Source organism: Gossypium raimondii, chromosome 3, assembly GCF_025698545.1.
Source record: "Gossypium raimondii isolate GPD5lz chromosome 3, ASM2569854v1, whole genome shotgun sequence".
In the NCBI taxonomy this organism is placed as follows: Eukaryota; Viridiplantae; Streptophyta; class Magnoliopsida; order Malvales; family Malvaceae; genus Gossypium; species Gossypium raimondii.
In genome coordinates this window covers 1,579,650-1,650,980 of record NC_068567.1, presented here as the reverse complement: position 1 = coordinate 1,650,980, position 71,331 = coordinate 1,579,650, and the positions used below count along the sequence as shown (strand labels likewise).

Genomic DNA, 71,331 nt, shown 5'->3' with positions numbered 1-71,331 from the left:
TTGTACGTTAGCATGAGGTACATGTAACTGTCTAGTAATTTCATCAACAACACTAGTTTTTAACAATAGAAATGGATGAATTTTTTAATAGAAATGACCAGTTTGCTCTTTCATCTATCGTATAAAGACTAATTTGCCCATTTTTTGAGTAAAGGAGATAAAATGCAATCTGACTTCTAGTATAAAAGCCTCCATGATACTTTTACTAACAAGGACATGATAAATACAAAGGTTTTCTTCTTTCCTTATGCGAAATTAAGAAACTCACCTTCTTAATCAGTGCGTATAATTTCTTCAATGATGACATCGGGTATGGAATTTCAGTCATCAAAATAACATCATAACCGCCTTCTCCTTGATCTGTTTCACTAGCTCTTTCCCATGCACGACTTCTCGAAAGTCTTCTCGATCTCCTCAACGAAAGTTCTTGTGCTAAAATGCTACCATCTTGGCTGCTGCATCCATCCAAGAAATCCTCCTCGGAGAAGCTAAAGCTCAGTCCTGGAGTCATTTCAGATACATCATTTCGAACAACGGATAATACAGAGGGGAGTTCTTCCCAATCCCCAGCATAGAAGCGCACTGTTGGGGCAAGAGTTTGTCTAGATGGAGTCAAAGGACTCTCCGGCTGTCGACTTTGCCTGTCCCTGGCTTGCTCAAGGTTTGCAAGAACATTGGGTATGGTAGCACAACGAATAGTCTCTGCACTGAGGTCTTGAAAGTGCATTGTACAAGCACCCTGTACCAGGAATGAATAAATGGAGTTCAACTAGATCCTTCATAAAAATAAAATTGCTCGACTATTTTCCAGAGTATGGTACAAGCCGGTTGCTCTCATATACCGGACTCCCTCCCCAACCCACCCACCAGCCCTTTACGACTTTTCATTATTCTTGAAGTATTCTTGCCCGAGATATATCTAGATATGGCTATGAGGATATAATCCTCCAAAGGCCCTCCGAATGGATGGAAATCTTGGATATACCCGAACCCGAGTAACATAGATTATATACATACGTATACAATTCCCAATCTATTAATAGTTGATAGAATTGAGATCTTATAGAATTAGTAAAAAGAAAGAGACACGGTACATAGGTGGAATAATCTAAGATCCATGAAGAAGTATACCTTCAAACAAGCAAAAATCCCGGGAAGTCCATAGCCACAACCCAACTGTAAAAGTTATTGAATAAGATGATTAGCTCACATTCTACATCAAAAGCTACAAAACCAACAGATTAATTCCTTAAGATTTTATTCTATAAACGAAACAATAACTTTCGGAGAAGCACAAGAGCACGGCAACTTAAAACATATTTTTCTATAAAGAAAATGAAAGCGGCGATATATTGTGTTTAATAGTTAAAAGGAATTCAAAAGAAATAAAAACAAACACTACTTGCAGTGATTGCTTACGTATTCGGATTTTTCTATGATTAAATTACCTCAAGCACCCTTTTCCCTCTAAAGCTCAATTGTCCATCACGAATCTCATGCTTAAGGATGTTAACAAGATCGATAGAGCTGTCCCAAGATTTCAGAAACCCTGAAAAACAAAATTATTTTATACAACTGATCAATTTGGCAAGTAAACACTTGAACTGTCATCATACTTTGTAACAATAAAATATTAAATAAAATGTATGGTTCGATAAAATGTAGTGCACAACTAGCTTACCCTCAGGTTTTGACGATATCAATTCAGAACCGGTGAAACCAATAATATCAGCAACACTAATTCTTCCCTGTAGAAGGTCGGAAACACATCAGTAAGCATATCCTAAGCTTGTTTTTTAGATGACCACCACCACCATACATATGAACACAATATCTGAGCGAGAAAAGAGAAGGAAGATACACGGATAAAACAATGAGTCAACTCACCTTGAACACATTGAGTCCTTGCAGGTCTACATTATCCCCAGCATACTTATAAGGATGAGCTGTCTGCACAATATTCGAATGTCTTTAATTTTGAAAGCAAATTTAATCACCACCAAGTCACTCGCATAAAAGAAAACATCTATGCGGATGGTAGTCGACCATCTATGCATTAGTAACACATTTAAATTCCACAAATTTATCTTGCTAGGGAGATGAAAAGCACCTTTGAGGGGAGAATCTCCACAGCCGGAGACGAGAGATGGACATCTCTCTCTGATGTAGTAGACATGCTTTGGCTTCCTCGGTCTTGAGGCACTAAACCCGGCAAGCATTGTGCAAGAAGTGACGGTGCACGCATCTCGGTTGATGGTAGGGAATAGTTATTAAGAAAGAAGAATCTGAAAATATCAACATTTCCATTAATAACAACCATTTCGAAGGTGGATCACAAACACGATATCAAAACTAATAAGGAGGAAAAGACATATATATATATACATACATAATTCATCATGAGGAGATTGTAGTTACACTTGATCAAACCAGTAAATAACAAAATTAAACGAGATTGAAACTGGGCTAGATTCAGCTAATACATTACAAACCACAATACATGGCATCAAAGAAAATCCAAGTATATGAACATGAAAGCTAATACATTACAGAATTAAACACAGATAACATCAAAATTGTTCTTCAATTAAAACAAAACCTTCAAGTTTGGTTTTTTATTTATAAATGACCTAATAGATTAATGTTAGAAGCAATTCTTCAGCTACAAAACAAACCCAAATATTTAATATATAAAGAAATTTCATATATATAATTAAGAAAATGCTAAATTATGAAAAATTAAGTAAAGTCAAGATGAATCCAAGTCTTAATTCTAATCAACAGAGTCAAAATCAACTCAAACAAAAACAAGATCAACTTAACTAAAGCAAACTAGAAAAGGGAAAGTTCATAGCATTGAACCTGAAAAGACCCAAAAGTCAGATTAACCAAAAACTTTCTAGAAAAAGTAAATTTGGGGAAATTAAAACCAACCCATATCAAAATTAAATAAGAAAACAAAAACCCAGAAGCCAAAAATTGAAAAGAAACTTACCCAGAAAAGAGAAATGATCAGCAAATAATTTTGTCAATAAAAAAAATCTAATTGTTTTGAGGATTTAGAAGTAAAGATCAAAGCTTTATAATTTGTGAGAACAGAGATTTATCACATTGGAAAGTCAAAAATTAAATTTTAATTTAGAAAAAAAAAAACAGATGACTCATTTAGACAGAGAGGAGATGCAGAAGGAAAAGAAGCTTCCATTTCTGACTTTGTTTCACTGAAATAGTGAAATTCCTGTTTTACCCCTAATGTTATTATTATTATTTTCATTATTGAATATGCCATTAGCATTATTCCAAAAAGAACTGCCATTAACATAAGTCTCAACTCACCATTTAATAGCTTCCAATAAATAAATATATATATTATGTCATGTTATTGATTTTCTGAAATAAAAATAATTTCTAGATTTAAAATTATGTTTTAGATGAGAATAAGAAATAAAAAGATTTTTATACATTTAAAGTTCAATTTTTTATAGATATTTTATTTATTTTTTTAAATTGGTACAAAATAACTTGAAGCATTATTTATAATCTGAGGTATGAAAATATTTGATTGGAAAGACTGTTTTTCTTTTCTTAAGCACAATTATTGTTTTTGAAATAGATTCAACTGCAAATTTTGTCACTAATGAAAATGCCAAAATTAGTAGCGACATTTTAGTAAATAATGACTAAATACAAGGGCGGTTTTGTTGGTACTCTACTTTAAATTTCATCAATTTTCTCCTTTTCTTGCTTAATTTTAAAATTATATTTTATAGAAAAATTAAAAGTCCCAATAAACTCATCAATTCGACTTTAATTTAATATTTTTGAAATTGAATTGTGGTTGAACCGATTAGACTATAATTCTTTGCTCATTTGATTTAATCAATTTTAATCTAATTCAATCCGTTCATACTAATTTAAAATTAATCAATTTTTGTCTTATTCCAAAATAGTGTATCTTTCAATTTTCAATCCAATTGTCCAGTCCAATCCAATTCTGAAAACATTAACTTTAATTTTTAAATTAGACCTAATTTTTTTATTAAATTGTCTAAAAATAGAATCCAAAACCATTAACCAAAGATTTCAAGGTAAATTCTTTATCAAAATATCAATAATTCAATCAACAAAAATAATTTTAATTTGTACGAAGATTTTTAAAACTAGATTAGTGATCAAATCGATCAAATCACTTATTTATTGTTCCAATTAATATGTCTGGTTTTATTAAATAAATTATTAAAAATTCAAAAAAATTTGATTCAACTACCTGGTTCAACCAGAGTTTTGCTCGGTTAAATAGGCTCTCGAATCAACTAATTTAATGACTTTTTCTGGACCAATGCCCCAGCTAATCCGGTTCAAACAACCTTGATTTATACATTAAAATACCTGAATTTGACAAACTCAAGATCAAACTTAACAAATAATGAACCTAAATCAATATTTAGACAAGTAATCATAGAGCTTCATCAAGCAAAAAAACACCTTCATTGAAATCTGAGTCAATCCCTTCATGCCCATCAAACTCACCAAGCCCTACAACTTTTTCAATTGGAACATCCCCATTTGATGTAAAATCATCTTCCCACAAGTTTCTACAAGTTGAAATTGATCCCATGGTGTCATCTTCTTCAACTTTTAATGCCAGAATTTGGTTTTCAATGTTTAATGGCACTATTTTCGCCGAAACTTTTGTCGATTCTCTCAATCTTGAAGGCATCGTGTTCCCCTTTCTGATTTTGCGGCCACCGTTGTGACAATCTTTGCTTCCTTGTTTTGGTTTCTGGAGATTTTTATTCGAGTTGACGGTTTCCTCAAGAGCTGTAACCTTTATAATGCCTTTTCGAGGAGACATGGTGAAGTGTTTCCAAGTTTCCTCGGATTTCCAATCGATTTTCCTCTCGAATGGCCAGAAAATCGGCTCATCACCATTGAGATCTTCGATGTTTTTTGCTTCAGAAGCCTGTTTCAAGAACAGATTAGATTCTGGTATTGTAGGATCCAGAAAAACAAAAAAAGTTAAGCAAGGCGATTTCAAGAAGCTTCTATTTCCATGATACAATGCTTTTAATCGAACAGAATAATCAGTATAATGCACTTTGAATTGTTATTGAATCAGTGTGAAAGCTAGATAACCAAGTATAGTGAAAGAAAAGTAAGAAATTATTGTTTGAATTGATGAGCTTATATATATACATGGTTGTCAGAATTGGACTAATGTTGGTTGAACTAGGAATCGATGGTCCAATTGATTCAATCGGTACCATAAAACAGGTGAAGGATTGAACCAGAAAAAACCAGAACCAATAAAAAACTGATCAAACAAGGTTTAAAAAACTCACTCCTAGATAAGAGAAATGAACCTAAAAATTCCTAAAACTTAAATGTAGGATTGTTGGAAAAATCTTTGTCCATCAATTTTGTACAACCGCCTGGTTCAACTTGTCCGTACTAATTCCCGGGTCAACTAGCCTAATGGTTTTCTCTAGACCGATATCCCGGCCAGTCCAGTTTAAACAACATTGATCTATACATTAAAATAACCGAACTTGACAAAGTCAAGATCAAACTAGAGTGAAAGAAAGCAAGAAATTATTGTTCGAATTGATGAGCTTATATATAGATATGGTTGTCAGAACTGGATTGTATTGGTTGAACCAGGAATCGATAGTCTAACTGGTTCAATCGGTACCATAAAACTAGTGAAGGATTGAACCAGAAAAAACCGGCAGAACCAATAAAAAACCGATCAAACCAGGTAAAGAAAACAGGTTAGAAAACCGTTTGAATAAGATTTTAAGCTGGTTTAAATATTTCATTTTTATGAATTTTTTAGAATTTTCTAAAATTTTTATTTCGTAATGGTTGAACTAGTTGAACTTAAAACCGATGGTCTGACTAGTTCGACCACCGTTCTGGTTCTTACAACATTGTGTATAGAGCATCAATCAGTGCTCAGATGCCCTCCGAGAGGTAACAATCTTTCGGTAAAGAAAGGTTATCGAATAGTTAGAACCAGTCAGATGGAAAATAAAGGGCCGGAAACCAACATCTACTTTCGACTTCCAAACCGCATCTTCCTTCCCTTTCCTTTCTCTTTTTGAACGAAAGAAACTCCTCAAAAGCTTGAAAAAATTAGTGAGAAGCTTATTCCTAGATGAAAAAAAATGAACCTAAAAATGCTTAAAACTTAATGCAGGACTGGTGGAAAAATCTAATTTTTCCACCAATTTCAAAAAAATAGAGGGAACATGAAAATTTTCAAGCTTAATTTCTATGTAAATACTTTATAATATATATTATACGCAACAGGTTATTCATACCTGAGATGAAGAATCGAGATCAGTGCTTGCAGATGCCATTGTTGACAGCCATGAAACTAACTATTCATCACTTCCGTTACGTTTTTAAAAAAAGATGAAGGTGAAAAACAACCTGAAGACAGCCACATAGTTTCATCATCAGCAGATGAGATAAAGCTTCCATTACTAAGTATTTGTTCATCAAAATTATCATCTTCCGCCATTGACGACCATGGAGAAACATGAACGAATTTCTTCCTGGATTTACAGATAGGACCCATCTTTTCAATATGTGATCTAATGGAATCAGTTTCATCAGAAGAAGGTGATACTGATCCCGGAAGCTCGTCTTCTGGTCGAACATCGAGATGCTTCAGCTTCTTCATTGAAAGTGAATGAATCTCTTTGAAATATCAGAAACAGTTCTTGTTTCTTTCCATTAATGGACAATTCAACACCTTACATAGGGCTAACCAGTTGATACACAAACATATGTGTGTATATATATATATATACAAACAAAAGGAAAGTACAGATTTATAAGCCTGCAATGACAGGCACTCATCAAGAATTCCAAGCAGATAAAACAAAGATCTAATGCATGACAAACAAAGAACAAACACAGCAATACGATATAAAGCATTAGCATACTAAGAAGCAACATGAATTCGTCAACATTTACATTAATAAAATATTAAATATGAAAAAAAAATTATATAAGCACGATCATGACATAAAAAACATCAATGTCAAAGTCTCCATAAGTTTATAAGTAGTAGTCAATTTATATATATTATCTATATAAATACAGAAAAGTAGTAGTCAATTCATAACACATATGAAATGTATTATCTGAGGTTGAAATGTTGTTAAAATTAAAAGAGATTTAGAGATTTAAAAGAATTTTATGTATCATTGATATTGATGTTTAAAATATAATAGAATAGAATAGTCACCATAGTTGTATGGTAGGTAGAATTAGTTAATAATTAATGCAAAATAAGGAAAATAAAATAATTGAATTAAATGAGAAAAGACAAGTACCACACAAAAATAAAGGAAAAGCTAGAATATTTCAACAATGAAATTTCTTAATAACTTCCTACGGATTATATGATGAAAATGTAAAATGTATACAAAGATAATGATACCAATCCAATACTAAAATATCAAGAGAGTCAGGTGTATTGGCAAAAGAAAATTTTGTGTTGATTTTCATTTAGAGGCGAGCAATAATCAATTTGAACCGAACAATCAATCCAACATATCAAATTTGATTAATTTGGTTCAATGTATTCGGTTTTGAAATTGACACATATATATCCATATCTGATATTCATGCCTGAGTCTAAGTAACATACATTCCTGATTCCACCCTTTGACTCTAAAAATTCGAAGTCAGGTTCTAGAAATCACAGACCGAGTTCTAACAAAATTCAATGTCCAACTAGGGGATGTTTCATTGCATCCTGTTCTACTGTTTCCCCCTTAACAAGAACGCTTTGCTTTGTGTATAACTGAAATGAGCTCTTCTACAGTTCTCAAGACAAACCTTGGATTGGGAAGATGAAGACCCACATTGTGCTCTTCTTCATTGAACTTTGTTCGTTTTAATGATCTCTTATAACTCTCAATGGCCAATCTTGGGTGCCCTCTTGCAATTGATACCTGAAATGCTCGATAAGCTAGCTTAATGAAAACTTAAAACTTGTATTGAAGAAGTTATTAACATATCCCTACATTGGTATGGAGATATTATCCTTGAGGATCCTCCAAATATACGAAAATCTTGAAAGAATAAAAAAGAAAAAGAAAAAACACACACCTGTGTCCAACACATATTTGTATCCGACATTTACACCCTAGTTAGAGTAACACAAGCACAATTCCAATGGGAGGTTGCTACCAAATACAAACTTTTCTTATGCAACAGGTTGGTTATTAAGATCTCAGCTTTAAGACTAAAGAAACATCGCTCCCTTGAGGGATTTTATGTATTACAGCATATCATGTTAATGCCATGCATATCTCAAACAAAACTCTGCAGTGCTTGTTTTTAAAATCTACATGATGCAGTTCCATGAAACATTAAAAAAGAAAAAAAGAGAGTAAAAATAACAGAGGAAATTCAATGTAGAACTCACCGAGTGTCCTTTATCCAAATTGAAAAGCCAAAATCTCCATTGCTGATTTGTAACTCCATCAACTTTAACAGATATGCTCGTCCAGTTAGTATGATGAAACTCCACTTTATGCAATCCATATGCTAATCCACTCCCTATAGCTTTGACATATGCTTCTTTCAAACACCAGTATCTACAAAATACGTCTAAACAATTTACCAGCGACTCTAAACTAGAAGAGTTATGCAAGTTAAACAGCTTTTAACTATGGTTGTATGACTACACAAGGTAAAAGACAGTTTGAAGCATAATGGTGCAAAATGATTCCCTTGATAATGATCAACTTAAATTACACTGATCAATATCCATTAGAAGCACCAAATTGAAGTACGAGAAATACCCTATATTTAATCGTGCAGAGAAATCAAATCAATGTCCTATTAATTACTGCAGAGACAACTCGACTAGTATTAATCCTGAGTTTAGGTAGTTTCATCATGATAGATAATCCAATGGGTCAAAGTTGAATAGTTCATAAAATACATCTTTTTCTCTATCTGTTTTCACCTTAAACAAATGAACCCGAATGTAAACCAAGCTCCTAACGACTGTGGGCTACTCTTCAAACTTTTTCTAGTAATTTTAATAGATTTTGTACAAACATACCTGTAAAACTCGGCCAAAACCTCCTCATTGTTTCCAACACTTATTATTCGATCCCATTCTGAACTTGAAAAGTACGATGAAAAGTTTTGAATGTATTCTGGAACAGTCTCTTTCTCGGGAATCATAAAATTAACAATGTCCAACCCGACAAGGCATAGAGGTTCAGATGCTATTGCCACATAGTCACCATGATGAGAAACATTGAAATTAAAATTGGGAAACTCAAAGCAAAATCTAGCACATTCCTGGAGAGACAAAATGTTCATGGAATGTTATGCATTGCTATAGATATGGAATTACATTACAGCCAAGAAATGATCAAGAGATATTATCAACATAATATTTACATCATGCAATGTGAATCAGAAATCTACCATTTCAACAATCTATGACAATCCTTTATCGATGTGTCCATTGCAAGTAACAATGTGAATGAGCAGTCAGATTTTACAACAGAACAAGTTAATAGAAACCAAAATATTATCATCATCAAGAAATTCGAAGACTGAGAGACATAATTTATATGAAAATGTTGACGGACTTGGTCCACCTATGTAAATACACCCGAAAAAACTCAAATGGATTCGATCAAATTTTCTCTTATATTCTAAACAAAAAAAAATACAAAAAACTTCTCATCCAGGTTCTGGTAAAATCTTCTTTTAACAATGTAATCAACGAAAGAAAACTGGCAATCATTAGCAAATAAATTGACTGGCTGCTATCATACCAAAAAGGGTTTGCCTTCCAACGTGCGGTTTATAACAATATCTGGATATGGGATTCCCAGCACCTCATGTACAAGAGTATATTGGAGCAACAAGCTAACTAGAGCCCTTTTTCTATCCTCCATTTTCACAAATCTACAAAGGTGAAAATTCATTAGTTTTTACAGATTTTGCTTGTAGATATCCATTGTCCAAGCACTGTACAACATTTGGAAATATATTATAACTTAATCATATAGACTAAGCCAAAGCAACATAATTAAGTTATTATCAGCTAACACTCGGTCACCGCTGACACATTTGAATTGAAACAAAACTTGAATTTAATCATAAATTTAGTACTAAAAATCTTAATTTTCCAAGAACCAGAGCACTTCTAATCGTATTCCATTCGAAGCAAGCATTGTCAAGGCATTCACCTAAGCAAGTCTAGGTGCCAACGCGCATATATAACTCTCACAAAAATTTGTGCCTCACTTCACTAAGGCAAGACACATTACTCAAACTCTTCATTTTACTCGAAGTACTCATGTCCGATACATAATATGAGTATGGGATATGATACTCCAAGATTCTCACAAATATATAGAAAAACATAGAAACAATTGAATATACCGATGACAGCACATACTCTAATTTACAAACACTCGAATCCGAGCAACATAGAAGGCAAGTGTTTCTTTTTTATGTATTTACTTCGATAATATTGCCTTACAAGTATTTCACAACCCAACACAATGTCATCTCTTAAAAGGCTACTTCATATGAACCAAATGAACTAAACCCAGATTCAAGTTCATGTTTTTGTTGTGTATCTGAATAAAACACAATGAACAATTGGGTGAATATACATCAACACGACATGAAAATAACTTCAAAGTGGCCTAGCTGATCAAACAAACGAATTCCGCATTATTTTTTTTCCAAAAAACTGAACATAATTAAAAAAAAGTTGAAGCAGAGGCAAAAACCTGGTAATGGAGGAGTGATGGGTTTGAGGAAGAAGAGAAAGAGCAAAAGAGAAATCATTGGAAGATGGGTTCCACTTTGATATGTCTACTATCCATCTTTGAACTCCCTTCTCCATCAATCATCAAACAAGAACTCCTTTTTCTTACCCAAATTTTCCCTCTTTGCTTTCTGTTTTCATATGATCAACTGTCCTTTTTGCGATTTTAATATCATATTATTGCTGAATATTACTTGATTACAAGGTGCCAAAAGTGACGGCCGCCTTAAAAAAAAAATTTTGACGGCCATTAGATCTTTTTAGGGTAAACTATAGTCAAGGTCACTAAACTATTAGTAAGTTTATATTTTGGTCACTTAACTTCAAAATGTTACAAAATGGTCACTAAACTATTCTAAAGTTTTCATTAAGTCACTGAACTATTCGGAAGTTTTTATTTAAGTCGGGTTGTTAAGTGTTTTTTTTTTTAAATCAGATTAGTGAGCTCCAAGTGACAATTTGAGTATGGGTACAGTGGATCAGTACCCATTAAAAAATAGAATAATATACCATAGATCCTAATTGATCTGACGATCAATGCCGGAGATTGGAGAAGAAAGTTGTTTAGATTTTGGTTTGTATATTCGAGACGTTCAAAGTTGTTTCATTAAAAAAACTAAACTATGGAAGAGAAATTAGAGCTTTCGATTGTTGCACGCGATGCTGACAAAGAATGTTATATAACAGTGATTTTAATAACCCAGTGACTTAAATGAAAACTTTCGAATAGTTCAGTAATTATTTTGTAACTTCTTGAAATTGAGTTCACAAAATGTAAGCTTACCAATATTTTAGTAACATTGAATATAGTTTAAGAAATTTGATATTATATATAATATTGATACTATATATGCCCAACCTGACTTAGGCTTAGTTTGGATGGGTGATGCATGTACCTATGATAAGGCTCAAAACAGCACTGAGGGTGAAATTGATTACTATAGCTGTGAGGTAAAAGATTTCACCGCACTACAACCACCGCCCATCCAAAGGAGGCCTTAGCCTGTAAACACATTTTGTCAAGTTAGAATGGTCTCTAAAGTTCAAAACATTATAATTTAATCCTCAAAGTGTGAAGGGTAAGGCATTGGCCTCGTGGTAAAATGGAGGAATTGCACTTTTTGCCATTCAAAAATTAATAATTCAATATAAGTTTATTTTAGCACTTTCGTTGTCCAAAAATTAATAATTCAATATAAGTTAATTTTTGCCCTTAGTTAACATTTATAATTTTTACCCCTTTTAATAATTAACAATTCAATTTAAATAATTTTGATATAAAAATTTTACAATAACCCTTCAACATTTTATAATTTTAACTCGGCTCTCAAGACGAAATTCTAACTTCACTCAACAAAATATCATATCAATAGTCATCTTATAAATTTAGGCATTAGGTTGTGTGTTAGTTTCCTTTAGTTTTCTATTGTTTTAGGCTTAGGTTTTCTTTTCTTTTATTTTCATTTTAGATTAGATTTTCTCTTTTCCTTAAAGATTAAATTTTATTTTTGTTAATTTCTTTCTTCTTTCTTGTTAAAAGCTCTTGTAAATGAAGATGAATCAAGCTTTTGGGTGCCATTGGTTCCACATCTAAATGAGTATTTCTTGCCTTTCTCTTTATATTGTGCATATTAATTGTTCGATGAAATGTTTATTTGGATGTTAAGCTTTATCATGTGCTAAATTGTTTGATGGTTGGTTGATTGATTATTTGTTAATTAAGTTAATGTTTATGCTTGATTAGTTGGTTGTTTGATTATATCGAAATACTTAATACACTAGAATTGACGTCTCTAGTGAAAAATCTAGATAAACGAGACCAAAATGAGAGTTTATTATTAGATAGTTCGATATAATTGTACCGAATAATGAGATCGAAAGGAGATCTATATGCCTAGGTAAGACCGAGAGGAGAGCTTAGGTAGTATCTTTTAGTTTAGAATGAGACCTAAAGGAGATTTCTAGCTAACAGTAACAGTGACAATCGATATAATTGGTATAGGATTTATTAGTTTAGATAGCAATTAATAAATCAACCAACCATTGTTTTATCATTTACATTGTCCAAAGCAATAAGGAAGAAAGTTAGATTAGTTAGTTTAAATTTATTTTATAAATAATTCATTTTGGAATTCGCAATAATAATTTCCGACTCGATTAGATTAGTAATTGTTTAATTTGTAATTAACTTGATAAATACATAGACCGACAATCATTTGGGTTCGATCCTAAGAATGCTCTAGTGTTCAATTGACACTACAAATATTACAATTGACACTGTCTGCTTGCAATTAAAATTGTATCTTTAAATTGTTTTATAAAATTGGTTGTTTTTCCGTGCTTGCGCACATTCGATCGCTACTCTTTGGCTTTGGTGATCCTTTCTTTGAGGCAGGTTTCTTAGCTTTTCATCTTCTTCAACCGATCTAACTCGGGCGTCTTCCAGTACTCCTCAAGTTTTCGTTGCCTCAGCGTGACGGCCAAACCATCAGCTCGCTTTCATCAGGGCTATAAATTATAAGACAAGCCTTACTACCACAAAGAGTGGTCAACTCACTCATCTTTTTCATTAGCCTAACCTCCTTTTCTTAAGACTAGCTCTTCTAGCACTATCATTTGATATCCATGCAAGTGTGACCTTTTTTCTTCTCATTGTTTTAGGATTCGGCAAAAATCCTAGTTTCAATGAAGGATATACAGAAGAAGATAATTTTAGGGTTTACTTTTGAATGGAGTGACTAATGAGTTGTTTAAATAGAGAAGGGAATGAAGGTTTTGGAGGGATTTTTTGGGTTAATTTTTGAGAAAGATGCATGCATTTTACATATTAAGAAAACCCACTTGTCAAGATTTTTTTAAAATAAATACGGGGATTACGGTTGGTGAGATTTTACAAAAGGGCGACACATAAGAGAATCCATGCTTTTCAAAATTTTATTTAGGCCTCCCAAAAAAATTTAAAAATTCTAATTAATTCTAAAAAAATTGAAAAGTTTAATTAAACCCTCTAAAATTATACTCATTAATTTTCTTAAAATTTTAATTAGATCCTCAATTTTTTTTAAAATTTTAATTAGATCCCTCAAAATTTAATGTCAAATTCCGCCACTGCAATTGTAAAAAAGATTGCCATGCTTGAAAGGCTTAGATAAACATGTCAATCATGTTTAAAAGATTAATCTTTTAGATTGTAAGCACATTTTATCAAGTTAGAATAGTCTTTAAACTTCAAAACATTATAATTGAATCCTCAAAGTATGAAGGGTAAGACCTTGACCTTGTGGTAAAATGGAGAAATTGCACTGTTTGCCATCCAAAAATTAAAAATTCAATATAAGCTTATTTTAGCCCTTCTGCCCTCCAAAAATTAATAATTCAATATAGGTTTTTTTAAGAACCTGGCCCTTTTAAGTTTAAAAAATTATGAAAATGACCTAACTTCAAGATTAATTATGGGAATGACCTAATTTCTACAGTAGAGTTGGGTGTCGCCACTTTCCCAGACGGCACCACCCTAAAAATTCCCCCAATCATGCTTTAATTATTACAAAAAAAATAACTTTTTTGGTGCCACATAATAAATTGGCGACATCGGACTGAAGGTTGCAAAGGCAAAAAGTTCAGGGACCTGATGAATTAATTACCCTTTTTAGATTAGCTGAAAAAAAAAGGGTGTCACATGAGAGAACAACACCACCAAATTAAACTTTTGGTCTATTTGTATATTAAATCTGTCCACTTTTGAAATTAAATTTAAATAACCTTAAAAAGATATAAGAATAAAAAAAACTCTTCTTATTTTTTTATTTTTTTAAAAACAATAAACTTAAAAAATTATATAAAATTCTTATTTAAATTACCAATATGTCCTCAAAAATTTCCTCAAGTTTATCTAAATTCAAATATGCTAGGAATAAATTGGAAATGTTTAAATTTAGATAAACTTGAGAAAAAATTTGAGAGATATATTTGGGTAATTTAAATAAGAATTTTATATAGTTTTTTAAGTTTATTGTTTAGAGAAAATATGAGAAGGGTTTATTTTTGTTATTCTTATATCTTTTAAGGGCTATTTAAATTTAATTTTAAAAAGGGACAGACTTAAAATGCAAATAGACTAAAAGTTTAATTTGGTGTCGTCATACTCTCATGCGATACCCTTTTTTCAGCCAATCTAAAAAGAGTAATGACTTCAAGTCCTTGAATGTTTTGCCCCTACACGCTTCAATCTAACGTCACCAATTTGTTAGGCGGCATAAAAAATTGTTTTTTTAATGATTAAAATATGATTGGGATTATTAGGGTGGTGTCACCTGGAAAAGTGGTAGCACCCAATTCTACTGTAGAAATCAGGTCATTCCCATAATTAATCTTGAAGTTGGGTCATTTTCATAATTTTTTAAATTTATAGGTCAGATTCCTAAAAAAGCCTTCAATATAAGTTCATTTTAGCACTTAGTTAAATGAAACATTTACAATTTTGTACCCCTCTTAATAATTAATAATTCAATTTAAATAATTTTAACATAAAATTTTCCACAATAGCTCCTTAATTTTTATAATTTTAACTCAACCCTCAAGACTAAATTCTGACTTCACCCCTGCAAAAATATCATATCAATAGTCATTTTATAAATTTAGGCATTAGCTTGGATGTTAAACACCAATTCAAATATGACATGGAACATATTTAAAATATATGGATCTAATAGTAAACACGTGTGTACCTATTGTATTAACATATTGAATTTGACCTACTAAAATGTACACATAGAACTTTGGTTTTGGTTCAATTTAACTATTTTAAAAATAAATATATACATTCATTTTATATTAAATAAATATAATTATTTAGATATGCAACATGTAAATGTACAATAATATTATGTTGAGAATGATATTAGTGATTTATAAAATTTGAATCAAATCATCATAATTTATTAACTCAAAAACAATAAAATTTGATTTTTTTTTTTTTGTGACAGAAAATAAAAGGACAAATTACATCATATAACTCATTTCTCCAAATAAGGATACTTCAAAATTTTGTAATCTTTCACTATCCAAATAAGCCAATTTAACCAATCTATCATCTTCCTGGTTCTCTTCTCTAGGGATATGGCAGATTCTCCAATGTTGAAACTGAGAAAACCGCTGAAGAATTCTCCTAATCAAAGTAGAGTTAGATCCACCTATGAGTCCCTCTTGTACGGCAGTAGCTACTTCAAGACTATCTGTCTGAACCAGCACATTATCATAGCATCGGTTGGTCAAGATGTCTAAACCATCTAAGATGCCCCACAATTAAACCTCGAACACTGAACAAGTCCCTAAGAATCTGTTAAAGCCAAAGATCTAATTCCCAACTTGGTCTCGCACAATTCCTCCTACTTATGTGTTATTTATTATTTTTAACCTTCAAAAAATTGTGCTTATGTGTTATTTATTCACTTTTAATTAGAGTTAATTTTCCTACCCTTTGATTAAAATACATCTTATTATGGAAGGATAAAAAATTGTATGTGAATTTTTTATTATCTTTTAATAAAATCTTAATTATAATTTATAGCTCAATTGACATGGGTATTATCGCCAATGCAGGAGGATGTGGGTTCGAATGTACTGAAGCATATTATCCTCTTATTTATGGGTTATGGATAGTTCTAGGCATGCTCCCAAAAAGAGCAGATATGATACAAATCTATAATGAGATTATTCAAAAAAATACTTAAATTTTAATTTAGATTGGCCCTATTAATAAAAATATATATTAAAAAAGAGAAAATCCTAGATTTTAGAGGTTCTAGTAATAAAGCATTAAAATCTCAAAATTAAGTTTAATTAATGATAAATATAATCTATATTTAAACTGTCTTAAGAAAATGAGGAGACAAATCTAACAAAAACCAATTAACTCAATTTTCTTCTCAAAAATCATTCAAAATAAACCAAATTTGGTCTCTCTCTTTTTCTCTCTCTCAGTTTCTTTGCTAGGGTTTACATTTTCTTTCTATCCAAACAAAAAAAAAATCTTTCTCCTTGTTTCCTATGGGATATTTTATAACCTAAAACATCATTAAAAAATCAACCCTAATCCACTCCATTTTCATTATAATCATCATCATAATAATAATAATAATCTTTGCCATCCCATGGGAAGTTGCGTCGCTAGACCGTCGAAACTAATAGGAGTAAGAAAAGGCGATTACCCAAAATCAAAATCTGGTCGGTCGTATTTCAACTCGAAATGTTCACGGAAATCGAAGAGCTCGCGGACGAGTAACAACAAGGTTCTGAAAGATCCATTAGAAGAGAACATCTTGCACAAATATGAGATCGGGAATGAATTGGGGAGGGGTGAGTTCGGGATAACTTATCAATGCTTTGAGCTGGAAACTGGGGAAGCCTATGCGTGCAAGAAGATATCGAAGGCGAAGCTAAAGACGGATATTGACATCGAAGACGTACAGAGAGAAGTCGAGATCTTAAGGCATTTGCCTAAGCATCCGAATTTGGTGAGTTATAAGGATGCTTTTGAAGATGATGAAGCTGTTTATCTTGTAATGGAGCTTTGCCGTGGAGGTGAACTTTTCGATAGAATCGTCGCTAAAGGTCATTATACGGAACGAGCCGCTGCTAAAGTTATTAAAACTATTTTGGAGATTGTTAAGGTAATATCTTTCGTCACTAAATCATTTTTATTCGTCACTAAATCATTTTCTCCGTCGCTAACTCTTTTTTCTTTTATTGTTGATATTTAAAATTAAATTAATCAGATATTATACATATAATTAAAAATACCAACATTTTTCATTACATACAGAGGAAGTAACAATTTGTATAATTTTACATATTTTTATAATTATTTTTCTAATCTTTTAATAATTTCTCATCGTACTCGTTGCTCGATTAATTAATAGAATGGTAAATTTATATGAAAATCAATAGAAATATGCAAAATTTTGGCCTGAATTTTAAAATTATAAACTAATCTTTTTTAATTATGTTGCAATGTGGAAATTAATTAATTTGAAGGACATGTAATAATAAAATAGATTAATTAATATAAATTAAAAAAATTAGTAATAATAAATTGTGGCAGGTGTGCCATGAACATGGAGTTATACATAGGGATTTAAAACCAGAGAATTTCTTGCTGGCTGATGAAAGCGAGACTGCACCAATTAAAGTAATTGATTTTGGTCTCTCCATTTTCTATGAACCTGGTAAATTTTTTTTGTTTCTCTTCGATATTTATGTTATATATATATTTACGATCTGTGCTTTATTATTTAAATTTAAAAATATATGTTTATCCATAAATGGTAATTCAAGTTAACCTTGTTGAAAATTCTTATTCAAACCCAATTCAATATAGGTCAAGATTGTTCTTTCCGACCTTTAAACATGTCTATTATAATGGTACGAACTTGTATGATTTTTTTTAATGTATCGAGCTCCTACATATGTTAGCGCTAAAGGGGTAGACAAAGACTTTAGCTCTCCAAAATGGAAAAACAAATTCTATTAAGGTTCAAAATTTTAAGTGAATTTAATAGGTAAATTTTCATTTTATCCCTTAAATTTTAAATTTCAATTCTAACCCTTCAAAAAAAGAAAAGTTTATTCTTTTAAGAAATCGGTTATATACGTTGAGATTCAAGAAAAAAAAAAAGAAAAAAAGAATATTAATATTAAGATAATTGATATGGCAATGGATGGCAGGTGAACGTTTCAGTGACATAGTGGGAAGTCCATATTACATGGCTCCAGAGGTTCTAAGGAGAAATTATGGGAAAGAAATTGATATTTGGAGCACTGGTGTCATCCTTTATATCCTCCTCTGTGGCGTTCCTCCCTTTTGGGATGGTATTTCTATTTCTTTTTCTTTTTTTTTAATATTAGTGACGGAAAGTCGATTCCGTTCTATTGAAAAATTCATCAACTTCCGACAGATGACACTTATTCTCCTAACAGAATCGGCCTTCGCTCAATATATATATATATATATATATATGTGTATTGAAAAAACAATAAATTGGGTTGGTGCAGATACTGAAGAAGGAATTGCCCGTGCAATAATAAGAGGGGTGATAGATTTTGAAAGGGACCCATGGCCTAAAGTTTCAGCTGAAGTAAAGGACCTTGTTAGAAGCATGCTTGATCCTAATCCCTACACTCGCATATCCCTTCAAGAGGTGCTTGGTACGTTTATTCTTTATTGCATTCGAGGATAGTCTAATATCATGGTCATTATTTTTACTACGATTCAAAGGTAAACCGTTGTTTATTCTTTAGTGCAATGCGATAAACTTCATTGTGAGAGTTGAAATGAACAAGTTTCAGCACATCTAAACCCCATTTCGTTTCTTTATTTTTCTTGAAGTACTTTGTAACCGACACTTGTGACTAATATCTATTTGGCCAAGAGTAAGTTAGGTTTTGGGGGTTCAAGACATTTGGATTTAAGGATCATGATTTTTGTTTCGGACCATTATGAGTTTGGATAATTTCAAGTTCATGTTATTTTAAGTCACTAGTTCAAGTCATTTTGGGTTAGGGTTGTTTCATGTTAGGATTATTTTAGGTCCAGATCAATTTTGAATTCAAGTTAAGTGGGATCTAAATCAATTTGAGTTCAATTGTTTATTATCATGATCAAATCAAATTCAAATCAAAATTGACAAGTTTATCCTTATTCGATACTCGTACTAAAATTCGAGTAGCTAACATGATTCCTTTATTTGTTATATGAAGAACATCCATGGATACAAAACTTGCAAAATGCTCCAAACTTCAATCTAGGAGAAAATGTGGGAGCAAGGATTAAGCAGTTCTCACTAATGAGCAAGTTCAAGAAGAAAGTTCTAAGGGTAAGCCTCTCAAAATAACACCTTACCCTAAGTGTTCGAATTAATATCGGTAATATCCAAAATCGCTAATAAAACGTTCATTTTGTACTACTCTTTCAGGTGGTTGCCGACAACTTGCCGAACGAACAAATCGATGTGATTATCGAAATGTTCAACATGATGGACACCGACAATAATGGATACTTGTCGTTCGAGGAACTAAGAGACGGACTTCAGAAAATCGGTCACTCCGTCGGCGATCCCGATGTCCGGATGTTAATGGAAGCGGTAAGTTTCTTTTATTATTATTATTATTATTATTATTATTATTATTATTATTATTATTACGGTTGCGGACATAATCAATAGTTAAAGAATATCAACTGAAACTCTGTGGAAAAAGGCGGACATCGATGGGAATGGGACACTGAGCTGTGAGGAATTCGTGATAATGGTGGTTCATTTGAAAAGGATAGGGAACGACGAGCATCTAGCACAAGCTTTCAATCACTTTGACAAGAACCAAAGTGGTTATATCGAATTTGAAGAATTGAAAGAAACTTTATTGCAAGATGACCCTGGTCCCAACAATGAACAGCTCATTAAGGATATCATGCAAGATGTTGACAAGGATAAGGTTCTCCTTTTCAACTCAACTTTTTCTATACAAAGATGGTTCCATATTGTCATCAAAATTGATATGTTGACTTAACTTAATTACACCCCAGTAGTAGATGTTGAACCAACTAAAAACCTGATTGAACGAAGCAACTGAACTGCACCCGAGTTTTAAAAACCACTACCTTTGAATGCCTAAAGGTTCCAACTTAAGCTCAATTTTCCAAACCTACTAAGCTAAACATGAGTCCTAAGATTCATACAATGTTTGATGGTTTTATAACTTTACATTTTGGTTGAATTGGTTCTTTCTATTTTTTTGTAGGACGGTCGAATCAGTTACCAAGAGTTCAAGGCAATGATGCTAACAGGCATGGACTGGAAAATGGCTTCTCGCCAATATTCTAGAGCATTGATAAATGCAGTGAGTATCAAAATATTAAGACAGTCTGGCCAACTAAAATGACAGATCTAGCCCCCAAATTTCCAAAATTCTCAATTGATTTCTTTATCTGTAAATTATTGCTTGAACCCGATTCTTTTAACCGATCATATGTTTCAGCTTTATTTCGATTCTAAAATTTGTCCTACCATGAGCTCTAAAGTGAATCTTAATGCTACAAATTGTACAAGAAACAAGGTAACTGTATTATTTTTCATATATATATACTAACATATATGTTTGCATTCAAAGCCGATAAACCATGAATATAATACCATAATTCAAGAAGAAGAGCAAGTTGGCAGGTTATATATATGGTAATATGTCATGTATTATATGTATGTGTACATATATTATATAGATATAGATATAGATATAGATATAGATATATACATCAAAAGAGCACACTTGCGTTATACGGTAGGCTCCACCGACAAATAGACTTTTGTAGTTTTCGCCCACCATCAATTTATGGAATGTGGAAACTAGAAGGAAGAGCAGGGTTACAAGACTAATTACTTGTATCATCTACATTTCTGCCGGAACCACCAGATTTAGAACTCCCTTTTCCCCTGCCCCCTCTTGTCTTGCTAGTCCCACCCGTATTTTTCGAGCTCGTTGTCTTACTGCAGGCAGCTGCAGCCTGGGAATCAACATCTGCCAGGCCATTCTCAAGTGCTCTAACCAAATTCTCAAAGTAATTTTTTGTCACACTGTAAAAGATAAATGCAGCAGAATTTGAATCAGAAAACACGTTCACAATCATTCCAGATCCAGTACCTCGTGGAACAGTTTGACTAAACGTGGTTAAATGCATAAGAAAAAAGCTCAAGCTTGTTGAGAGTAGTGCAAAGAAGATGAACAAATGGAGTAAGACAAACAAGTATAAAAATTCAAAAGCAAGAGAGAAAAATAAATAATGAATAATTCATGAGTCCCTCCGAATGTAAACAAGATAGGTTTCATTTTTATTCCCCACTGCTTCAAGATGAGAAAAATAGAGACCCAGATTAACCAAGAACTATGTTACTTGGATAGCTGGATACGGGTGTGAATGCCGAATACTGGTATGCATGCAGCACTCTTTTTTTTTTTTTTTTATTTTCCGTGTATTTGGAATATTCTTGAAGGGTCATATCCTCATACTGATGTCCAAATGTGTCAGACACAGCCACACAGGTGCTCAAAAAAAAATGAATAGTAGCAACATTGCCCAACAATTTTGTTCAATATAAACACCAAGTCAGTGGTTCACAAATAAACATAAACATACCTAGTTAGCCCAGCTAACTTTGCACGAAAGTCATCAAACTCCTTTGATGGGCCATCACCAGTAACAAATTTATTTAATTCCTTCTCAGCACACTGATGAAGCCTTTCCAAACCTGACTCCGCCTCCCCTAAACAAAATGCAATATAGGTCATATTATAACAATCCATTTAGCAAAAAAATTTTCTGAACATATGTATTTCGTCCAAGAATTTTTTTGAAATCTGCATATACCTTGGAGGTACTCAAAAAACTGTCTCTTAGCATGCTCATGCTCTGGAAGGTAATATCCGTATGCATAAGTCCATTTGAGAACTCGTCTACATTCAACTATCTGCAACATTTGACACATCACAAAACGTGAATTGCCTATTTTTCTGAGAAAAGAGATAGCAGATGATGCTTGAATGACTATCATTTACCTGAAGCCATGCTTCTGTTATAAACTTAAGCTGAGACTCGGGTGTGCATTGCAAGTCACTAAGCTTCTCAAGCTGATAAAATTAAAGAAATTTTCTCAGAAATTAATACAAATTAAAAGAAGACAACAAGAAGCTATGTCAGATGGTACTGATGTAGCTATGAGGTCATGTCAATTTTGATGACAATATGGAACCATCTTAAAGCTGATTTCAAACAAATTGAACCCCCGCTGCAGAACTTCCAAGCACAACCAACCATCTGGAAAGATGCTTCAAATAATTCGTAGAAGCATCTTCATTGTTATAGATGATTCTAATAGTTCATTTGGAAGGAAAGAATGGGAAGAAAAAGTTTTAATCTAACAATTTAAGTAAATAAGTGTTATTACAACACTATTCCTTCAAGAAACTGTTTCAAACAACAATAAATTGAGAGCATAAGCTAAACTCCAGAAAAAGTAAAGTTTTTCATTCTATAGTGAAAACTCCAAAATATCATTTTTAAGTGCTGCTTTTGTTGAAAATTAGTTTTTAAACTTCACTCAAAGAAAAAACCATCAGAAGCGAGTATAATTGACAATTGAACCAGCTACCTGAGCCACAATGATGAAGATATAGAACCACAGCAAAAATAATACTGTTAAAGAAAGAATTAAAGAAGGATACCAAGATGCGCACATCTAAAAATTAAAAAGAGAGGTGGTAAGAACTTACATGCACGGTTTGCATTTGATGTAAATCTGCAAGAGCCTTCTGTCTTGACTGCAAATAGGAATTTTCAGGTTATGCAAATTTATTGACAGCAAAATTCAATATTTCACCCACGTAATCAGGAAAAGGAAACAAAAGAGAAAGCTAAGATAAACCAAACATAGAAATATATAACATCCTAAATGACATTTCGAAAAAATGCCAATTCATTGTTTTCTACTAAAGCTATCAACTTTCTCTACATATACTTGCCAAGTTGCCAATAGAATATAGTTACTAGTTACTCCAAATAAAGCAGAAGATAGGATCTTCTATTCATGTGCAATATCAAAGGTGGCACATCAAAGAGCAAAAGTCTCAAGTGTGCAACTTTTAAGTGAAAATATAAGCAGATAATGACTCTTATGTATCTAGGATACCAAAGGCCTAGCATTCACATTGTTTTCTTCCCTACTTTCCCCTCTTCATCACCTGCTGTATCTTTTACATGTAATAAGTTGCTGGCTCGTATAAAACTTAAGAAATCCTTGGCATGTCAAACACCATTGTTAGATACATAGGCATATAAAGGCTCATGTTTCACATGAAACATCTAGGATTTTGAGTCAGTAACATAATTGTAAAGCAGATAAAATCCTATAGGTTTTTATTTAAGAAAATACTAAAGAAGAAGAAATTTATTAAGGGTTTAGGGTAAGACTTCGAAGTACCAATTGATTGCTTGCCCAACGTTCATAATAATGGGTGTATTTCTCCAAGGAGTTCTTTGCCATTTCTCGCCTTCTTTCAGCCTCATCATACTGCAAGCAATAATAGAATCATAAGTCACCAGCTCAACACTTACTCAAGCAGATTGTAAAAGACTAACGACCAATAACACATTATTAGTCTCCATACCACACCCTCTTGCTTAGCGGCTTCATAACGATTACAAGCATAGAAACCACCAGTTCTCTCACCATGTTCTGCCCAAGCACCAAGGCATAACCTGCATTTACATAAATTGAAATCATACGCAGATTACTCATGTTTCATAAAGAGAGATACGGCAGATGAAGACCTTAATTCTTTCCCAATTTTTTCTGTAATATGCTCTCAGAAATTTTGTGTTATCTATCATGAATTTTGAGTAGATTATTTTTCAGGAACAGGATCAAAATTTCAGAAAATAATACACCCGCAGTAATAATTTATGTTACTTCAAGAATTTCATATTATTCTACAAGTTTAAGCCTTTATCCAATACCAGGAATTTTAGTTAGTTAGGTTACGGGTTGGATCTTTTTTTCTTTGAAGAAGGGCTAGATTCCCATTATGAATCCTAGTCCCGGTAAAATTTAAGGGTAGCCTTGGATTCTTTGTTAATCTCCACATTTTGGTAGACTCTTAATCAACAAAGGTACAGAAATAGAAATTAATGTAATCTTCAATCAACTGGTTACAAGTTATTAAGGCATGGATACCAAAATCTTTCTTCTCCTCTCATTTTGTATTCTTCTCTCTTTCTCCCTCCCCCTACTTATTTTTTGTTCAGGTATTCTCGGCTTACCATTTACAGCACACCATCCAGAATTTCCAGCAATCTTTTCCCTCAATTTCAATTTACTTTTGAGACTTATGATTGAATCAAACCTTGCTTGATCACTGTATCCTAGCCCTTAATCCTACCTTAAAACCACTAGCTCCAACCCTACCCACTATAAACTCTAAGTAGACGGAGTGACAAACTACCCCAAATATGTCTCATATGAAGCAGTTCCTTTTTCTTGGATCAACAAAGGATTTGAAGCTTACCAGCAAAACTCAAATTTACAAGGCGGTGTACATGTCATGTGCATACACCCTTGGTTCTTTTCAATTGGCCGCTTGCATTTGGGGCAAGGCTTGGAGTTAGCTAGTATCCTGAACATAACATCCAACAAAATGGTAAACAAGACAGCAAGATTTTCCACCATATTCCATCCAAGCTACAAGAGAAGAGATTATTTAAAAAAAACTGAATGTGGTGATATGTGGAAAAGGGTAAAACTAAGAAGACTGCTTTTGTAATAAAATGAATTTATTAAAAAGTAGTTGTACTCAGTCACATCAAAGTTTATTTAAAGTATCGTTACTAATGAAAATGAACCTAGAAGATAACCTAGTTCATATACCTCCATCTCCCGTGTCACCTTTGCTTAAGAAAATAAAGGACTATGGAAAAATGTGGAAATATAGAAACTCAATACAAAAGAAGAAAAGATGGTTTGTGTAGAACTTTTTTGAATTCTCTAAATAATCAATATGAATAGCATATGTCAAACCTTAGAAAAACAGCTGTAGCACTTCATTCTAAAATTAGATTAATGAATATAGATCTATAATAAAAAATTCATCTTGTAGGTGTGAACCATATCTTTACCAGTTCATGTTTTCTGACTCTGCACTATTCTTCAAAATCCACTTTGCCACAGTCTCACAGTCAACAGGGCGATGAGCTTCTTCAGTACACTGGGACCAGGATTTGGCATAACTTAGATACCCATTAGAGTGTAATGCCCATGGAATCAAAATATAATATAAAAATCAGGACTTACATTCCAACAAAAGCTATATGAGCAGTTGCAGGAGACATCAAAATTTCCACTGCCAACGGTAAAATCAACAGCATATTCACACCCCGGAGCAGGACACCACTTGGTCTACCAGTGAGCATGAACAAAAGAAGCAATAAGGACAAGAATGGTAAGAAGCAAAAAGACAAACCCCATCAAACCTAAGGGAACCAGCAATTCATGCTCATTTATCCATTGCATGCACGGCCCAAGTGGCAAACAAGATTGGACACTTGCATGCATGCATACGTGCACCAAGAGGAATCCACCCAATTGTCCATTGTTGGCATGCACACAAATTCATATTACTGATGACTACCTTAAAATTAAAATGGGGGGGCGGGAGGGGAATCATTCTTTGTATCATAATAGCATATCTCAAGATTTAAGGGGGGAAAGAATCATCCATTGTATCATAACGGCATATCTCAGGGTTTTAACTACAAAGCATACCTTCCTGTTATCTTCAACATAAGACCTAAGTAGGTAACGGGAATATTTTTCTTTTTCTTCTGAAGTTGCCAATTTATCGATCATATCTTTGCCAACAGCAGCATTACAAGATGGATCTGGACACCTAAGTGATAAACATCCAGGACCATCATAAATGGTCGTGGAAATGTAACCTACGATGATAAATCAAACATAGCAACAATAATATAAGTTTCCATGCCAAAAAGCATAATAAAAGACAATGATAAAATACTTCGAAAAACAAAGCACGTAGAATTTAGTATTTAGCAACACAATATACAAAAATTAGAACATCGGTAACCAATGCCAAATGATGCTACATTATTAAGGAAATATCCATCAGAAATGTTAATTTCAAAGAATTCGAAAAACAGTTACAACTATCACTTGGATTAGTAGAAAATTAACCTATTAGACAAAGCATATGAGAGATACCTCGCCAGCAAGAAAGGCAAAAGGGATGACCACAAGCAACTGAAGTAATGTTGTCACGCAGGAAAGATTCAAAACAGATCCCACAAGTAAGCTGATCAGAAAGCAACAAGATGTGTCACAGGTAGGTAATTCACAAAGATAAACAACCAGAAAAGAAAAAGTTTCTAAAAGAATAAGGAAATCCATAGATCTGTAAAGCTTACTTCTCTAGCATTGGACACTTGAACAGCTGGTCTCTCCAACAATCCAACAGATTGCCGTACTCCTCCTTCATCAGCAAACCATTCATCATGCACTTTACTGACACTCCTGCTATGCCAACCATGTTCAGGAAAACAAGTTTCCGAAAACTAGTAATAGAAACAGAGTAACATGTATACTAACAGCAACCTAAAGCAGCCACATCCACCTTTCCAAAAAAAAGCAGAATTGCTCACTTGCTAACAAAAACTAATACTTAAAACAGAAGACAGATGCAACCTTGGCATTTGAGAAATATACCAACTCCCACCAAAAGAATAGAAGAATGAAGAACAAACAAATTACCAATTATAGTATCGGAGCAAAATGGTTGCATCAACTCTTGATATTGAAAGAACAGTAGAAACCTTAGAAATATCATCCTCCTGTTGCTGTTTTATATCTGCTTCCTTCAAAACAGTATAACTTAGCTGAAACAGCAAACGAAAACAAGTTAGTAATGGTAATAGAGCTGGAAATACTTGTATCAAATTTAACGCATAATGCTTTTGGTCTTCCAAACTTCGAACTTGAAGCCTCTACTATCAACTTGAAAGAATTTAGAGCAAGTAATTAATGCCCACTTTCAGTTTTCTTCATCATTAACAACACAAACCCTAAAATCAAACCTCGAAACTCAAAATCGAGATGTAACCAAGAACTAACTTAACTAGAAAAATCAAGACTCAGTGACACCATATAAAACCATATTAAGCCAATAGATCCCTCTTTATTTATGGTAACTACCAAATATTTCCTTGCAAAACTAAATAAAACTCTTTTCCATCACTCTACAACTGATCTGATCAGCAAAAGGATATAAATTTCCAAACATTACCAAGAATTTTCTCTTTTTTTTTTCCCCTTTTTTCCTACTTGTCCTATTATCTAAATTCCCCTCCTTGCTAATATCAATTCCAGGCGTTGCCGCCTCCACTTTATCAACTAATTTCACTAAAAATTCTACCTTTCCGCTCTTATTTTCTCTAAATTATCTATTTTTCAAAATCAAAATATCCGTAATTCCATGGAATTTATATTTAGTAGCTTCAAATTCAACAAAACACTAAAAATTAAACGAACTCAAAACAGAGTCTCTTTTTCTTTCTTTCTAAGCTATAAAAAAAAGCACTTTTCTTTTCGTTTTTTGGAATTGAAGAAAAAGATCAAAAAAGATAACCTGAGGGCGACGAGAAACAATGGCATCTTGATCATCATCATCGTCATCTTCAAGTAAGCCGTAATCATTGTCATCGTCGAAGTAATAATCGTTATCGTTATCATTAGGGTCGTCGTCGTAACAATAGCTCAAATCGCCGCTGTAGAAATCATCTTCCATGGAAACCGAGTCATCAATCATATCGTCTTCCGATTCCATCACTCGAATAACCTAAATATGGTAAGGTTTGTTTGGATGGAGAGAAAAAAAGGAAAAAAAAAATATAAAGCTTAGGTGAGAAACGAGAAGGAAAATTTGGTGAGGAAAGTTTTAATTGAATTAGGTGTAAAGGAAGAGATATAGACTCAAACAACTAATATTTATTGGGTTACTTTATTTATTACTATTTACCTTTTTTTGGTAAAAATATCATGTATGTTACAGTTTACACAGTAAAGTAAATGAAGTTACTAATGGACTCGGTTCAATTCGGTCCGGTTCGGTTTGGAATCAATTTAGAAAATGTTATAATTTGCTGAAGTGTTACCGGTTGGTTCTTCCGGAAAATCAGAGATGAATAGTAGATGTGCTCATGGGCTTGGCGGATCGGTCCGGCCCGACAGCCCGTCCGAAATATGGGAGGGTTCGGTTAAAAATATAAGCTCGAAAAATGGGTTTTGGCAAAAAAATGACCTCGAGCACCACTTTTTTGTCCCCGGGCCCAGCCCGAATATATAATAAATTTTTATTTTTTTTATTTTTTTATTTTAAAATATTTTTAAAATACTTTTTTATTTTTTTATTTTTAAAATAAGTTTTTAGTGTTTATTAAAAATGGACCGGGCCGGGTCAAGCTTGGGCTTAGGAATTTTTTCTCGGGCCGAGCCTGGACAAAATTTTAGGTCCATATTTCAGGTCGGGCGGGGCTCGGGCCTAGAAAGCGCGCTAAATTTTTTTCTGGGCTCGGCCCGGCCCAGCCCATGAGCACCTGTAATGAATAGTTAATATTTTGTATGAATCAAATTCATATATTAATTATATTCTTTCCAAGCAAATAATATTTTTCATATCTTTTATATTTTGACCGATATTAATTAATATAACTGTTTATATTAATAAATTCAATAAAATATATACAATTAATATTTTGTATGAATCAAATTTATATATTAATTATATTATTTCCAAAATAATATTAATTTCTATGTCTTTTATATTTTGACCGATATTAATTAATATAACTGCTTATATTAATAAATTCGTAAAATATTTACAATTAATATTTTGTATGAATCAAATTCATATATTAATTATATCTATGTTCTCTATTTGTGTACAACAAATTTGTCCATAATATTTAACTATCGAGTTAAATTAATTTAATAATTAATTTAATTCATTTAACAATTAAATACAATACCAAATGTATTTGGATTATGTTCATTTCAACTATAGAGTATGACCTTGTAGACTATTGTAACGTTGGTAGTAATACTAGAACGTTTTTAACATTGCAAGCAGAGTGACATCTAGCAATTGTATCATTGACACCCAAATTAGAAGAAGTCGTGATTCGACATAATCTTTTTAAATTAAAAAAATTAGATTAAATATTTCTGCTCAACTGATTTTGATTGATTCAACTAAACAAGTACAGTACTATTCATCTTAAACTGCACCTACTAAAGATCAAGGCTTCAAGTAGCTTTATGAGTATTAAGGGAAAAAATATTATTTTATTTAATTTAAAATTGAAGTGCACAATTAATGCAAAAGAATGGTAAAATATAAAATATTATTCATAAATTTTTTGAACTCGTTTATTTAATAAATACTCATTTTCATATCTCACAGTTAAATTAAAATTAAAATATTTTATTATTTTAATAAAACTGATGTCAAATTATAATTAATTCCAACTTATTTTATTGAACAAAATATATAATTGGATTCAGAGATAGAATAATGCCTAAAACTAGACATAGTTTTTTTTCTTATAATTATATATATTTAATTTTATTATAGATTCTGATCATATATGTTTTTTCTGACATAATGCCTAAAACTAGACATAGTCCCTCTTCAACCTATAAATAGGAGAATAATGCGTTGAAACACATTTGAGTCTATGTCTTCTTTCATTGACAATAACATCCATACCAATCAAACTAAGACTCAATCGACATTTATAACTTTATATTAATAAAACACTTCCAGCTGGAAGCTTTTTCAATTTATACAACAGAAAAAGTTTCCAGCTGGAAACGTTTTCGTTATTTCGGTCTAATCTAGTAATTTTTTTAAAATGAAATTGACATTTTTGGGAAATTTACTCGTATGCCTTTATAATAGAAGGATTAAATTCAGAAAAAATTATAGTACATGGACGTATTTATAATAAAATAAATACGTGCAAACCAAAAACTAGACGTGAAGTAAATGTTTTAACAGAAGGACATATGATTGACACGTGTACATCTTTAAGGACAAGCAAAGAATACGCCCAAATACACAAAGAAAAGGGTATCCCTCTAATAAAAAAAAAACATAGAGGTTTTTTTTTAAGAGGAAACGAATATTTGATGATTTTAAAATACTCATTTTTTAATATTAGTTTAATTTTAGGGTTAATTTCATTAAAAATTTCAAATTGATCCAAAATTTATGTTGGTCTTCAATTTTAAGTCATTTTAATTAAGTCATCAAAGTATCAACACCCTATCCATTAAGTACTTTATCATGTATTAATTTATAATTTCATTATTTTTAAAGGATTTAACAGAAAATTTTTCATTTTGAGGGCAAAGAGCAATTTCATTATTTATTAGTTTTTACTTTAATCATTTATTAAGGGATTGCATAACATTTTTTTCATTGAGGGAGGGGGGAGGCCAGTGGAGCAATTAGGGGGCTCGTAGGGCCGGTCCCCCTAAAATGATTTTTTTATATAATTCTTTTAAAATTTTTAAAAATTTAAATTAGTAAAAATAAAATTACGTTTTGACCCTTTAAGTATATTAAAATTTGATTTAATTCTTTAAAAATTATAAAATTATAGTCTTAAAATGATGGAATTGCATTTTTTCTATCGTAAAAATTACAATTTCAACCCCTAAAAGATTTTTTGATTTCCCCTTTGGGGGAGTCCCTATGTGCTCTTTAAATATTTACCCTTGACAGCTCAAATATATTTTATATATTCTCATCTGTATTGGCATTTTGTCCCACAGATAGGTTGTTGAAAAGTATTGGTTGATACAACGTCGATACGTTGAAAATTCAATTAGTATATTTTAAAATATAGAAACCAAATTAAAACATATGTCGTGATTTAAAAATATTGACTCAATTAACCCTTATCTTTAAAAGGTATAATTATATATTTTATAAATAAACAAAATTAATACAATGTATGCTAAGTCCATGTTTAACCACAATTTTATTAACGCATTAAGCTTTTTTTTTTCTTTTTAGCAAGCATTAAGCTCACTTATAGTCTTTTGGATGTGTTCTACGTTTACCTTCAGTTAAAATAAAAATAGCGGTAGAGGTAAGATTAGTTACTGCAGTAATAGAGACTAGATAATATAGTATGAGACAAAAAAAAACTTAATATACAAGTTATACAATATTAATATATATTTAGGCAGCAAGTTATGGTAAAAAAAATAAGATATATTTATTGAAAAAAACCAAATACAATAAGTTCCAACATATATACATAAATTTCGAGTCAGAATCAAATCAAGCAAAAAAAATAGTCTTGTCTCGAAAGAAAAGCATATAAAAACGGGGTTAAAATCAAAACAAGCAAAAAAAACCATCTCATCTTGAAAAAAGTCCAAGAATTCCTTGTCCTGGAACCAAATGTCCATAACCATCGTCCAAACTTCAACGCTATTTTTTTTTACATCGAACTTGTAAATACAGATGTCAAATACTAATATTTCTTACAAGAAAAATCGACAAAAACAAAATAAAAATGTAATAACAACATCATACATACCTTTACTTATTTCTTGCGAGATTTAATAACTATACGATAAAATGATGAAGGAAAATCCGACAGGGACGACCTGAGAACACATGAAACGAACCATATCGAAATCGAAAAACAATCACATGTATTCTAAGGTCGACACAGTCGGAGTCCTCCACCTCTGGTTCCCTCAAATCATTGGGTAATGTGATATTTTAGTTGAGGATGGATGAATTTATATAAACAACTTAGAGACATCAAATTTGCAGTAAAATTAGTACATTTGTCATGAACTGTACTACACAATAATGCAACAGTACAAGTCTTTATCGCCAAACAATTAATTATATTTTAATGTATTTTATATTTTGATTAAAATGAATTAATATAATTATTTATATTAATAAATTCGATAAAACATATATAGTTAATATTTTGTAATATTTTGTATGAATCAAATTCATATATTAATATATTCTTTTCAAACAAATAATATTTTTCATATCTTTTATATTTTGATCGATATTAATTAATATAACTGCTTATATTAATAAATTCAGTAAAACATATACAATTAATATTTTGTATGAATCAAATTTATATATTAATTATATTATTTCCAAAATAATATTAATTTTCATTTCTTTTATATTCGAGCAGTATTAATTAATATAACAGTTTATATTAATAAATTCGTAAAATATTTACAATTAATATTTTGTATGAATCAAATTCATATATTAATTATATATGTGTCCTCTATTTGTGTACAACAAATTTGTCCATATAATATGTTAAATATTTAACTATCAAATTAAATTAAATTAATAATTTATTTAGTTCATTTGACAACTAAATACAGTACCAAATGTATTTGGATTCTGTTCATTTTAACGTATAGAGTATGACATTGTAGACTATTGTAACGTTGGTAGTAATATTAGAACGTTTTTAACATTACAAGCAGAGTGGCATCTAGCAATGTATGATTGTCACCCAAGTTAGAAGAAGTCGTGATGTGACATAATTTTTTCAAATTAGAAAGAAATCGGATTAAATCTTTCTGTTGAACTGATTTAGATTGAATCAACTGAACAAATACAGTACTATTCATCTTAAACTGCACCTGCTTAAGATCAAGGCTTCAAGTAGCTTTATGAGTATTAAGGGAAATTTTTTATTTTATTTTTTTTAAAATTGAAGTGCACAATTAATGCAAAACAATGGTAAAATGTAAAATATTATTTATAAATATTTTATGCTCGTTTATTTAATAAATACTTATTTTCATATCTCATAATTAAATTAAAATTAAAATATTTTATTATTTTAATAAAATGATGTCAAATTATAATTAATTCCAACTTATTTTATTCAACAAAATAAATAATTGGATTGCCTCCCACCAAACTCCCAAATGGAACATTAATCAAATAAAAGTTCAAAAATAATTAATATAAGGTCAAACTACATCAAATATTTTACGTTTAAAATACAATATTTAATTTTTAAGCACTAAAATATATATTTATTTTATAAATAATAAATTATTATATGGAGTTAATACTATTATTTTCCTCACACCTGTTTTATTTTATTTTATTTATCATGCTTTAAATTATTTCGTATTTTGTATTTACTTGTAATTATATATATTCTGATCATATGCATTTTTTTTGGCATAATGCCCAAAACTAGACATAGTCCCTCTTCAACCTATAAATAGGAGAATAATACGCTGAAACGCATTCGAATCTATATATTCCTTCATTGACAACAATGTTCGTGCCAATTAAACTAACACTCAATCGACATTTATAATTTTATATTAATAAAATACTTCCAACTGAAAGCTTTTTCAATTTATACGGCATAAAGAGTTTCCAGCTAGAAGCGTTTTCGTTATTTCGGTCTAATCTAGTAAATATTTTTTAAAAGAATGGGCGTTTTTGGGAAATTTACTCGTATGCCTTTATAATAGAAGGATTAAATTCAGAAAGAAATTATAGTACATGGACTTTATATAGGATTTGACCAAAAAAAAAAAGGTGCAAACCAAAAACTCAACATGAAGTAAATGTTATAAAAGAAGGACATATGAGTGACACGTGTACATCTTTAAGGACAAGCAAAGAATACGCCAAAATACACAAAGAAAATGGTACCCCTTTAATAAAAAGAAAAATAGTTTTTTTTTTAGAGGAAACGAATATTTGATGATTTTAAAATACTCATTTTAATATTAGTTTTAAGAATAATTTTTTATTTTTTCGAGAGAAGTACATAAAGTATCGTACGTTTTAAGATGATGGACTCTTCAACAAGTTTAGTATTGTCTCTAGCATGGGTCGAAGTTAGAAATATGCTTTAAAGAAATTAGAGATGAATCATAAATTTTTGAAGGAGTAAAATGTAATTTTATCATTATATTAATTTGTAATTTTATAAACTTCAAAAAGGATTAAAAGGCATATTTACCATTTTTGGAGTCAAGACTCAAGTGCTCGAAGATGTGGCAAGTTTGCCAAAGAGGAACAATGTCTAGAATTACCCATAGCCCTTTCCCAACCGATAAATAAAAGGGTAATGCGTTTCAGCGAATTTGAATCCACCTCCTTCTACATTAACAACAATGCTCATGCCAATCAAACTAAGACTCAGTCAACAATTATACATGATTTTTTATTTATATAATAAATTATAAAAACATGTGTAAAATAAAAATGTTAAAATATGCTATAATTCATTGTACTCTTTTGTATATTTGGAATTTAGTCATTGCACTTTATTTTTAAGAATTTAGTTTCTATATTTTTAAAATTTTAAAATTCAGTTCTAACTGTTATTTATTAAAATTATTTTGTTAAATTTAAGTTCATTACCACGTCGTTTTTTTAGTTATATCGCTACCAAAAGAGTATTATTTTATTTCAAAATGTTACCCTAACAAATTTAACAAAAAAATTAACAGTATTAACAAATAGACCTAAATTTTGAACTCTAAAAAGCAGAGAGACTAAATTCTTGAAATAAAAATACAGAGACTAAATTTTAAATTTGTGAAGAATACAGGGACTTATGGCCGTTTTAACCAAATAAAAACTAAAGAAAATCCAAATGAATACTTTACGAGTGTAAAGAGAAACTATCCTTTCGACTTTTATAGAAGCCCTTACCTTTTTTTAGTATTTATTTTTATCTGTATCGAATGCAAATAGTATTTTGTTTCGTTTAATTTTAGGGTTAATTTCATTAAAATTTTCAAATTGATCCAAAATTTATGTCAAAATATCAACATCCTAACAATCAAGTAATTTATCATGTACTAATTTATAATTTCATTATTTTTAAAGAATTTAACGGAAAATTTTTCATTTTGAGGGTAAAGTGCAATTTGATTATTTATTAGTTTTACTTCAATCATTTATTAAGGGATATGGGGCTCGCAGGGTCCGGTCCTCCTATATGATTCATTTAAATTTTTTATAAATTTAAAGTAGTAAAGGTAAAACTACACTTTTACTCTCTAAAAATATAGAATTTTGATTTAATTCTTTAAAAATTATAAAAATGTAGTCTATTAAAATGGTAGAATTGTATTTTTTTCTATCGTAAAAATTATAATTTCGACCCCTAAAAGATTTTTTGGTTTCACCCTTGGGGGAGGCCCTATCTGCTCTTTAAATTTGCCCTTGACAGCTCAAATATATTCTATATATATTCTCATCCGTATTGGCGTTTTGTCCAACAGATAGGTTGTTGAAAAGTGTTGGTTGATACAATATCGGAATGTTGAAAATTTAATTAGTATATTTTAAAATCTAGAGACCAAGTTAAAACATATGTGATAATTTAAAAATGTTGATTCAATTAACCCTTATTTTTAGAAGGAATAATTATATATTTTAGAAATAAACAAAATTAATACAATGTACGCTAAGTCCATGTTTAACCACAATTTTTATTAACGCAGTATGCTTACTTTTTCCTTTTCAGCAAGCATTAAGCTCACTTATAGTCCTTTTTGATGTGTTGTACTGTTTACATTCGGTTAGGATAAAAATAGCGGTAGCAGTAATATTAATTACTGCAGCAATAGAGATTAGATTTACGGTATAAGGCAAAAAAAAGAGTTAAATGTAATGCATTAACACGCACCGCCCATCTAAAAGGGTCCTTAATATACAAGTTATACAATATTAATATATATTTAGCCTGCAAGTTATGGTAAAAAAATTAAGATATATTTATTGAAAAAACTAAATACAATAAGTTCTAACATATATACATGAATTCCGAGTCAGAATCAAAACCAGCAAAAAATCGTCTCGTCTCGAATCAAGCAACAAAAAAAGAAGTCCAATAATTCCTTGTCTCGAAATCGAATGTCCATACCCATCATCCAAACTTCATCGCTATTTATTTTTTTACATTGGGCTCGTAAATATAAATGTCAAATATTAATAATTTTTATAAAAAAATTTGACAAAAACAAAAGAAAATTGTAATAACACATCATCACACGTACCTTCACTTATTTCTTGCAAAATTGAAAAACTTTACGATGAAATGATGAAGGGAAACCCGACAGGGGCGACCTGAGAACACATGAAACGAACCATATCGAAATCGAAAAACAATCACATGTGTTCTAAGATCGACCCGGTCGGATTCCTCCACCTCTGTTTCCCCCCAAACATTGGGTAATGTAGATATTTTAGTTGAGGATAGATGAATTTATATAAACAACTTAGAGAGATCAAATTTGCAGTAAAATTAGTACATTTGTTATGAAATGTACTACACAATAATGCAACAGTACAAGTCTTTATTGCCAAACAATTCAATTGAATGTTGTCAAGTACAACTATTGTACTCCATAATTAGTAACCTCTCTGGAATTTGTACTATCACAATTGTAAAAGTAATCATATAATATTAAAATATAATAACAATTATGTTAGGAAACATTGAATAATAATATAATAATATTATATTCATAACTTTCATTACTCATCTGAAATTTAAAATTTCTTATATTTTTATTTTTAATTTTTTTATTAAATTTTAGCTTTATTAGCATGGACATTGTTATCAATGTAGGAGGACGTGTATTCAAATGCGTTGATTTGAAAGGTTTCATGCTTCCATAGTTGACATTTGAAAGGTTCGGATTATAGATCCTATCCTGTTGATTTGGCTTGTAAAATTAAGTTGAATTTGATTGAAGATTTTAAAACTTGATTGATTTTCCGGATTAAAGAATTTGATAATTTTTTTCAATTTGGTCTTTAATTTTTTTTTGTTTTACATTAATTTTAGATTTTAACATTTTTTTTTGATTCTTCAATGTATCTATTGGAGCGAGCCTAATGATTAATCTTTCGTGTTCAATAGGCTCATTTAGGTAGTAGACGCTAACCACAAGTTTTAAAGCTACATTATACCTAGAGTGAAGATTAAACTCTCAACCACTAGTTAAGATAAGAGAGAACCTAGTCATCCCAACTAACTCCGGTGGTTGAACTTTAACAATTTTTCTCAATTTAGACCATGAATTTGGATTTTGTTAAAGTATGATAAAATGACACTATGAATTTATACCAAATTACCTACAAATTTTTAAAAATATAAACTAAATATTATTAAAATATTATAAATTTTTTAATTTTTTTAATTTGAAGTAATAACGTGACAAGCTAAGAGTGACATCTTTCTATCTTAGTAGAATACAAGTTAGAGAGTAAATAATAAGAAAAACTACAAAGTTCTAGGACTAATATGAAAATGAATGTTCAAACAAAAGATGAAAAATTATAAATTTAGGGACTAAAATTTAATAAAACGTAGATTTTATATAAAAAAATCCAATTATTTTCGGAAGAAAAATAAAATCTCAACATTTAATCTTCATAAGAGGGTGGTTGTGACTAAAAACCAGTTTCAAACCTTTAAAAATTAGAATAAATGGAATTAAATTTGGATTGAATTAATTCAAAATAAAATTTTATGTTAACATCGAATAGGTTTCAATCAATCATTCGAATTTATCATTATAATTTATTTAAAATTATTTTCGAGTTCAAGTTATTGATGTTTTATAATCAAATCGCGGTGTTTCAGATTTAGAAAACCTCCATGGAAGATAAGACATCATCAACAAACCACATGCTACAAACGCTTCGATTAGTTCCAATCATTCTAAGCGAAAATATTCATACAAATTTACGAACCACGACGAAGAAAACGAAAAAAATGATACAAACCAAACTATACTCACCGACACGACCCAATCCCTCAGTCACAACCCAATCCCTCGGTCAATTTTACGACTACATCCGAAAAAACACGACATTACGAGTCCGAAAAAACCCGGCAACTGACAGATACTAAACAGACCAAACCCAATCCTACACTTGAATGTTATATAGGAAGGAATAGAAAAACGTATATAATTAATATTTAGTGATCAGATGAAAATCTGTATTTTGATTACGAAACCAAACTATCAAAAGTTGATGAAATTTCGATAAATGGCGAAGAAACTTGGATTCCTCTGCTGTTTTAAGTCTCCAGCGCTGGTACTGGCACTGGAGCCTTCAACAGCGGTTGGAGAGCCTTGACGACGATGCTCATGTTTGGACGGAACTCAGATTCATACTGCACGCATAATGCCGCCACAGCTGCCAACTGCATCAACAGAAACATAACGAAATCGTCAAACACCAAAACCCATCCCGTTTTTTATGCTAGAAAAGCAAACTCATGCAAGTTACACAGAAACGGAAAAAGAATATACCTTAGCAACTGCTTTGGGAGGATACTCTCCCTTCAGTTTTGGATCTACGCATTGTTTGACTTTATCTTCGCTCAGTCTTGGAGTAGCCTAAAATTGGAAAAAAAACGAAATGTTTTAAGTGTTGGTCGAGTTTAAAGTGAAAAGATAAAATAAAGAAGAGAAAGCAATATCGCACCCAGGTAACGAGACTCTGCTGTCCACGAGGCATTGTGTGGTCAACAGGTTTCCTCCCTGTAAGAAGCTCTAAAAGGACAACCCCGAAACTGTAAACATCACTCTTCTGCGTCAACTGCCCGGTCATTGCATACCTACAAAACGATAGCCTCACAAAATAAGTTCCCATCTTGAATATCCAGCAACTGGCAATGACTGGTTGGTTCGGAAAAGAAATGAACAATGATATAAAGCAGCTTAAGATAGCATACTCAGGTGCATGATAGCCGAAGGTTCCCAAAACACGAGTAGAATGAAGACGAGCAGCCATGTCAGGAGCCTGGTTTGAGAGGTTAAAATCTGCAATCTTCGCTTTGAAGTCTTCAAAAAGAAGGACATTGCTAGATCTAATATCTCTGTGGATAATCGAAGGTTGAACCTTCTCGTGCAAATATTCCAAGCCCCTTGCTGCATCAACCGCAATTCTTACCCTCTGCATCCAGTCAAGAACCGGACCAGGTTGTGCCCCTTGAACTCCCTTCCTTCCTGTGATTCCCAAAACAAGAAACGAAAAATGTCAAACTAAACGAGCCTAACCTATATCAGGAATCGATATTAAATGTGATGGTTTCACAAACCATGCAATATGTCATGAAGTGAACCCATTGTTGCAAACTCGTAAGCAAGCACACGGAGATTTCCTTCAACACAGTAACCTTGCAACTCTACAAAATTGTCATGCTTCAATCTTGAAACCATGGAAACCTAAAAACAAAGAAAATTCAAGCAGCGGATGTGTCAAGAAACAAGGGGAAAACATGACATAACAAGAACCTGAATATTTGAACTACAATTAATTATACGAGACCCCCTTCAGTCAAATTTCTTACACACCTGGGTCAAAAACTCCACATTCGACTCAGACTCAGTGGAAACATCAAGCTTTTTCACAGCCACAGCTTTTCCATTGTTCAAGCTGGCATAATAAACTCTTCCATAAGAACCCTCACCAATCAAAGCCTTTGATCCAAAATTGTCCGTTTTCTCTTTCAAGTCTTCCAACGATAGTGCAGGAACTTCGATAGGTGGTGGTGATTTTTGCACTTCAGGTTTGACAGGAGCTGCCACCCTTGAGTTTCTATGATTTCCTGAAAGACCGTGACATAAGCAACGACAATTTATTCCAAATACAAAGCAGGCAAACAGAAAAATGATAGAAGTCGAACAATTAAATGGTCATAAGATTTTATTTTATTTTTTGTTAAGAAGACAGCTAAAACAATCATCTTACCTTAGCAAGTAAAAGCCAAATATAAAGCGAATAAAGCAATCTAAATCGACTCCTAATTCTTGCCTAAATGCTCATGGTGGACTAGAGATGTAAAAGTTCCGGTATGAAATTCAATGATTAGTGTGCAAGGCAGATCTAAACCAAAATTATGAAACAAAAGGCATACGATAAGAAAATAATGAACTTAGTTGGCATATACTAAATGATGTCTAGTACTTAATACTTTCAGGCAAAGAACTAATAAATACAAATATGCCCGAGTCTCATTTCTATTAAACCGGGGATGGTAAATACGCTTAAGATCTTCAGTAAATGTTAGTAACATCTATATTTGTAAGAACATAATGATATCATACACACTGCCAAAAGATTCCTAACAGTAAATCAGAATTACTGAATCAAGTTAGTGACAAAGTAGCATACCATCTGTATGATCCTTGGGGGCTTTCAAGTGCTCATTTTCATGTGCTTGGTAACTCTCCTCTGCTTGACAGGAACAGCAAAGCCAACGACGCATCCTTGATCGTTTCTTCAAATACAAATCGTCTGTATTTCCTAGTTGATCGAAGTTGCCTCTACTAGGTGCATGTGCCTGCGTAATTCCACAATATATACATTCATGATCCAAATTAAACATTGCTAAACAAATCTTTTTAACATAATATTATGTTATAAGAATTCAGAATTTACAACAAAATTGCATTTCAATTACTTATATCAAGAGAATCAACAGCAATGTTGGATCAAAAGCAGATGAAATACAACTTGAATTTTAACACACAAAAGAAGCTAAAAATACTATTGAATTAATCATAATTATTAATTAATTAAATGTCAAAAGATGAATTGTAAGATAAAAGAGACTCGTTAAGCTTTACCACCGAACCACGCCGATTATACTCGTTTTCCATTAAGCAAAGAGAAATTAAAGATCAAAAACCAAACCAAACAAAAATCAAACAAAAACCCAGAAAAATTAAACCCCAATTCCGAAATGGGCCGCTTCAATTTCAAGAAAGAAGTCAAAGAATCAAAAGATAAATGAAACCCTTAAATTTTTTTTTCGAAATGAGAAAGAAATAAGGAGGTAAAAATAATTGTTTGATACAAAACAAAAAAGCAGAGAGGCAGATAAGCAAACGGAAAAATACAGCTTTCATGAAATTAAAGGATTAAAATTGGGGGGATAAAAACAAGAAAAATAATACCTGGATTTCCCCTCTATTTTCTCTCTTTAATCGTTGGAAGAAACTTTATCTTCCTCTTTCTAGGGTTTGTTAACAGTTGTATTGGGTTTTTGGATGAAGGGATTGTTCTAAAGAGAGAAAATAGAGAGGAAAAAAAAACAGAGAGAGATAAACAAAGAAGTTGAAAAGAATTTTAATTTTTAAAGGCAGTTTTCTTTCTTATGCTTTTTGTTTGTTTGTTTTGAAAGAAAATGAGAGAAAATTACAAAAAAATAAATAAATAAAGTAAAATTGACAGAGAGGCAACGCGGGGAAAGGTGATTAAGAAAAATTAAAATAATGAAACGGAATATTTTCTTTAAATATGGGTTAATTATGCTCTTAGTCCAATTATTTATATTAGAAATCCTATCATATACATATACATGTAAAAACTACAAATTTGACCCAAGATAATATTTTATGTTAAAAGTTTTTTAAATTTATTTAAGAATTATTATTGGTGAAACACAGATTAAGTCTCTGCTAATTTTAATTCTTTTATTTAAAACTATATAAAAGTATAAAAGATAAAAAATCACCAATATAATAGTAATAGATATTTAATAAAAGGGTATATCAGTCATTTCTTAATCAAGTTGGTATCCAGTTAACTCGTGACATCAACTCAATTAAGGGTTTTATTGATAGTAATTCTAGGCACACAAATTTAGTGAGAGAAAATATTTATGTTTAAAGTTATTTTTAAAAATTACTTAAGAATTATTATTGGTGTAGTGGTAACAAATTTGTTTATAAATTCATCAAACACGACACATCGGTTCATCTTTAGATATGTTAATTTTTATTATTATTTAAACACAATATAAAAATATGAAAAGACAAAACACCACCAAAATAATATATTATTAATCATTTACTAACCGAAATGGTACCTAATTAACCCATGACACTAACTCGATCGACATCTTCGTTTTTTAGTTTTACTTTTGATTTTTAAATTTAATATAAACTATATTTTTAATAGTTTTGATTTGTTTCTTATTATTTGGTTTTATTATTATATTTGTTTGTATTTATTCCCAAAAATAGAATAAGAATATTGATTTCCTCTATTACCATACTTTCTTTTTCTTAGCTTTTGCCTTTGAAGGAATAATGAATGAGTGGTGGAGGCAGCATAATCAGTTATTTCTTTCCTTTTATTTCTTGTTTTTATACTTAAATTTAATTATATAGATATATATTTTAATTTTATATTAAATAATAATTTTAACTTTTGAACCAATTTAGGTTTTGCTTATAAATCTTGACTCGATTTAATTCAATTTGTAGGCATTTTAATGGTTTAATTCTACCACAATTCAGATACGCTTTGAATATTTAAAATTTAGTGTTTCGGTTTTAATTTTAAGAATTTAGTCTCTCGACTTGTTTGATTAGTAAATTAAAGTTAAATGGGAAATATTATTAATTAATTTTTGTTAAATTTGAAATATGTTATCAATTTTAATTTTTAAATCGAATATGAGAATGTCACGTACTCGATTTTAATGAAAACCAATTAATAGTATTATTAATTGAATTTTAATTTTCATATCAACCAGGTAGATGGACTAAATTCTAAAAAATAAAAATAAATAATTAAAATTTAAAAATCAAAAGTATAAAGATTAAGGGCATATTTAACCCTGTTTTAATACACATATTTATTTAACCCAAATAAAAAAAATTCCCAACTAGATTCGATTCGGTTCACCCAAAAAATTAATTTTTAAAAAGTAATTAAAATATTAAAAATATATTATTTTAAATTTAAAAATTAAAAATATTTGTTCAAACTTAACCCAAATTCGACGAAGTGAGCCAGTCGGCAGTGGACAGATGTACCTATGAATGGGGTGTAATTATTTATGAAATAAGATATAGGGGGGGGCCTTGATTAGGACATGAATGGGAAGAGTGTGTTGGATGTCTAAGCTAATATCCCCATTGGTCTCTTTTCATCATTGCAATGTAATAATATGTCTCTTAATTATTTTCATATTTATTTATTTTTATTGAAATACTTTTTTTATGGAAGCCCTTTTTCTTTATTAATATAATGTACTTTAATTATTAAAGTGGAATGAAAACAAAATATCAATTTATTTAGATAAATATGAAAATAATAAAATGTAACAAAAAAAAAACCTCTTCATTAACTCTTACCATGGACCGAGTGATTCGGGTTAGCTTGACCTAACTTGTTTTATTGTTTAAAAATAAAAAAATACATATTAATATTTATATATTTTATAATTAAATTTAAATAAATTTTTGATGGGTCGAGTTCAAGTTTAAAAAAAAAAATTTGAAACCATGCCTAAGCTAAGCTCGTGAACACTTATATTTCCAAAAACCATGAAGTCGTTTAAGATCATGAGATTTTGATGTCCTAGGTTGGACTCCCATTTGGGGGCGAAGCTAAATTTTTTTCGAGGGATCATGATTATATTTATATCTCATATTTTAATGAGAGTTAAAATAAAATTTCTTCGTTGTATTGACTTATATTTTTATGGTTTTTAGAACTAAATCAAAAAATTATTATTTTTAAGAGGCTAGAATATAATTTTACTATGTATTAACATGTAAATTTATAAAATTTAGAGGGTTTAAAACATAACTTTTCAAAATTAGAGGAGAGCAAGCCCCTATATGCTCCCTTCACACTCTGCTCCCATCTTGCATAAATCGTATGTGGATTATTTTCAGATTTACTCTGATGTAACTCTCGTTACATGTAAATTTTTTATATATATTTTGATTATTATAAATATATTCGTTACTCGTACATTATAATTTAATATTGATAATTTATTGTTAAAAATGAAGTGGTATGCAAATGGAGAATCCTTGAGAGGAAATCAATGGTGGTGGCATTGCTTTGTAGACAAGTATGACAGTCAAAAAGGTTGCTTTCAAATAAGCAAGACAATGAATGCTTCAAGTGGTTGTTTTGAGATTCAATATTGATTCCTTTTATTTACAATCATTTTTTAAATTAAAAATAAGTTAATAATAAAATTTAAAAATAGAATATTAAAAATTAAGAAAAATGATTTTTAAAAAGTTAAAGACAAAACAAGCAAAACATAATGAAAAATTTTAATTTTCCAATTTTTAGCTTGTTTTCTTGTTCTTGTTTCTCTTTCTACTAGTTTAAGACGGATCTAACTATTTTAGTTATATGTAATCGATTGAATTCATTGAATCGATTAGATCTATAGTTTTACTTTTTACTAGTTTAAGCTCGATCTAATAATTTTTGTTATATATCATTGATTGGATCTCTAATTTTCAATTCAATTGACTAGTTCAATCCAATACAATTCTAACACATATTAAAAATTATATTATTTTTATATTAAAATTATATATTTTCTATAATTAATGAATAGTAATTTAGATCAAATTTGATTGATTTGAAATTTTAAAAAATTAATGATCATCAAATCCAACCATAATGGTTAAGGATGACAAAATTCGAATCACTTGATGAATTTCGAACCGCTTCACTCTAATTGGAGAAAATATATTCTTTTGAAAAGTGAAAATGAGGCGGGGAAGGGTTGTTTTTTTTAGGGGATAGTGAATATGAAACTGATGTGGTAATTGATTGCCTGATCTACCCCATCCCACTTTATGAAATTATTATTTTACCCTTTATATATATATGCTATTACAATGGTAAAATTGTAACCCATATATTTTATGATTAAACATTTCAAATTATTTATTATATTAACATTAATATAAATTTTAAATTTATTATTATATTTTGAAAATATTTATGTATTTTTATATTTTTTGAATTTTTAGAAGAGAACATTTATAAAATTTAAAGGTTAATTTTTTTAAATTATGACTTAATTGATATAATATGTAAAAGTTGAGAACTAAATTTGTTATTCTACCAAATTTTCAACTCCTACATCAACTTACGAATTATGCTTTTAACGGGAGTGACCAAAATGACCAAACCATGTAACATGGGTACTTAAATTGGGTGCCTAAAATGAATTCTTTTTATAGTTGAGTGACTATCAGTGTAGTTTACTTAAAAAATTAAGAGCGCTAGGTAAGAAAAAACCAAGTGAGGGGAAAAAAATAGAAGAGATGATTATTTTCTATCCTAATGCGTAAAAACTAATTCTTCTAATTTGAAATGTGATTAGAGGAGAGAAAATAGAAAGGAGATGTATGCTAGTTCAAAATTATGCATTGTTCAAATGTTTTGTTTTTTTCTTTTTCATTTTCAACTCTACCAAGTAATGGATGGAAAGAAAATTACTTTTTCTTTCAATTTTTCATCTTTCATACCAAGTACACCTATGAAATAAAATTATATTTTCCATCTTTCTATTTTTATAGCACATTCAAATTTTCATTTGTTCAATTTTCTTTCCGCTCTTCCAAGCAAAACTTAAGGGTATATACTTGGTTGAGTAGAAAATAGAAGAGAAGAAAAGATTGAAAGATTGAAAAAGTGGGAAGAATATCAATTTTGAGTGTACTTGGTAGGAAAGAAAACTAAGAGGAAAGAAAACGAGAAAGATGATAATTTTTCTATCCTAATATATAAAAATAAGCCATTTTAAATTAAAACTATAAGAGGAGAGAAAATGAGAAAGGAGCGTGCGTTACTTTCAAAATTATGCATTTTTCTAGAAATTTCATTTTTAGTCCTCTCATTTTTCAACTCTGCCAAACAATGAAAAGAAAGAAAATTACTTTTTGTTTCAATTTTTCAATCTTTCCAACTAACCACACTTACAAAAAGAAAAATCATATTTCCTACCATTATATTATTCTACTCCTTTAAATTTTTTTTTTCCATTTTATCAAGCAAAGCCTAAAGACCAATTTAGCATTACTTCATAAAAAGCACTTTTTGCGATAAAAAAAAATTACTAAACAAGATGCTTTTGAGCTTGTTAAAAGTTTTATTGGGACAAAAAAAAAAGCTTTGCAAAATCACATTTTTGGCCAAAAGCAAAAGCAGAAAATTTCAACTTTTACTCAAAAGTGCTTTTGAGAAGTAATGCTAAACTGGCCTTAAGTACCTTCTCCACCAAGTTAGGTGACTACCTAATAAATCATTTCATTAAAGAAAAGGTAAGTTACAACACATGGCCTAAAAGGGCCCAAAAAATATAACAAAGAAACTCCCAAGTTCAAGTCCCCAAAACCCTAGATGCTTACACCTTCGTCACCAAGCTAGGGAAGGAGTGGGAGAGAGCATCGAGGGGAAACGAGAGCAAGGCTGTCGCAACCGACCATTGACATGCAAGCCTTCAGCAAAGGTCATGCCACAACAAAGTCCCAAAAAAAGACGTCAAAGCCACCAAGGAGCCAGCCAAATACAAATAGTGAGGGAATCAAAGCCAACTCATCAACTACAACTACCATATGCAGGTTTTGGTGCAATGACTCTAGTGAACCATCAAAGTTCATGCTGGTGAGGATCTATGAAGGCACCAACACCATATCAAAGGAGGATCAGAGGGGCATTGCCAAAAAGGAAAACAAAACAAGACTTGCCAAGAAGGAAGCCCCTCCAAAGATCGAGGGGGCGAGCATCAAAACCATGGGGGAACACATGGGGCAACCAAGATCCAGACTGGCCTCTCCTCGTCAACCATAGTCAAGTGGAGACGAGGGAGGCAAGATCTAGAGATTATTTCGTTGAAAAACAAAAAAAAAGGCGAAAAGGAAAAAACAGAAGCCAGACAACCGCTCACAGGCTAGACCAAAGCTTTGGACTTGGTAGAGAGAGAAGATGGAGAAATGATTAGGTCAGCTGATTACTTCATAGATTAGGCAATTCCCCCAAGGGACGTTTCGATGAGTCAACTTTGAGTTCGAATTAGTGGCCCTCATTATTCAGTTTTAAGGTTTAGGGTTAACCAAAAAAATTAATAAAATAGATCAAACGACAATTTATTTATTGAAAATAGGTCGAAAGTTACAGAAAACTGACAAAGCACATGAATTAGTTCATGGCATGGATTTATTGTTTAATAAACCTTCTGTATAAACCTAGAAAACAAGTCACAGGTAGACATACATGAAGTTATGCAAACAATCAATCCTATTAAAGGGTCATATATAAACATCAGAGAGATAACTTGCAATAAGAGTAAAAAACAAGCTTTTTTACTTTAAAATGACAGTGCGAAATCTAGCTAGAAAACCTACCAGACCTATTTCTTTGTTATCGGTAGTACCACCATACTGTGTAGCCATCATCTTCTTCGAGTTTCGAGTGTGAAAATGGCTGCCATATCAGGAAGTCAGGGGTGGTGGGATTTTTTGTTCCTGTCATCATCCCTTACAGCTGAACTTTGAAGAGATTCGGTCAGCAAGTTGGATGAATATGAGTTGTATCTTCCAGCCGAGTTGTTTTGCGGTGTAGGGATTGGACCTATAATTGCAACCACGGCATACTGAATGAGAAAAGACACTACCAGCTGAAGGATATGAAGAAACCTAAAAGTTGCCGGGACAAAATACACACAACTAATGATTGAGAATTGACCTGAGCTTTGGAGGTACCGCCGTGTATCACATGCAGTAAGTAATGCGCAGAGTGTACAATCCATGTGATGCAAATAGTTACACTGTCAGACCAAACCACCATTATTAAGATTGAAAAATCGGAAAATGATACTCGGTTAAAGCTGGCATGGCTATCTTCCGAATCCAAGTGACTTTAAACAACAGATGGAGGTCTTGGTGAGACTGTTATTTCAGTTTGTTAAGCATTCAATTATTGGTTGTCTTTTGCTTTCTTATGCGTGCAGGAAAAAATCCTCATTCCTCGACCAATTAAATCGACCTCTGAGCCTAACTTTATCCCAATCATTCAGTGATCAATCAAGTAAACTGGAAAACCAAATGTTCAAAAATGCCTAAGCTGCATCAGGAGTCTCTTTTTCTTGAAGCCATTGAATATCCTGCCCAATCGAATAATTTGAGAAAATAAATATACAAGGGGAATAAAAAAAGAAAGAACACAACTACATAACAAAGAGCAAAAGATAACAGGTGATCATCATACTTGTCTAAATTCTCAACTAGGGTCCAATTTTCGAGGGAAGTGACACAGGTATCATGACGGGTTTCTAGTAGAACAAGTGCTTTTGTATAAAGGAAAAAAAGCAGGAAACCAGAGCAATTCCTGCTTAAAAAATTGCTGTAACAAAGTCCAGGGTGATCTCACGAAAACAAGAACTTAGCACTTGAGTGGTTGAAAAGTCCTAGTTGTAGCTACAACTTTCTTAAAGTAAAAGAAAGAGGAGTTATAGAGACAAACCATCTGACAGAAGCTATCTGAAAGCTGAAGTGCTTCTTCCCACTTGTTCACTGTGATGAGGCCCTTAATAAGGTGAATAAATGTACTTAGCTCAGGAACTCCACCCATCCTTGTCATGTCCGCATACAATTCAAAGGCCTTGTTAACCTTACGCGCAAGTGAAAGGCTCTGAATAAGGGCATTATATGTACTACAATATGCTGCAGGAACTTGTGAAAATGACGCTATCTCATGATGAAGCTGTAAAGCCATCTCTAGTCTCCCAGCCTTTATAAAATTATAGATAAGCACTCTATAAACAGGAATGACCGGCAGAGATTCACTTTTTCCAACCTCATCTAAAAGCCCTAGGGACATTATGAACTCTTTGTTGAAACCTTCAATGACCTTACGGTAGCTTGCGATATGCCTAGGCCAGTATGTCTGTTTCATCTCTTCCAAAAGTTCATAAGCCTTATCTAATAGGCCAACGATACAACAGTGGTTTATCATAACACTATACGTGATGAAATTCGGAGCAACACCCTTGGAACCCATTTCTTCTAAAAGTTCAAGGCTTTTGTTGATTTTACCTGCTTTGCCGAAGCCATCTATCATCGCAGTGTAAGTCACCACATTAGGATAGCACCCCTTTTCTTCCATCATCAACATAAGCTTATAGGCCTCATCTGTTTTACCAGCCTTACATAGGCCATCAATCATTTCTGTGTATATAACAACATTAGGAGCGCAAGAATTTTCAAGCATTTTGGATAAGACTTTTAAAGCAAGGTCTAGCCGTTTATCTTTAAACAACCTGTCAATTAATGAACTGTACGTATAAATATTTGGACTATAACCATGCTCAGACATCTTGGAAAACACCTCTTGTGCTTCATCTAGCTTTCCGACCTTGCAAAATCCATCAATAAGAGCATCATACACAACTTGGTTTGGCTTACAACCAACTACTGACATGGCTTCCAATAAATCGTGTGCCTCTTTGACCTTGTGAGCCTTGCATAAACCATCCACTAAAGCTCCATATGTGAAAACATTTGGTGTTTTGGCATCACTGTCAACCACTTTAAAATATAAATCTACATCCGGGATTTCTGCATTAGTGCACATTCTAGCATAAATCTGACAAGCTTTCTCAATCTGCCCAGCTTTGCAATGACCATCAATCAAAGCTGTATATGTAACAACATTTGGAATGCAACCCTTAGACAACATCATCTCGAAGAGTTCATCAGCCTTGGACACCTTCCTTGCTTTAAGATAAGCATGTATTAGAGCAGTGTACGTCACCACATTAGGGGCGCATCCAACCTTTACCATCTCATCGAACCAATTATGTGCTTGTTCAATAAGACCAGCTTTACAAAAACTATCAATTAAAATAGTGTATGTATATACATCAGGTACGACACAATTCTTTTTCATTTCCCCGAACAATAGAAAAGCCTTTTCTACTTTAGAGGCATTACACAAATGAGCAATCACTTTGGAGTATGTACTAGTATCAGGTATAAAGCCTTTACGCATCATTTCATGAATAATGTTACATGCTTTCTCAAATTTCCCAACACCACATAGACACCTGGCAAAATTGCTAACATTGATCTTATTTAGGATAACTCCAGCAGCAAGCATTTCATTATAAGCGTTCTCAGCCAATTCTAGCACATCTGAGCTTGGTAACTCCTCATTCCCGCAAATGCCACCAATCAATATGTTATAAACCACATAGCCTGGTTGGCACCCACATTTGGTCATTTTCTTTAGCAATTTAAACGCATAAGAATAATCTCCAGATTTGCAATAAGCATGAACAAGAGAACTAAATATGCTAGGACTTGGATAACAACCTTCCGTAATCATCATGTTAAGGACTCTCTTACACCTACCAAGTTGTCTCTTATTCAAACAACCACAAAGCAAAACCCTGTACGTCACAACATTAGGAATGCAAGAATTAGCACGCATTCTATTCAAGAAGTCCATAGCTTCTTCAAAAAGCGAAGCTTCACACAAACCGGATATCATTTTTGTGTAAAAAGCAGTATCCGGCTTGCATTCTTCCTTCTCTATCAACGTAAGGGCCTCCCTCCATTGCCCCATCCTACAAAGGGAATACGCATAACACCTTAGTGTATAACCATCCATGTGAAACCCGGCATCCGACATCTCTCTATAAACCAAATAGGCAGTATCTAACCTATCAGCTTGCAAAAACACTTGAACCAATGCACAATAAGTCGCTCTAGATGGCTTGTAACCAAAATCCTTAAGCCTACCTAATTCCTCTAATGCCATATTCCACAACCCATTTTTGCAATACCTTCCAATCAATAAATTGAGCAACTTTTTCAGTACTTCTTTATCATCATTCCTAATTTCCAACAAAAATTTCTCATGAACATGGTCACTGTTACTAGATTCTAATAAATCAAGCAAAGAATTAAACACAGCAGAAGTATGACTATACCCAATTTGCCTCCCAGCCCAAATGAAAAACTTTACACCCAATTCGGGTTTCAGTTTCACCAAGTTCAAAACTTCAACAACCAATTTTTCGTTGATTCTTTCTCTAAATTGCCTAAGAACTATCTGGGTTTTGTCCTCAAACTCCCCGTTATCACTCAAAATGGCATTCGCAATCAAAACAGCATCGTTTGAAAACTTACCAGCATCAACTTTTTTCTGTGAAGGAGGAACTGAATCAGCTCTTAAAAAGGCGAAGTCTTGGGATGAAACGGGCTCGACCCGTGGGTTGTTTTGCATCGGAAACGGGTCATCTGGATCGATTAGACCATTTAGATTGTCAGCGGAAGAAGTGGAAATGAATTGAGTAATTGGGGAGAAGAAGAATTGGTAGGGAAGTTGGGGATTTTGAGGGGAAAAAGGCAGTGATTTTGAGTAAAATAAAAGAGGGTTAAGCAATCTTTTTCTCATTTGCATTTGGGTTTTTTTTTAGTTCTACCAGAAATTAGCAGTGGAGGGCTCTAGTGTAGGGTTTAAGATGAAGCTGCTAGCCATTGGAGTTTAGGAAAATGTTAGTCAAAGGTATTTTTATTTTATTTTTGGTTTATGTTTTCCTGTTATAATAAAGAAATCTATATTAAAAATATGAATTAATTTCTAAAAAATAACATTAAACATTTAATTAAATTGTTCAAAATTTAAAATATTAATCTCTGTAAATCAATAAAATGTTGAATTTTAATATGATAATTGAGAATTTAAATATTTTTAATAAGTTATTAAAGTGTTTTCTGGGCAAAATCTCGCATTTGTCAAGATTGTACCTTAAAACCAGTACTTTACTAACGACCTATTATATTATCTAATTATTTATATGAATTTCAAATTCCCATTTGAATGCTTGCTTAAATTATCAAATAGGAGAAGCATGGTGCTCTAAGCATAAATATTTGAATATTCTTTATCGCATTAGAATTTACATGAAAACCTCTCAACAATATAATATATTTTATCAATCACTTCTCAAAGCACTTGTCAAAAGTCTTTCTATCATATTGAAATTTGCATGAAAACTCTTTGGCAAGATAATATATCTTTCAATCACATCTTAAAGTACGTATTAAGAATCCTATCACATTAGAACTAACATGAAAACCTTTCGATAGAATAATATACCTTCCAATCATATCTCAAAGCACGTGAAGATAACATATCTTCAATCATATCTTAAAGTACGTATTAAAAATTCTTCTATTACATTAAAATTTACACGAAAGCTCCTTAACAAGAAAACATATCTTCCAATCACACTCTAAGCACTTATGACTTAACTAACAACTCTCTCATATAAGATATATCCCACCAAAATGCATATAAATAACCCATCCGTGCCATCCTCATCCTTAAGATACTCAACCCACCGTTACTTAGATGCTCAAAAACTCTCGGTAGCACCGTGTGAACCTCCAACCTTCCTCTATACAACTCTACATGAATGAAAATTAGAATATATATATATATATATATATATATATATATATATATAAAAGATTTTTTCCTTTAAATATAATATAATGATGTCCATTTTCCCTTTTATTTTGGTTTAATAAAATTTTCAAGTACATCCTAAATCTATATGATGAATATAATATCAATACATCATCAATTTTATAATGAAAATTTAACATCTCTTAAAAACAAATACATATGAAAAATAACAAAAATACAATAAAAATACATGGACGGACAAATCTACTGTCAGAACAAATATTACCATTTACCACATTAGATAGGTTTGATTTCATTCTATATTTTAAAAGTTTAGAAAGAAAAACAGACCAAGTACAATAAGCAAAATAATTCTTTCATGGCATGGATTTATTGTTTGATAAACCCTTTTATAAACCTAGAAAACAGGATACATCTTGATACTGCATTGCCATCATCTTCATTATGTTTAGTGTTCTTGCCATCATCCCTCATGGTTCAACTTTGAAGCGCTTCGGTTCAGCAAGTTGGGTGAGTAAGACCTGTTTCTTCTGGCTGAGTTGTTTTGAGGTGTAGGGTTCGGAGCAATAATGCCGACCAAGCCATAATGACATGAAGAAAGCAAAAAGTTAGGCAATATAACCGGACAAAATAAACTAAACAAATGATTGAGAATTGCAACTAAGCTTTAGAGGTACCACCTTGTACCACATGCAGTGAGTAATGATGCAACATGAAGAGTAAACAAATGATTGATACTCGGTTGAGCTGGCATGGCTTGCTTCCAATTCTAAGCGATTTCAAATGATCACCCAGGTCTCTGTGAGACTGCTATCTTGGTTTATTAAGCATTGTTGGCCTTGTCTTCTGCTTTCTTATACATGCAAAACAAATCCTCGACCAATAAAGTCAACCTCTGAGTATAACTTTCCACGCCTGCTCAGTGGTCAATCAGTAAACTGGAAAACCAAATGTTCAACAAAGCCTAAGCCGCATCAGTCGTCTTCTTTTTTTTTGTTCTCAAAGCCATTGAATATCCTGCATAAGTGAAGATTTTTAAACCATAAGGAAACACAAAACAACTGCAGAACTGCAATAACTATACATGTCTAAATTCTCGAGTACGGTACAATTTTCAAGGAAATGTCCTAGTTGCCACTATGACATTTTTAAAATAAAAGAACATGGAGTTATAGAGACAAACCATTTGACAAAAGCTATCTGAAAGTTGAAGTGCCTCTTCCCACTTGTTCACTGTGATGAGCCCCTTAATAAGGTGGATAAAACTGCTTATCTCAGGAACTCCGCCCATCCTTGTCATGTCAGAATACAATTCAAAAGCCTCATTAACCTTGCCAACCAATGAAAGGCTCTCAATAAGAGCATTACACGTACTATAGTATGCTGTAGAAACTCGTGAAAATGATGCTAGCTCCTGATGAAGCTGTAAAGCCGCCTCTAGTCTCCCAGCCTTTATAAAACTATTACTAAGCATTCTATAAAGAGGAATAACTGGCAGAGATTCACTTTTGCGAACCTCATCTAAGAGCGCAAGAGACATTATGAAGTCTTTGTTGAAACCTTCTACGATCTTACGGTAGCCTGAGATATGCCTCTGCCAGTGTGTCTGTGTCATCTCTTCCAAAAGTTCATGAACCTTATCCAACTGGCCAACATTACAACAGTGGTTTATCAAAACCTTGTATGTAACAAAATCTGGAGCACAACCCTTGGAATCCATTTGTTCTAAAAGCTTGAGGCCTTTATCTATTTTACCTGCTTTGCCGAAGCCATCTATCATTGCAGTGTAAGTCACCACATTAGGATAGCAGCCCTTTTCTTCCATCATCAACATAAGCTTATAGGCCTCATCTGTTTTACCAGACTTACATAGGCCATCAATCATTTCAGTGTAAATAATAACATCAGGAGTGCAAGAATTTTCGAGCATTTTGGATAGGACTTTTAAAGCAAGATCCATTCGTTTATCTTTAAACAACCTGTTCATTAATGAACCGTCTATAAAAGTATTTGGATCATAACCATGCTCCAACATCTCGGAAAACACCTCTTGTGCTTCGTCTAGCTTCCCAACCTTGCAAAATCCATCAATAAGAGCACCGAACACAACACGGTTAGGCTTACAACCAGATGCTGACATGGCTTCCAATAATTCATGGGCCTCTTTGACTTTGTAAGCCTTGCATAAACCATCCACTAAAGCTCCATATGTATAAACATTTGGCGTTTTGGCCTCATTGTCAACCTCTTTAAAATATAAACCTACATCCAGGATTTCTGCATTAGTTTGCATTCTAGCAAAAATCTGACAAGCTTTCTCAATCTGCCCAGCTTTACAATGACCATCAATCAAAGCTGTATATGTAACAACATTTGGAATGCAACCTTTAGACAACATCATCTCGAAGAGTTCATCAGCCTTGGACACCTTCCTTGCTTTAAGATAAGCATGTATTAGATCAGTGTACGTCACCACATTAGGGGCACAACCACCCTTTACCATCTCATCAAACCAGTTACGAGCCTGCTCTATAAGACCAACCTTACAAAAGCTATCAATTAAAATCGTGTATGTACGCACATCAGGTACGACACCATTCTTTTTCATTTCTTCAAACAAAAGAAAAGCGTTTTCTACTTTAGAGGCATTACACAGATGAGCAATCACTTTGGAGTATGTACTAGTATCAGGTATAAAGCCTTTACGCATCATTTCATGGATAATTTTACATGCTTTCTCAAAATTTCCGACACTACATAGACACCTGGCAAAATTGCTGACATCAATCTTATTTAGTACAACTCCATCAGCAAGCATTTTGCTATAAGCGTTCTCAGCTAATTCTAGCACATCCGAACTAGGTAACTCCTCATTGCCACAAATGCTACTAATCAATTTGTTGTAAGCCACATGGCCTGGTTGCCATCCACATTTTACCATTTTCTTTAGCAATTTATACGCAAAAGAATAATCTCTTGATCTGCAATAATCTCCTGATCGAGTGAAAACTTACGAGCATTAACTTTTTGTTTTGATGAAGTCCCAGAATCAGAACTTAGAAAAGCAAAATCTTGGGCTGAAACGGGTTCGACCCGTGGGTTGTTTTGTAATGGGAATGGGTCATCTGGATCGATTAAACCATCGAGATTGGCAGGGCAAGAGGTGGAAATGAATTGGAACATTATGCGATTAAGTTGGGGATTTCGAGGAGGAAAATGCAGTGATTTTGAGTAAGATAAAAGAGAGTTAAACAATATTTTCCTCATTTGCTTTGATTTTTGCTGGGTTTGTTTGGTTCTATGAGTTTGGCAGTCTAGGTTGAGGAAGATGTGAGCCCAAATTTCTGTTAATTTTTCAACCCATAGTCGTTTTTTTGGATTAATATATCATTTGGTACTTATATTTGATTTTAAAAAGTTCAATTTAATATTTGAGTTTTTTCTCAATTTGGTATATGAATTTGGCTTCAATATTTAATTTAATACCGAGATCAAATGATTTCATGTGGCCAAATTACATTTGTTCATTGGTAGGGGTACCCACCCAAGCACAAATATATATATTTGTTAAATTGTTAATTATGGTAATCCATGTGTACTTTATGCTATATTTTTAAATTTATATATATTAAATATTTTTATAATTTTATAATTTTTAAATTATTTATTAACGTGACATATAAGACAAATTGTAATATATCAAGATGAAGTATATATAGTCCGCCATACAAATTAACACGCCAACAAAGTTAAAAATAATATTTTAGTTAGCATTTTCATTAAAAACAATTATCTGACTCTTTTAAAAAGTAAATGACCAATTTTAGATAAAAATGATAATGACTAATTTAACACAAAAATATAAACATTGAAGACTAAATTTATCATTATACTTTTTTTAGTATTTTTGTTTTAGCTCATTATGTCGAAATTATGAGATTTAAATTTCTCACGAATTTCATTCCAATTGAAAATCGATGAAGTACCTTGATGGTGTTGAGGTACATTTTTTAATCACTTCAATTTGTTTTTAATTCACTTAATTTTTATTAAAATTAACAATTATTCGATATATTATACCAAACATCGAATAAAGGATAACTATTGACTAAATCTTAATTCGGTTGGCATCGATATTATTGTTAGTGAAAGATGACATAAATTTGAATACGCTGAAACACATTTATCCTCCTATTTAAGAATTTGTGGAGAAATTATGGATAATTCTAAACACCGTATAAGAAAACAACAAAAAAAATTATTTTTTTAAAAATCACATTTAAATTACATTAGCATTAGCAAAAACTTAAAAAATGATAAGTGTTGACTAAATCTTAATTTTACTGGCCTCGACATTGTTACCAGTGTAAGAGGAGGTGGATTTAAATACACTAAAAACGTGTTTATTCTCCTATTTAAGAATTGTGGAAAAAATTATGGATAATTCTAAACACGGTATAAGAAAATGACAAATAAAATTAAATTTATTTATTAAATCACGTTTAAATTAAGCAAAAACTTGAAAAAGAAAATTAAAAAAGGAATTATACCATGAGCGGCATAAATTGGAAGGAAGGTATTGCCAAAGTGTTCACTTTTGTTGATCCCTCATTTCTATGTATCACTTTCATGCTTTTGTTGTTCATGACAGCAAATATAAAGTATGAGCATCTTTTTGTTGCGTATGTACCAAAGTGTTTAACTCATCTAAACACCACCAACTTTCATTCATTTCCATGAATGTGAGAAATCTGATTCTGCAAACCATAACTCATTTTCCTATTTCTTAACGTTAGATAATTTGCTGAATTTTGTTGGTCTTCTATGCAATAAACTTACAAAAAATTCTTACTTGTATTATCGAGATATTCTAACTTGTCCCATTAAAACTTAAATCGTGGAGCTCATATATTTGATTAGCTGCAAACTAGCTATATTATTCATAGTTTTTTTTAAATTATTTAATGATATTTTAGCAAATTTTTTTTATATATTGACACATACTTTGAATATCAAACCTCGAATCTCAAATCCCAAATTCGAATGTTGAACCCAAATCCTGAACATTAAATCTGAACCCTAAACATTGAACCTTGAGTTCATGGTTTACGTTTGGGTTTGAGGTTCGAGGTTCGAGGTTCAGGGTTCGGGGTTAGATGTTGAAGGTAAAAAAAATACCTAAAATTATGTATTAATGACATGAAAAAAATTGTTGAAATGCCATTAGCTAGGCCCCAAGGTCTGCCCGAAGAGTGGGAGGGTTTAGATAAAATAATATGCTCGAAAAATGGGCTTGGGCAAAAAAATAAGGCTCGTTTAGAAAATGAGACAAGCCTCAAGTAAGGCTTTTTTGGCCTGAGCCCGGCTCGAATATGCAAAAAAAATTGTAATTTTTTTACTGTTTTGTTGTTATTTTCTTATTGTTTTTTTTTCACTATTTTGCTATCATTTCACTATTATGTTGCTACTATTTTGTTGTTATTGTGTAACTCTTATTTTATTGTTAATTTTGTTACTATTTTAGAGGTATTTACTTGTTAACTTGCACCTATCTTAGTGTTATTGAAGTATACATATTTTTTTTAAAATTTATTTTCATTATGTTGGGAAACATTGATTTTAATACTTTTAGTATTTTTGATGTATCATATTTAAAAAAAAAATTTAATACAGGCGGGCCGGACTTAAGTAAAATTTTAGGCTATTTTTCAAGCTGGGTCCAAGCCTAGCAAACAGGTCTAAAATTTTGGTTGGGCCCGACCCGTGAACACCTCTAAATACTATTAAATAATTGAAAATAGACTATAAATGATGCGGTGGAACGAGCCCATAAAATAATTTTTCCTTTTTTAATATGAGATTGAAGTTAGAGAACCTTGTAATTAGATACGTATTAATTTATCATACATTGTAATTATAATTTCCTCAAAATGACAATAAATGGAGATGAGGATGAAGATTGAGGCCTCTTTTGGTTTGGCTTTTAATGCCAGTGAGGTGCAGTTGGGGTAAATATCTGCTACTAACCTCATTGCTAAATTTGTTTGGTTCAAAGATGCCGATTCGATGAAGAGGCATTTCCACCATCTTGATATCTTTGAAAATCATTTGGAGGTTTCAAAGAAGAATTGAAATTCATCGAAATTGTTGGTATTTTTAACAAACAAAAATACACTTACTTTTATTTATTATTTTACCATTTTATCCTTGAAAGTTAAACTAATTTCTTTCCCAATCTTGAAAGTTAAAAATCATTCATTTAGATACTTCAAAATTTGATCCAAGTATAATGTTACTATTAGTGAAAATAATATTTATCATTGTTATAAAAGAATATTTAACTATAAAAATTAAAATAATTATCATTTTATCTATTAAATAATTTAAATTGATTATATAATTTATTAAAATATTTATAATAAAATATTGGAAGATACATTTTAATATTTTATTAAATTAATTTATAAATTCACGTATTTTAATAATTTATAAAAGTTAAATAATTTAAAAACTTCTATTATATATCAATTCTAATATGATGTCCTTAATAGTCATTTTTTATTCTCACCTCACCGCTACAGCTGCGTTTGAATCCAAACACACACTCGACCATTGTTTTTAATCTCACTGCTACAGTAACTAATCTCACCGCCACCGCTGTTTTTAACCTCACCGGAGCTAAACACACCGCCCATCCAAACTTTACCTCATGTTTTGCGTTTACATTAAGAGATGTCGATTGTATTCATAATCATTTCTTGCCGCTCCATCTTATTTATTTTACTAATCAAATTTTAATTTTATATTATGAAATAAGTATATTATAATAAATTTACATATATTTGATTTTATTGCGTTCGAGTCGCGTTTTTCACGTTACTGTTAGGGCTTTGCCCTCCTCTTATAATTCACTAAAAAAAAGAATTTGAAAAGAAAAAGAAGAAATAAGCAATTCACCATCCATAATGAATAATACAAAATCTATGAAGCAACTCGGATTTTGCCATTCCTATTTTGTTTGTGTGAGTTTGTTTTGACCATATTCAACTTTTTTTTTTTACAGATTTCAATATTATAAATTTGGATATTTTAATTATTATTTGCAATAGATTCAGAACAGATACAGATATTAACCTTTAGATATTCATTATTTAAATTTGTTTTATATTTGTAAATAACAAATGTAGATTTAGGTAACCGTTATCATAATCTACTTTACTTCTGTGGATAACATATACGATTTTAAACACTAATTTTTATACTTCCTAAAAATGAATATTTATGGGATTCGAATATTTAACGAATATTTAATTAATTTGAATAGTAATACTCGAATTTAAAATAAATAATAAATAAATTTAAAATTCTATAAAAACTACAAATATACAATCCACTAACACCAACTAAACATGAGGTGTAAAGGAAATTTAATGAAAGCTTCAAAATAGGAAAATTCCACTAACAAGTGAGAAAGTCATTTCATTTGGACATCTTTTGCCTTTCCAGAGAGTCAAAATAAGCATCAGAAATCTATGGAAATTATTTATTAATTAAGTAAAAAAGAAAAGAAAAGAACAAAAAAAGGTCCTCAGAAAGTTCAAAAGGGAACCCACATTCCATGGCCAGCATAAGCCTTTACCATTTGAAGGAGGGAAAGTAGAATTGACTCTTGTTTATTATATAAATTTTGGTCAATTTTCGATATTAGGACATCTGTTATGCTCAAATTCAAAATTTAGTTCTTGTATCGTAATTTGTCATAATTTGAATCTCTTATTTTTGTAACGTTATTAGTTAATTTAAATAGTTAACAATTAAAATGTTGATTCTTAAAAACAATCTTTCCGTTACAAAATAATCCATGTTAGCATGACGGGTTATAACTTCGGGATGTTTTTAAGCGAAAATTTATTTTAATGTTTTAATTGAAATAATTAATATTATTAACTATTTGAATTAGTGATAATATTATAAAGGGATAGAGCAACATTTAGTCCCTAACTTGATAACTTTTATCCGTATGATATCTGAATTTTTTTTGTTTACATTAATCTCAAACTTGATAATTTTTGTTTCAATTTTGATTCTTGAACTTTTATTCAATTAAAGTGTGATCATGTGACACTATGAGACTATGTCACGCTATCACCTAAAAATTTTAAAAATTATATAAAATTTAAAAATACAAAGAATAATTATAAAATTATAAAATCTTTAAATTTTTTTTAAAATAATTGATTATGTGGCACAGTTCAGAGTGTCATATCATCATACCTTAATGCAATAAAAGCACATGGATCAGATTAGGAAAAAAAAAGTGTCGAATTTCGAGACTAATGTGGACCCAAAAAATTTAGGGATCAAATGAGAAATTTTACCAAAATTTGCAATTAAACATTATTTTATCCCTATTATAAAAATAGAAACATCAAATTATGTCAAATTGAACTATGAGAATAATAGAAAATCAAAACCATATTAAATAGTTGATTGAATTTTTAACTTAGTTGATATTGATATTGTTACCGTTTAAGAGGATATAAATTCGAGTGCACTTGAACATGATTTTATCATTTATTTAAAGATCAGGAAAAGTTTTTTAAATTTTATTATTATTCATGTAATTAAGCTATAACTATATTCTTATTAATCAAGATTTATCTTGAGTTGCCGATTGAGTTTTAATTCGGTTGACATTAATATTGTTGTCAGCATAAAAAGACGAGGATTTGAGCGTGCTAAAGCGTGTTTTTCGAGTTATGGGTTTTTACAATTAAATTAGATTCTAATCGAGATTTGATATAACTTAAATAATTCTGACTTTCTTTGGAAAAAATATATAAAAAAAGAAAAAGAATGTGATGTGAAGCTGAACAATACAATCAACAACCAACTCAGCCGAAAAAAGAGACATTCTGTCGCTTTATTTGTGGAACTTTTAGTAAGTTTTACTTTTTATTCCCTATTTTAATATGCCCACTTTAAATGGAGGGAAAAAGAATAATTAGTTCCAATAATAATAATAATAATAATAATAATAATAATAATAATAATTTAGGGCAAATTCTATGGAAAGCAAATATGCACATTTTTAAATAAGTTTTATACTTGTCTAAGGGTCGGGTAGTCTATCCAACTTGATAGTCTTGGCTCAACTTGGACAAGAATTTTGTATCTTCGAGTCAGTTTAACTTGGCTCAAATTTAATTTAAATAATAAAATTTTTTAAAATTTAAATTTAATTATAAAATATATGAAAAATCAACTAAAATAGAATTTAAATATTTTATTATTTTTTTGAATAGAAAAATGAGTTTTTTGGATAGGTTGAATTGGCACGAAAATGGGCCTTGGCTTCACCAATTGACAAATCTAATGGTTGTGCATCATGCGTGATCTGTCTCTTTAGGCCTTTGACCAATGCTTTTCACTCAATTGAACCTATTGTTTCAAGCATGTGAGTTTTCCACAAAGTCAAGAGACAAAACTTTGATTAGAGACAATACTGACCCATCGAGGGGTCCATCAACTCCAGGTGGATGACATTTCGAAAACTTCACCTGGAAGAGTCAACCTTAAGGGTGGCACTAAGGGGATTGGTAAGGGCCTTGGTCCCCTTGGTTTAGTATAATTACCTCTTTAGGCCTTTGAATTATCACTTAATTAGTGTTAAAATTATATATCAATTAAAATTTAAGTTTAAATCTATATATAACATCTATTGGTAGCAACAATATCTCAAAAAGAAATATTTTTCCTATAATATCTACTATTTTGATACAATGTCTAAAACTATTCATAGCTTCTCTCAAACCCTTAAATAAGAGGATAATACACTTTAATGCTTTCAAACCCACGTCCTCCTGCACCGGCAACAATGCCAATGCCAATAGAGGTAAGACTCAATTGACTCAAAAAGAAATATTTGAACGACAATGAAATAAATATGTAAGATCATTTTAATTAATTTTTTATAAGTTGTTTATTTTATGCAAAGTAAGTAGTTTATTATTATTATTATTATTATTATTATTATTATTATTATTATTATATATAAAGTTGTAAACAAATAAGAGATTTTTAAAAAGTAACAGAAGTTTAATATATAATATTTTAATAATTATTTTTAATCATTATTATTAATTTTTTATAAATTTGATTAAATATTTTTTAATTTAATTTAATAATATAATTTTAAATTTTTATATTAGTTTCAGCTTTTTATTTATAAAATATTATTAATTTTAAAAATACTGAAATTAAATATATTAAACACATCATCCAACGCAAGTGCTATTAAAACTAATATTATTAAATTGTATTTCATGATTATTAAAATGGGTATAAAAATACTATATAATAATAAAATTTTGGACCCACATACTAAATTTATTTTATTAATAGAAAAACAAAAGAAAATGGCCAAATTCAATGGGTCAAAATTTTCAACTTATTTTTTTAATTTTAACGGCGGGAGGAGATAGTTTTCTTGAAGAATTTGGGAACACAATAGAGCCATTTATTTACTGCTAATTTTTTTTTTCTATATTTTTCACATTAAATATGGGAAAAATAGTTTCTGCGTTTCACTTTCAAAGCCTATCACTTTGAGTCATTTCACTACCTAAATTGACAAAAACCATTGGTGGGTATCTGTTAATTTGGACTCTTTGGGTGCTTTTTGGAAGCTTTTAATGGAGTTTCTGCAACTGGGTTTTTTAGTATTTTAGTGTTTCTTCACTGGGTTTTTAGCAGCAACCTTTTCTTTTTCCAATATTTTGGCGATCACTTTGTTTTTTTTTCTTTTTTTGTTTGGTATTGAGGATTGTTAGAGAGGAAAAAAAAATGGTGAATTTTAAGCAGTTTTGGACGAAGAAGACGTTGGTTGGACTTGGATTGGGTCAATTTTTGTCTCTTCTTATTACTTCTACTGGCTTCTCTTCCTCTGAACTAGCTAAAAGAGGTTTATTTTTTAATTTTGGCTTTTTAATTTTGGCTTTTTCTTTATGTTTTGTCAATGGTGGTGATATGGAAATCTACACTTCAATGAAAATTTGGTAAATATTGAAAAATAAGTATAATTCAATTAGTTTCATTTTATTTCTAGCTTTAATTCTTTACTTAATTTGATTGATTTCTGAGTTTAGAACTTGTAGATGTGTTTCTTGTGCTAGTAGATTGCAAAGAATGGAGCAAATTTTTCTCTGATATATATAAGCCTTGTAGATTATTTTTTAAATTGTTGCTTCTGGTTCAAGATATTAGGTCAACTATGACTGAATATGTGGTATGATCAACTATATTTCTTGTTCTGCTGCAGTATTGGTTCTGATTTTTGTCCTTGTTTAGATTATGTGCTTTGACAGCCTATATAATGGGACTTGGGTGCGAGTGTCGGATAAAAGTATGTCTAAGATGGATTTATTCTATGCTTTTTAAGTTTCCTATGTGTTTGGAGCAAGTCATATATCTCAATAGGCATAGGAAACAAGTGTCATACATAGATACTTGGACAAAAATGACCGGTTCTTTCTTGGCAAGGAAGGAGTGGTCTTTTGTCTATTTGCACTTGGGCCACTGCTTGTTCTATGTTGTAGTAGATTATCAAAGCTCAAACTAAAATCACAAAATGAAGTGAATATGCACATGGCTTTTGAATTATGTAGCATTATTTGGTTATTTATCTGAAGATAATTTTCTATTAATTAAGTGATCTCTCACCATAGTTCATTTATTCCCCTGTTTTATTGTGTATGTCAGGAATCAATGCGCCGACGTCCCAGTCTTTTCTAAATTATGTACTGTTGTCTGTTGTGTATGGAAGTGTCATGCTTTATAGAAGGCAAGCGCTTAAGGTATTTCTTTGCTATCTCTTCTTCTCATATCCATTTTGTGTGGTTTTGATATTCATTTGATTGCTCGCCTCATTGTAGGGTTAACTGTTTTAGTACTAGGGATTATATGTGATGAATGTCCGAGGCAGTTGTGCACCAAAGCAATGCTTTGTAGACATAAATAGCATGCAATATGAAACTCCTGTAAATCAGTACATGTAAACGAAATGCTACTCAGAAATGCAAAGAGGGCAGCTAATAAGGTAGAAGTTAAAGGGTTTCGAGATATCTGATGGATCGAGCTGTATACCTCGGCAAGTGGCTGCTAGATGAATAATCTGGTTTCAGTTACTTATGTCCTATATAGATGAATATAACTGTTATAGCTTATAATTTCATTATTTTGCTGCCCTTCTCTGTTTCTTGGAGCAGAAAAAGAAAAAAAAAAAGGTTCGAATGGGCTTGAGGAAGGTCTTGTTTTTGTTTGATGCTCCATATCATGGATCTCTTTTCCCTCTCCTTCAAATTTGATGCCTTAATTTGGTTGCTTTGTTTTGAACTTTTGCAGGCAAAATGGTATTATTATGTAATTCTCGGATTGGTAGATGTAGAAGCCAATTATCTTGGTAAGTGCATCATGTTCTTCCTATGAACTCGGCTAATTTGATGTAATTCCCTCCCCATATTATATATATATTAAATTAAGCTGGAGTTAACTTTGGATTTGAAATAGCTTTCCTTCGTTTATTATATCAGTAAAGAAGCGTATAGGGCATCTGCCTCTTTGGAATGGTGTCTATTACCCAATAGCCTTTTGTGTTGCCTTTTTCTTCAAGGAAAATTTTCTGTTTAGGTGTTTTCGTGCACATTTCAGAAAAATAGTTGTCTTAAAATGAGTTGATCTTTACTCTAGTTAATTGGCTGTCACTTCATGTGCAGTGGTGAAGGCGTATCAGTACACGTCTATAACGAGTGTCATGCTGCTAGATTGCTGGTCTATCCCGTCTGTCATGCTTCTTACCTATATATTCTTGAAAACAAAGTATCGATACAGAAAGATAGCTGGTGTGATTGTATGTGTTGCCGGTCTTGTCATGGTTGTGTTTTCAGATGTTCATGCAGGGGATCGATCAGGTAAAGCTTTGGCATTCTATTTTATTTTAAGGCATTAAAATGGGATACATGGTGCCTATTATGATACGACAACTGCTATTGTGGGTTTTAGGAGGCAGCAACCCTCGTAAAGGAGATTTACTTGTAATTGCTGGCGCAACACTCTATGCCATTAGCAATGTCAGCGAGGTAATTTAGCTGGGTTTGCAAATTAAACCTTAAATATTTGTTCACATGATTGTTATCGTAAATGCAACACCTGATGAACACCACCAACCTCATCTGATGATTTTCTTTTGCAGGAATTTCTAGTTAAGAATGCCGATAGAGTTGAACTCATGTCGTTTTTGGGTCTCTTCGGCGCCATTATCAGTGCAATCCAAATGTATCCTTGGTTTCCAATTTTGATCGCATTTAATTCAATGACTCCTGACCGTTTATGGTTTTATGAAGTTGTCTATTTACTGTTTTCAAATTGATTATTTCTCAATAAAATGCATACTCATCTGCAGAATGATAAACTGTGCAATCCCAAAGATAGCGGTTACATGTTTTGTTGCTTTAATTTTTATTTTCAATCTGTTACCCTTAATGGTGTCAATAGAAGCATAGTTGAACGCAATGAACTCAAATCTATTCATTGGACAGCCGGTGCTGTAAGTTTCTTCAGAGCTATGGTATTGATATAAGCTTGAGAGTTTATTTTATTAATGTATGTTAACCATTCTTTTTGCTTTTCAGGCATTTCCATTTTTTGGATTTTCATTGGCTATGTTTCTATTCTACTCGTTTGTCCCAGTCTTACTTAAGGTACGAACTTGCATTAAAATCCTATGAACATCTTTAAATTTTGATTTTGGAGCTTTGAAAGTTGGATTGCATTAAAATCCTATGAACATCTTTAATCTAATTTTGGTTTCTTTCCTTTGCAGATGAGTGGTTCCACAATGCTCAACCTCTCGTTGCTTACCTCGGACATGTGGGCTGTTGTAATCCGAATTTTTGCTTATCATGAAAAGGTTGGAATTTTCAACCATATTTTTATTTTTAAAAATGAGATCGAGTTCAAATCTAAGTTTGATGATCGGTTTTCTGATACAAGTTAATCCTGTACAGGTTGATTGGATGTACTTTTTGGCCTTTGTTGCAGTAGCTGTTGGACTTATCATTTATTCCGGGTAAGCAATTTGCAGTCCCAACTCTTTCTTTTCCAACTTTTTGCCAATGCTAGTTTAGCTCCTTAAAGCTTTCGGAGGGGAATTCGGATATGTTTTTGCTTACATACATCTAAATCATCGATCTCTCCATGTCTGTTTCTTTGTATGTGTCTAAAAATTCATCTATGAATCATGACAAAATTGATGCATATTTATATTTTCGATCACTCTTGCACTAGAGGTGACAAGGATGACGATCAAAGCCGAGCTGATGTTGCCGATCAAGGTACTGAAAGAAGCAAGCATTTTGATGAGGAAGCTGGTTTTGACCACCTCAATCAAGGAAATACCGTTGGAAGCTCGAAAATGGGGGATACTAGCAGGCATGATTGTATGACTAGCTCCGGTGGAAGGGAAACTATCGAGAACATGAGCATTGGAAAAGATATGCAAGGCAAGAAATCATGATGTATTTATTACTTTAGATAAAAGAAACTATCTACTATAGGACTTGTAAAAAGGATTATGAAGATGATAAAGAAACATCAATTTTGGTTGATTATGTGGCTAAATGGCATTGAAAATAAAGAAAATTATAAATGTGGTGTTGCAATTGTCATTTAATTCCAGTGCTTTCAGTGCAGCTCTTCTCATCCCTCTTTCACTTTGAACCTATGTTACTCGGACATTGATGAATTATTATTGAAGGCTCACATTCTGCAACCCCAGACCTTCCCTTCGCTTCGGTTCGTTTTAAGATTCAAAACAGTTGTTTAACAAGTTCAGCAATTGCTGCATATTTGAAAGCTAACTTGCTTCTAGCGCAGCAATAGGCAAATTTGGTTAACAATGGTAAGAAATGTGAGTTAGACATATGATGTAAGTTCCTCTATACATCTTCTAAATATATAGAGGAGGTTTTGGGGAGTAAGGCCAATAGACCTTCATTGGAATTATTCTGTGTATTCGTGTTGTGACATGCATTGTTTAAGTTTATAACATTTTATATTTATCAGATCTTATTGTCACGTGATTTTATGTGTTTATTTTTAATTTATAAAATAATATATTGTTACAATCTCCTTATTATGCTTTTACTAACTAAATAAAGATTAGCCTAAAATTTTAATATTCTTTGCATATTTTATTTTCTTTCTCTTTGATTTTCGTCATATTAAAAAGTTTCCATATAATAAACTTTGTCATTTGAATATAGTTATATAAATTTAGTATACATATTGCTTTTTAAAAATAAATTAAAATTATATGATTATCTATATGACACTTTTTAGAAAAAAATTTATTATCTGTAATTAATTCAATTATATTCAATGGTTTGACATCTAGTCATCATGGGTTCATATTCTATTTATAGACTGGATCAAATTTTTCTCTAGGTTTCCATGTTACTTTTTTTTGTCAATAATTTTCTCTGTTTAAAATATTTTGTACTTAAAAGGTTAAAAGATTATACTAGATGGTAGAAAATATTGCCAATGTTTTTCTAAATCTAATTGGAATCGGTCAGATCATCAGTTCACTAATCCGATCAGTTCAATTGATTTGATTAAAGAAAATAAGAATTAAAATTTTTTTAAAAATTTAAAAATCTCGGTTCAATCAAGTTTTAGCTTATTCAACTGGTCTAACTGTTGGCTTGATAATACTCTAAAATGACATGCTTTTATGTATTAATCACATATATATTTTGAGTATGATCCTACTAATTTAGGTTGTTTATCGTTTTATATCTTGTGGGGACTATATTGAAGGTAAAAGGAAATTTGGGGGAAAAAAGTGTGAATTTAAAAATAAAATGGGTCAGCATGCGAAGTAGGGAAGAAGTGGTGCTGAAAATACAAAGTGCAAAAGACTTGGGGCAAAAATTCAAAAAAAAAAAGATTTATGAACAGAAGACTTTATTTAAATTCGAATTTTATTTTTAGGATTATTGTTAGGATTATGATGATATTATTTAAATTTAATTTCAGATTATATCTTTATTTATCTTTTAGAGTTTAAATAGGAACAAACGAGTGACATAAATATTCAATAAATCGGTTTTCTGTAAAACACTCCCTCTCCTTAAAGCTCTTAGCTTTTTGTTCCTTTTATTCTTTTTTCCTGAAAAATATGAGCCACTAAACTCATCTAGTCAAAGATTGTCGAGATTCCCCAAAAAAGGTTCATGAGGCTTAGAACTCGCACTTAGCCTTCTCAATAAGTATTCATCATTTCTCCGCATTACATGATTGACGCTTTCGTCGATGTCCTTCTAAAAGTGATCTTTTCAAATGACCACTTTATATGTTTTGGGAAGGTTGCACAATCAGTTTTTTAACTTACTGCATTAGAGGTTGTCAAACCCAAGAGAAGAAATGGCGTGACATTTGCCATTGAGAAATGATGATTTAGTGTAAGACGGTCTCACAAAAGTGACGGTTAGTTAGAGTCATGTTCCTCTAAATCGTAAGGCTAAAATCTAAATGGAGCTGGTGGTCGTAGGCGTCCTCTTCCACTATAATTGGCTCATTCTGTCATGAGAAGGATCACTTAAAAGCCTCCGAGGTTGGAATCCCTCAAATCGAAGAATCCCTTTCCGCATTTATGTTTCTTTTTACAATTTCAATTTCAATTTATACAATTTCAACTCATCTATATTTTTAATCCTGTCTTTTTTATTTTTTCAAGTACGCTCTTTTTCTTGGGCATGAGAAGGGATTATATGAAACTGTGATTCCATTTATCCCTATCCCTTTCTAATAGGAGAATGATAAATTAGATTTTTCCTCCAGATATTTAGCATTTTTAGTTGGATTTGAATTTTTTCAGGAGGAAAAAGTTGAATATCATGAGGAAAAATTTGATTTGTTATTCTCCTATTGGAAAGAGATAGGGATACATGAAATCACAGTTTCATACAATCATTTCTCTAAGATTTCGAGGGACAAAAAGTAGCAATCTAGTCCCTGAGGATTTGACCCTACTTTGCTTATACTATTCTTTTTGTTATTTCTTAGGGATAGGTTATTTTTGGTGCTTTCAACGACACACCATAGCTCAACCGATTTTTTAGTTTGTTCAATCGATTCATACTAATTCTTGATCTAACAGTTCAAAGCCACTTTTTGAACTGCTCTTTTGATCGATTTCGATCCAATCAGTTCAATTTAAACAACACTGAATATTGTTACTAAAATAAACTTTGGAATGCATAAAGGTGACAAAATTAAATTTATTCAAGTGAAAAAAAAAATGAACGAATTTTTAAAAAATAAACCAAAGAAAATAGAAGTGAATGAAACACATCCAACAATATATATAACAAATACAATTCTTTAATTCGGACAAAATTTTTTTTCATACTTTTCTTTTTACTAAGTACATCAAAAAGGGAAAACAATCAACATTAAGCAACTATACTAAATCAAGTAGCTATTTATACCTTTTTTTCCAGCCTACTCATATGGTATCTAAGCTAAAAAATTCTATAATGCCGGCATGAATTTGGGTCTTTTCTATTCAACTAGTTTCTCATCTCCTGACTCGACTTTTTATCAAAATCAAAATTAAAAGAAAAAAGAAATTTCCAATCATTGACTCAAAATCATTATTAGCGAAATCCACTTAGCGGAATAAGGGGTGCTTATGACAGAACGGGGGCCAATATGGTATTTTATAATAAAGTGATAGATGGAACTGACATTAAATGGTTTATTAGTAGATCAATAAATCACTTCGGAATGGCATATACATCACACCTCCCGGATCAAGTAAAAACTTCGAGTTTCTAGCAAGCCACTGCTACATTCATTTAATTAGGAATAGATGATATTGTAACAATACCTTCTAAGGGATGGCTAGTACAAGATGCTAAACAATAAGGTTTGATTTTGAAAAAGAACCATCATCTTAAGAATGTACACGCGATAGAAAAATTAAACCAGCTTCTAATTATTAATTCAATTCACAACTATCTAATTCGAGACATATTCATATTTGTGACATGTAAGTGAATTTCAATGAATTTACTTACATATTTCCAAGCACACAAATGATAACAAAACACATTATATATTGATATTTATTATCTAACCCACAAAGCAAAGAATAAAATAAACATAAATATATGTATAATCTTCCTTTAGTTTTTACCAATTTAAATGAAAATAATATAGTACACCCTATCACTCAAGCAAAATATCAAAGCACACTAAAAGCTTCTTTAAATTATTTTACTAATAATTTATTTTATTTCATAAATTTCATATCATGATTAAAAGGGCTTCAATTTTGTAATGTATAATTATTTTATGAATTTACCTAATTGGAGCAATTGATTTAATTAGTATATTGTTTTATACAAAGAGTTAAATAGTTAAAAATTACATAAAATTCTTTGTTACGCGATAATTTTAGAATAAAAATTAGGATGTAG

At 31.4% G+C, this 71,331-nt stretch overlaps 9 protein-coding genes across 10 annotated transcripts in view; 2 read left to right on the top strand and 7 right to left on the bottom strand.

The window, feature by feature from the left end:
- LOC105796420 (uncharacterized) overlaps positions 1-3,168 on the bottom strand; it is a 3,987-nt gene extending 819 nt beyond the window's left edge. The window contains exons 1-7 of the mRNA XM_012626134.2: positions 2,996-3,168; positions 2,111-2,285; positions 1,888-1,950; positions 1,682-1,748; positions 1,449-1,549; positions 1,132-1,176; positions 269-739 (exon numbers count right to left, since the gene is read on the bottom strand). Of these exons, the coding sequence (XP_012481588.1) occupies positions 269-739; positions 1,132-1,176; positions 1,449-1,549; positions 1,682-1,748; positions 1,888-1,950; positions 2,111-2,245 (882 nt within the window). The 5' untranslated portion in view covers positions 2,246-2,285; positions 2,996-3,168. The remainder of the gene's footprint in view (positions 1-268; positions 740-1,131; positions 1,177-1,448; positions 1,550-1,681; positions 1,749-1,887; positions 1,951-2,110; positions 2,286-2,995) is intronic.
- Positions 3,169-4,349: 1,181 nt separating this feature from the next.
- On the bottom strand, positions 4,350-7,341 carry LOC105795577 (uncharacterized). Its single transcript, XM_012625275.2, has 2 exons — positions 6,324-7,341; positions 4,350-4,963 (listed from the first exon to the last, which is right to left on the bottom strand). The coding sequence occupies exons 1-2, from the start codon at positions 6,360-6,362 to the stop codon at positions 4,457-4,459; spliced, it is 546 nt and encodes a 181-aa protein (XP_012480729.1). The 5' UTR covers positions 6,363-7,341; the 3' UTR covers positions 4,350-4,456.
- Positions 7,342-7,556: 215 nt separating this feature from the next.
- On the bottom strand, positions 7,557-11,018 carry LOC105796419 (uncharacterized). The gene is made up of 5 exons (XM_012626132.2): positions 10,791-11,018; positions 9,822-9,954; positions 9,092-9,336; positions 8,447-8,618; positions 7,557-7,970 (listed from the first exon to the last, which is right to left on the bottom strand). Exons 1-5 carry the CDS (start codon positions 10,904-10,906, stop codon positions 7,791-7,793), a joined length of 846 nt encoding a protein of 281 aa, XP_012481586.1. The 5' UTR covers positions 10,907-11,018; the 3' UTR covers positions 7,557-7,790.
- Positions 11,019-16,980: 5,962 nt separating this feature from the next.
- On the top strand, positions 16,981-20,952 carry LOC105796418 (calcium-dependent protein kinase 14). The gene is made up of 7 exons (XM_052627907.1): positions 16,981-17,499; positions 17,931-18,054; positions 18,554-19,033; positions 19,586-19,701; positions 19,801-19,968; positions 20,084-20,317; positions 20,624-20,952. Exons 1-7 carry the CDS (start codon positions 16,981-16,983, stop codon positions 20,762-20,764), a joined length of 1,782 nt encoding a protein of 593 aa, XP_052483867.1. The 3' UTR covers positions 20,765-20,952.
- Positions 20,953-21,020: 68 nt separating this feature from the next.
- On the bottom strand, positions 21,021-32,242 carry LOC105796417 (probable E3 ubiquitin-protein ligase ARI7). 2 transcript variants are annotated; one of them, XM_052627906.1, is made up of 16 exons: positions 32,052-32,242; positions 28,067-28,276; positions 27,193-27,317; positions 26,850-26,955; positions 26,647-26,737; positions 26,191-26,363; positions 25,720-25,824; positions 25,545-25,633; positions 24,938-25,045; positions 24,041-24,131; positions 23,854-23,943; positions 23,147-23,194; positions 22,433-22,504; positions 22,245-22,344; positions 22,014-22,140; positions 21,021-21,453 (listed from the first exon to the last, which is right to left on the bottom strand). In XM_052627906.1, exons 2-16 carry the CDS (start codon positions 28,262-28,264, stop codon positions 21,252-21,254), a joined length of 1,725 nt encoding a protein of 574 aa, XP_052483866.1. In that variant the 5' UTR covers positions 28,265-28,276; positions 32,052-32,242; the 3' UTR covers positions 21,021-21,251. The 2 variants fall into 2 exon arrangements, with proteins under 2 accessions (XP_052483866.1, XP_012481584.1); XM_012626130.2 differs by lacking the exon at positions 32,052-32,242 and having other exon boundaries at positions 28,067-28,392.
- Positions 32,243-38,177: 5,935 nt separating this feature from the next.
- Positions 38,178-41,667, bottom strand: LOC105796416 (PTI1-like tyrosine-protein kinase 3). The gene is made up of 8 exons (XM_012626128.2): positions 41,476-41,667; positions 40,691-40,859; positions 39,871-40,124; positions 39,615-39,741; positions 39,249-39,522; positions 38,999-39,131; positions 38,824-38,910; positions 38,178-38,714 (listed from the first exon to the last, which is right to left on the bottom strand). Exons 2-8 carry the CDS (start codon positions 40,782-40,784, stop codon positions 38,589-38,591), a joined length of 1,095 nt encoding a protein of 364 aa, XP_012481582.1. The 5' UTR covers positions 40,785-40,859; positions 41,476-41,667; the 3' UTR covers positions 38,178-38,588.
- Positions 41,668-47,423: 5,756 nt separating this feature from the next.
- LOC105796415 (pentatricopeptide repeat-containing protein At1g06710, mitochondrial) lies at positions 47,424-51,854 on the bottom strand. The gene is made up of 3 exons (XM_012626126.2): positions 48,815-51,854; positions 48,038-48,455; positions 47,424-47,923 (listed from the first exon to the last, which is right to left on the bottom strand). The coding sequence occupies exons 1-2, from the start codon at positions 51,755-51,757 to the stop codon at positions 48,411-48,413; spliced, it is 2,988 nt and encodes a 995-aa protein (XP_012481580.1). The 5' UTR covers positions 51,758-51,854; the 3' UTR covers positions 47,424-47,923; positions 48,038-48,410.
- A 1,889-nt stretch (positions 51,855-53,743) lies between these two features.
- On the bottom strand, positions 53,744-56,153 carry LOC105795553 (pentatricopeptide repeat-containing protein At1g06710, mitochondrial). The gene is given in 3 exon segments (XM_012625253.2): positions 53,744-53,806; positions 53,973-55,783; positions 56,150-56,153. Coding segments are annotated over 3 exon segments (1,878 nt in total).
- A 7,153-nt stretch (positions 56,154-63,306) lies between these two features.
- Positions 63,307-67,517, top strand: LOC105796410 (uncharacterized). The gene is given in 12 exon segments (XM_012626123.2): positions 63,307-63,752; positions 64,550-64,644; positions 65,192-65,249; positions 65,563-65,757; positions 65,849-65,925; positions 66,039-66,121; positions 66,341-66,392; positions 66,478-66,546; positions 66,669-66,755; positions 66,853-66,914; positions 67,133-67,334; positions 67,336-67,517. Coding segments are annotated over 12 exon segments (1,164 nt in total). The 5' UTR covers positions 63,307-63,634; the 3' UTR covers positions 67,402-67,517.
- Positions 67,518-71,331: the final 3,814 nt, after the last annotated feature.

Coding starts and splice junctions, on each gene's coding strand:
- LOC105796416 (XM_012626128.2), bottom strand. CDS start 40,784: ATGCGTCGTTGGCTTTGCTGTTCCTGTCAAGCAGAGGAGAGTTACCAA. Junction 40,125..40,690: donor CCCCAAGGATCATACAGATG/GTATGCTACTTT, acceptor ACGGTCTTTCAG/GAAATCATAGAAACTCAAGG. Junction 38,715..38,823: donor CTCCCAAAGCAGTTGCTAAG/GTATATTCTTTT, acceptor CTGTTGATGCAG/TTGGCAGCTGTGGCGGCATT.
- LOC105796415 (XM_012626126.2), bottom strand. CDS start 51,757: ATGCAAATGAGAAAAAGATTGCTTAACCCTCTTTTATTTTACTCAAAA. Junction 48,456..48,814: donor CAGATAGCTTCTGTCAGATG/GTTTGTCTCTAT, acceptor TCGATTGGGCAG/GATATTCAATGGCTTCAAGA.
- LOC105796419 (XM_012626132.2), bottom strand. CDS start 10,906: ATGGAGAAGGGAGTTCAAAGATGGATAGTAGACATATCAAAGTGGAAC. Junction 8,619..9,091: donor GTTTTGGCCGAGTTTTACAG/GTATGTTTGTAC, acceptor CGTATTTTGTAG/ATACTGGTGTTTGAAAGAAG. Junction 7,971..8,446: donor ATTTGGATAAAGGACACTCG/GTGAGTTCTACA, acceptor CGAGCATTTCAG/GTATCAATTGCAAGAGGGCA.
- LOC105796417 (XM_052627906.1), bottom strand. CDS start 28,264: ATGGAATCGGAAGACGATATGATTGATGACTCGGTTTCCATGGAAGAT. Junction 26,956..27,192: donor TTGCTCCGATACTATAATTG/GTAATTTGTTTG, acceptor TTGGCATAGCAG/GAGTGTCAGTAAAGTGCATG. Junction 23,195..23,853: donor GTTGGGCAAGCAATCAATTG/GTACTTCGAAGT, acceptor TCCTATTTGCAG/TCAAGACAGAAGGCTCTTGC.
- LOC105796418 (XM_052627907.1), top strand. CDS start 16,981: ATGGGAAGTTGCGTCGCTAGACCGTCGAAACTAATAGGAGTAAGAAAA. Junction 19,969..20,083: donor TCCGGATGTTAATGGAAGCG/GTAAGTTTCTTT, acceptor CTGTGGAAAAAG/GCGGACATCGATGGGAATGG. Junction 20,318..20,623: donor AAGATGTTGACAAGGATAAG/GTTCTCCTTTTC, acceptor ATTTTTTTGTAG/GACGGTCGAATCAGTTACCA.
- LOC105795577 (XM_012625275.2), bottom strand. CDS start 6,362: ATGGCATCTGCAAGCACTGATCTCGATTCTTCATCTCAG. Junction 4,964..6,323: donor ATCTCGATTCTTCATCTCAG/GTATGAATAACC, acceptor TTCTTGAAACAG/GCTTCTGAAGCAAAAAACAT.